Below are 72,089 nucleotides of genomic sequence, written 5' to 3'. Positions count from 1 at the left end.
CATATACTATAAACCCAGAGAAATGACACATAAAGGAACACAGAAAAAGAAAACAAGTGTCTGAGAAAAGAGTGATCTGAAATGCAGGCTGAGATGCACATGAATTGACCATGCCCATGGTTGAAAGCACATAGATATGCTGCTCCCAGGAGACCTAACAGTAGGTACTAAACACCAGGAGCCTGGATTTAATGACACTCAAGGACAGGAGATAAAACTTTAGGTTAAGTGGTAAACCACAGATTAAAAAAAAGTACATAATATACCTGAACACATGATTCCCATTGATGCACCAGGATTAGCCCCTCAAGGATTGTCTGAAAGATATTATGAAATAAGCATATTTAAAAATTAGAGAGATTTTTAAAAGAAAGGAATAGAAAATAAAAGAATAAGACACTATGAAAATAGAACAGGAAGGAATGAAAAACAGATAAAACTTACAGAAATTAAAAAGTTATTGAAACAAAAAAAATTGATTCTCTCCACCAACAAGTTTAATAGATGAATTACATAGCAAATTAAGTTCCAAAGTAGAGATTATGAGAGATCTGCAAGCTATCATTAAGAAAACTGCTGAATACTAACTAATTTACTGACTGGATAGCAAGGCTCATTTGACCCAGAGGCTGCCAGGAAGAGCTAGCAATTGCTAGTCAGGAACTTGGAGAAGTGGGGCAGGGAGAACTGGGAAGTCTGTTTCCAAGCCCTGAATGAGCCCTTACATCTTGTTAGGTAGGTAAAGGAAAGATTAATAAAAACATACAGGCCTATGATTATATAAAGTTAAATGTATACTTACTCTGTACCTTGACATCATGAAGTCATCATGTTTTCCTGTAATATTAATTTTAAATTGCTCGAGAGACTGTTGGTTTGTACCTCTGCCACTGGGAACATGCTTGTAATAGGAAAGTCACCGTATTTGCTGTAGAGAATGGATCACTTATTGTCATAACCTTTTTTTTGTTGTCATGGACTGTTGATTTTCCCTGCTGGCTGTGGTGATAATTAATTCACTGATTCCACATAACTCACTCTAACTCAACCATAACAAAGGAACAAAGTTAAGGATATTTTCCTCCTTATGAAAAGGTATATTTCAAGTGACTAGCAAATTCAGTTTAAAACACACTGCACAATTCTATCCAATACTGAAAGAAGAAATAATACAAGAACAGTAAGACAAATTTGAAAAGGCAAGAATAGTTGCCCTCTCATTTATCAAAACTCAGTATAAACAGTGATTAGTAAGTGTGTTATTGGTGGAAGGACAGGCAAATAGACCAGTGGGCCATAAAAGGGAGCCAAAAGAAAGCCACGTTTCTTAGGAGAACTTAGGATAATGGAGATGGCATTGCAAACTGATGGGGAAACGATAAAGTGTTCAATCCACATGGAAAAATAAGACCCCTTCTCTCATCCATATCACACACCATACCCTGGAATACCAAAATAATTTCCACAATGATCCAAAACCTAATGGAAAAAGCAAAACTTAAAGATTTATAGACAACCCAATCAAAAAATGGGCAGAAGACCTAAATAGGCATTTCTCCAAAGACATACAGATGGACAGCAGGCACATGGAAAGATGCTCATCGTAGCTAATTATTAGAGAAATGCAAAGAAAAACCACAATGAGGTATCACTTCACATTGCTCAGATTGGCCAACATCAAAAAGTCTGCAGGGGATATCCTGGTTGTCCAGTGGTTAGAACTCTGCATTTTCACTGCCAAGGGCCCAGGTTCAATCCCTGGTTGGGGAACTAAGATCCCATAGGTCATACAATGTGGGGGAAAAAAGCTACAAAAAATGAATGCTGGAGAGGATGTGGAGAAAAGGGAACCCTCCTACACTGTTGGTGGGAATGTAAATTGCAGCCACAGTGGAGAACAGTGTGGAGATGCCTTAAAAAACTAAAAATAGAATTACCGTATGATCTAGCAATCCCACTCCTGGGCATATATCTGGAGAAAACTCTAACTTGAAAAGATATATGCAACCCAATGTTCATAGCAGCACTACTTATAACAGCCAGGACATGGAAACAACCCAAGTGTCCATCAACAGAGGACCGGTTTAAGAAAGGGTAGTATATAGATACAGATAGATATAGATACAGATATATGATGGATTATTACTCAGCCATAAAAAAAGAATGAAATAATGGTATTTGTAGCGATGTGGATGGACCTAGAGATTATCATACTAAGTAAAGTAAGTCAGAAAGAGAAAGACAAATATCATATCAACTATGGCTTTTCCAGTAGTCATGTACAGATGTGAGTTGGACCATAAAGAAGGCTGAGCACCAAAGAATTGATGCTTTTGAACTGTGGTGCTGGAGAAGACTCTTGAGAGTCTCTTGGACAGCAAGGAGATCAAACCAGTCAATCCTAAAGGAAATCAACCCTGAATATTCACTGGAAGGACTGATGCTGAAGCTGAAGCTCCAATACTTCGGCCACCTGATGAGAAGAGCTGACTCATTAGAAAAGACCCTGCTGATGGGAAAGATTGAGGGCAAGAGGAGAAGGGGGCGACAGAGGATGAGATGGCTGGACAGCATCATTGATTCAATGGACATGAGTTTGAGCAAATTCCAGGAGAGAGTGAAGGACCGGGAAGCCTGGTATGCTGCAATCCATGGGGTTGCAAAGAATTGGACATGACTGAGAGACTGAACAATAACAACAAGAGCAACAACAAAATCACTTACGTGTGGAATCTAAAAGAAAAAGATACAAATGAACTTCTTTATCAAACAGAAACAGACTCACAAACAGAAAACAAACCTATGGTTACCAAAGGAGAAGAGGGAGAGATAAATTTGGAATTTGTGATTAACAGATACACACTACTGTATATGAGATTGATAAACAACAAGGACTTATGGCATATTATAGGGAATTATATTCAATGTTTGTAATAATCTATAATGGAAAAGTCTGAAAAAATATATATGTATATTCACATATATGTATAAACTGAATCACTTTGCTGTACACCTGAGACACTATACTTCAATTTAAAATAAAAATTTTGTAAATGATAGACCAAAATATACAATAACATACTTATGACCTCAGGGTACGGTTGAAGTTCTTAAGACAATAACAGTACAAATCAAAGAAGAATGGTAAATATGATGGCATTAAAATAACACATATCTGTATGAGAAAACACACTCCCAACCATAGACCAGGAAAAGGTATTCATATAAAGAAGAATTGCAAAAATGGGGAAAGGCCATGAGGGAGTTGGGGGAAATAATATAATAGAAAAATGTTGAAATCATATGAACAAGTAATTTATAAAAGAAGAAATATGAATGGCAAAGAGTTTGTAATTGCAGAGATAGTCACTGTCAGATTAGACCCCATTGAATTATCAGTGTTCAATAGTTTTTGGCTCACAAAAATGCAATTTCATATAGGTAAAACAAGTACAGTGAGGGACAAAATCATTTTAAAAGATACCATTTCAAAACCATCAGGTTGGGACTTCTCAGGTGGTTCAGTGGCTAAGGCTCTGTTGGGGAACTAGATCCCACATGCCACGACTGAAGATCCTGTACACTGCAGTGAAGACCAAAGACTCTGCGGGTCCCAACTAAGACCCGGTGCAGCCAAATAAATAAATATTTAAAAATAAATAAATAAATAAAAATGAAAACCATCAGGTTGGTTATTAGGGTTGGCAAAATGATGCGGGACCACAAACTTTTACACAGTTGCAGAAAGAAATATAGATTAGTATAGCACTTTATAATATCTAGTAAAATTTAATGTCTGCATTCTAAGACGAAGCAATTTCTCTCCCATATCATCTACCTAGATAAATCTTAGATATGCTCACAAGGAGACAAGCTAAGAACATTGTATTCATCAGTTTTACAGAGAAACAGAACCAATAGGGCACATGTGTATGTAACTATCAATAGGTAGGTAGACAGATAGACACATACATGTAATATGCATATAGATATATATAAAGAGAGTTATTATAAGGAATTGGCTCCTGCAATTATAGAGGCTGAGAAGTCCCAAGAACTGCAGCTGTCAAGCTGAAGGCCCGTGAGAGCTGAAGGTATAAGTTTCAGTTCAAAATCCAGCAGGCTCAATAACCAAGAAAAACTGGTATTTCAGTCTGAGTTCAAAGGCCAGAAAAGACCAAAGTCTCAAGCAGTCAGGGAAGAATTCCCTCCAGCCTTCTGTCCTATTCAGGGTTGGATGGGGTCCACCTGCATTAGGGAGGGCCTGCTGCTTTATGCAGTCTATAGATGCAAATGTCAATTTCATCCAAAAAATATCCTCACAGACATACCCAGAATAATGTGTGATGAAATGTCGGGGCATTTCTTAGCCCAGTCAGCTTGACACATAAAATTAATCATCACAGGTACTCACTGCTGCTGCTACTGCTGCTCAGTCGCTTCAGTCGTGTCTGACTCTGTGTGACACCATAGACGGCAACCCACCAGGCTCCCCCATCCCTGGGATTCTCCAGACAAGAACACTGGAGTGGGTTGCCATTTCCTTCTCCAATGCATGAAAGGGAAAAGGGAAAGTGAAGTCGCTCAGTCGTGTCCGACTCTTAGCGACCCCATGGACTGCAGCCCACTAGGCTCCTCTGTCCATGGGATTTTCCAGACAAGAGTACTGAAGTGGGGTGCCATTGCCTTCTCCGCAGGTACTCACTACTCTATTACAAATATTATTTGTAATACCAAAGAACTGAAAACAATCTCCTTGTCTATTCATTCCACAAGTATTCACTAAGTACCCATTATGTGTACCCATGGATTGTTCAATATATCTGAAATACACCAGGGAGTACAAACTTCTCCCTGGAGAGCTTACATATTAGTTAAGGGAGAAAAATAGCAAGTGTAACACTTTGGTTGGTTACATATTACCCATGTAAGAAGGGAATGGTACTTTCTACAGTGCCAAGGACACTGTTCGTACTGTGTTCCATGTACAGGCCAGCCTCTGAAAGTGCATTGGGAGTAGGCTGCAAATGGTGATTAAATTAGATCGTGGTAGGCCTTATTTGGAGAAGACAATGGCACCCCACTCCAGTATTCTTGCCTGGAAAATCCCATGGACGGAGGAGCCTGGTGGGCTGCTGTCTATGGGGTTGCACAGAGTCGGACACAACTGAGCAACTTCCCTTTCACTTTTCACTTTCATGCATTGGAGAAGGAAATGGCAACCCACTCCAGTGTTCTTGCCTGGAGAATCCCAGGGACGGGGGAGCCTGGTGGGCTGCTGTCCATGGGGTTGCTAAGAGTCGGACACGACTGAAGCGACTTAGCAGCAGCAGGCCTTATTTGGAAGGTGGTCTGTTAGCACAAACTTAAAAGTGATGAGGAAAATAGTGCACAGATATCTGAATAAAAAAAAGAGACAAGAAGAAACAAATCTTGTTAAAAAAAACAAACAAGCTGGAAGCCAGTGAGGCTGGAGCGCAGTAAGTCAGAGGGAGTGTGGTGTGTGTGTGTGTGCGTGCGCCTGCAGCCATGTCTGACTTTCGCAACCCTATGGACCGTAGCCCACCAGGTTCCTCCATGCATGGGATTTCCCAGGCAAAAATACCGGAGTGGGTTGCCATTTCCTCCTCCAGGGGAGCTTCCCAATCCAGGGATCAAGCCCAAATCTCCTGCATCTCTTGCATTGGCAAGCAGATTCTTTACCACTGAGCAGCCACCAGGGAAGCCCAGAGGGAGAATATTAGGCTAAAATAAGAGGAGGCAGGCAGATTGTATACAGCTGGAGTCGCCAACCTCTGGGACCTAATGCCCGATGATCTGAGGTGAAGCTGATGCAATAATAATAGAAATAAAGTTCAGAATAAATGTAATGCGCTTGAATCATCCCCAAACTGTCCTCCCCACTCCCCAGGTCTGTGAAAAAACTGCCTTCCACGAAACCAGTCCCTGGTACCAAAAAGGCCGAGGACCTCTAGTGCAGAGTCCTGTGGCCATCTCAAGGGCTTGGGCATTTTCGTCTGAATGAAACAGTAGCCACTGCAAGGATTTCAATAGAGAGGCAAGCTGACCTGACTGCAGGTTAACAGACCACTCTGCCTACTCGGGAGGGGACAAGGATGGAAGCAGGAAGCTGCTGCAGTAACCCAGGTGAAAGGCGGTGACGGCGTGGACAAGGATGATAAAAGAAATTGGGTATATTTTAAATATAGAGCCTACAGAATTCCTGACAGATTAAATATGGAATGTGAGCCAAAGTGAGGAACTGAGGTGACTACCATCATGCCTGATCGTTTACAAGGATGAAGTCGCCATCAAATGAGAAGAAGCAGATAGACGGAGAAGGTTTGACGGGAGAAACAAGCTAAGTTCTGGACCTGTTAACTTGGATACATCCATCAGACACTCAAGTGGAGATTTTGAATTGGGAATTGACAGGTATAACTGGGAGGCTTCCCAAGTGGCACAGTGGATAAAGAATCTGCCAGCCAATGCAGGAGATGCAAGAGATGTGGGTTCAATCCCTGGGTTGGGAAGATCCCCTGGAGAAGGAATGGCAACCCATTCCAGTATCCTTACCTGAAAAATCCCATGGACAGAGGAGCCTGGCAGCCTACAGTCCACAGGGTCCCAGAGTCGAACATGACAGAACACACATGTGCATCTGGAGTTCAGAAGAGATGCCGGCACAGAGATATGAAACTGTCAGCATGTAGATAGTATATACATCCATCAGTTCACTTCAGTTCAGTCACTCAGTTGTGTCCGGCTCTTTGCAACCGCATGAATCACAGCACGCCAGGCCTCCCTGTCCATCACCAACTCCTGGAGTTCACTCAAACCCATGTCCATCGAGTCGATGATGCCATCCAGCAATCTCATCCTCTGTTGTCCACTTCTCCTCCAGCCCCCGAATCCCTCCCAGCATCAGGGTCTTTTCCAATGAGTCAAATCTTCACGTGAGGTGGCCAAAGTATTGGAGTTTCAGCTTCAACATCAGTCCTTCCAATGAACACCCAGGACTGATCTGCTTTAGGATGGACTGGTCAGATCTCCTTGCAGTCCAAGGGACTCTCAAGAGTCTTCTCCAACACCACAGTTCAAAAGCATCAATTCTTTGGCACTCAGCCTTCTTCACAGTCCAACTCTCACATCCATACATAACCACTGGAAAAACCATAGCCTTGACTAGACGGAACTTTGTTGGCAAAGTAATATCTCTGCTTTTCAATATGCTATCTAGGTTGGTCATAACTTTCCTTCCAAGGAGTAAGCGTCTTTTAATTTCATGGCTGCAGTCACAATCTGCGGTGATTTTGGAGCCCAAAATAATAAAGTCTGACACTGTTTCCACTGTTTCCCCATCTATTTCCCATGAAGTGATGGGACCAGATGCCATGATCTTCATTTTCTGAATGTTGAGTTTTAAGCCAACTTTCTATACTCTCCTCTTCACCTTCATCAAGAGGATCTTTAGTTCCTCTTCACTTTCTGCCATAAGGGTGGTGTCATCTGCATATCTGAGGTGATTGATATTTCTCCCGGCTATCTTGATTCCAGCTTGTGTGTCTTCCAGCCCAGTGTTTCTCATGATGTACTCTGCATATAAGTTAAATAAGCAGGGTGACAATATACAGCCTGACGTACTCCTTTTCCTATTTGGAACCAGTCTGTTGTTCCATGTCCAGTTCTAACTGTTGCTTCCTGACCTGCATATAGGTTTCTCAAGAGGCAGGTCAGGTGGTCTGGTTATTCCCATGTCTTTCAGAATTTTCCACAGTTTATTGTGATCCACACAGTCAAAGGCTTTGGCATAGTCAATAAAGCAGAAATAGATGTTTTTGTTTTTTTTTTAACTCTCTTCCTTTTTCCATGATCCAGTGGACGTTGACAATTTGATCTCTGGTTCCTCTGCCTTTTCTAAAACCGGCTTGAGCATCTGGTAGTTCACAGTTCACGTATTGCTGAAGCCTGGCTTGGAGAATTTTGAGCATTACTTTACTAGCGTGTGAGATGAGTGCAATTGTGCGGTAGTTTGAGCATTCTTTGGCATTGCCTTTCTTTGGGATTGGAATGAAAACTGACCTTTTCTAGTCCTGTGGCCACTGCTGAGTTTTCCAAATTTGCTGGCATATTGAGTGCAGCTCTTTCACAGCTTTGTCTTCTAGGATTTGAAATAGCTCAACTGGGATTCCATCACCTCCACTAGCTTTGTTCATAGTGATGCTTTCTAAGGCCCACTTGACTTCACATTCCAGGATGTCTGGCTCTGGGTGAGTGATCACAGCACTGTGATTATCTGGGTTGTGAAGATCTTTTTTGGAAGTTCTGTGTATTCTTGCCACCTCTACTTAATATCTTCTGCTTCTGTTTGGTCCATACCATTTCTGTCTTTTATCGAGCCCATCTTTGCATGAAGTGTTCCCTTGGTATCTCTGATTTTCTTTTTTTTTTTTTTTTTTTTAAATTTTATTTTATTTTTAAACTTTACATAACTGTATTAGATTTGCCAAATATTAAAATGAATCCGCCACAGGTATACATGTGTTCCCCATCCTGAACCCTCTTCCCTCCTCCCTCCCCATTCCATCCCTCTGGGTCATCCCAGTGCACCAGCCCCAAGTATCCAGTATCGTGCATCGAACCTGGACTGGCAACTCATTTCATACATGATATTTTACATGTTTCAATGCCATTCTCCCAAATCTTCCCACCCTCTCCCTCTCCCACAGAGTCCAAAAGACTGTTCTATACATCAGTGTCTCTTTTGCTGTCTCGTACACAGGGTTATTGTTACCATCTTTCTAAATTCCATATATATGCGTTAGTATACTGTATTGGTGTTTTTCTTTCTGGCTTACTTCACTCTGTATAATAGGCTCCAGTTTCATCCACCTCCTTAGAACTGATTCAAATGTATTCTTTTTAATGGCTGAATAATACTCCATTGTGTATATGTACCACAGCTTTCTTATCCATTCATCTGCTGATGGACATCTAGGTTGCTTCCATGTCCTGGCTATTATAAACAGTGCTGCGATCTCTAGTCTTTCCCATTCTGCTGTTTTCCTCTATTTCTTTGCATTGATCACTGAGGAAGGCTTTCTTATCTCTTCCTGCTATTCTTTGGTACTCTGCATTCAGATGCTTATATCTTTCCTTTTCTCCTTTGCTTTGGCTTCTCTTCTTTTCACAGCTATTTGTAAGGCCTCCTCAGACAGCCATTTTGCTTTTTTGCATTTCTTTTCCATGGGGATGGTCTTGATCCCTGTCTCCTGTACAATGTCACGAACCTCCGTCCATAGTTCATCAGGCACTCTGTCTATCAGATCTAGTCCTTTACATCTATTTCTCACTTTCACTGTATAATCATAAGGGATTTGATTTAGGTCATACCTGAATGGTCTAGTGGTTTTCCCCACTTTCTTCAATTTCAGTCTGAATTTGGCAATAAGAAGTTCATGATCTGAGCCACAGTCAGCTCCCAGTCTTGTTTTTGCTGACTGTATAGAGCCTCCCCATCTTTGGCTGCAAAGAATATAATCAATCTGATTTCAGTGTTGACCATCTGGTGATGTCCATGTGTAGAGTCTTCTCTTGTGTTGTTGGAAGAGGGTGTTTGCTATGACCCGTGCATTCTCTTGGCAAAATTCTATTAGCCTTTGCCCTGCTTCATTCCGTACTCCAAGGCCAAATTTGCCTGTTACACCAGGTGTTTCTTGACTTCCTACTTTTGCATTCCAGTCTCCTATAATGAAAAGGACATCTTTTTTGGGTGTTAGTTCTAAAAGGTCTTGTAGGTCTTCATAGAACCATTGAACTTCAGCTTCTTCAGTGTTACTGGTTGGGGCACAGGCTTGGATTACTGTGAAATTGAATGGTTTGCCTTGGAAACGAACAGAGATCGTTCTGTCGTTTTTGAGATTGCATCCAAGTACTGCATTTCAGACTCTTTTGTTGACCATGATAGCTACTCCATTTCTTCTAAGGGATTCCTGCCCGCAGTAGTAGATATAATGGTCTGCTGCTGCTGCTGCTGAGTCACTTCAGTCGTGTCCGACTCTGTATGACCCCATAGATGGCAGCCCACCAGGCTCCCCCGTCCCTGGGATTCTCAAGGCAAGAACACTGGAGTGGGTTGCTATTTCCTTCTCCAATGCATGACAGTAAAAAATGAAAGTGAAGTCGTTCAGTCGTGTCTGACTCTTAGCGACCCCATGGACTGTAGCCCACCAGGCTCCTCCATCCATGGGATTTTCCAGGCAAGAGTACTGGAATGGGGTGCCATTGCCTTCTCCGAGATATAATGGTCATCTGACTTAAATTCACCCATTTCAGTCCATTTTAGTTCGCTGATTCCTAGAATGTCGACGTTCACTCTTGCCATCTCCTGTTTGACCACTTCCAATTTGCCTTGATTCATGGACCTAACATTCCAGGTTCCTATGCAATATTGCTCTTTACAGCATCGGACCTTGCTTCTATCACCAGTCACATCCACAGCTGGATGTTGTTTTTGCTTGGGCTCCATCCCTTCATTCTTTCTGGAGTTATTTCTCCACTGATCTCCAGTAGCATATTTGGCACCTACTGACCTGGGGAGTTCCCCTTTCAGTATCCTATCATTTTGCCTTTTCATACTGTTCATGGGGTTCTCAAGGCAAGAACACTGAAGTGGTTTGCCATTCCCTTCTCCAGTGGACCACATTCTGTCAGATCTCTCCACCATGAGCCTCCCGCCTTGGGTGGCCCCACATGGCATGGCTTAGTTTCACTGAGTTACACATGCCCTTAATGGTTTTATACATCCATAAGACTGCATAAAACCATGAAGAGGATGAATGTAATTAGAGAAGACATCCAAGGATTGAGCCTCAGGTCCTCCAAGGTGAGGTCAGGGTGATAAGAAGGAATCAACAAAGGAGGCTGAGAATCAGCCAGAGAAACAGGAGGAAGACCAAGAACGAGGTGTCTGGAAGTCAGTGGAAAACAGCATCCAAGGAGAAGGTCCTGGACAGATCCATCACCACCTGTCAAATGCTGCTGCAGGTTGAGTAAGACAGACAGTTATATATTAAACTAAACAAAACAAAGACATATGCAAGGAGGAATGGGAGGAGGCTCAAGAGGGAGCAGATGTATGTACACTTAGAGCTGACTCATGTTGTTGTACAGTAGACATACAACACAGTGTACATGTTGTGTACCAACACAACATTGCAAAGCAATTATCTTACAATTAAAAATTAATTTTTAAAGAAAGAAAAAAACCCCAACATTTGGAAAAGAGCTGAAGTTCAGGTGAATTGTTGGGGACAAGTCTGAGTGGATCCCGGAGAGAATGGGAGAAGAATTAGATTCAGAAAGTATACACATCTCTTTCAGGAAGTTTTTAAAGATATGTTTGTATGTTGGCGGGAAATTCCAGTAGAAAGGGAATAAAATCAATCATTCAGGAAGGAGAGAGATGAGACTTGCTGGAGCCACTGAACAGATGAGAGCGGACCCAGGACACAGGTGGAGAGGCTGGCCTTAGAGAAAACACAGATAGCAGGAGGCAGGGAGGCAGAGGAGGTGAAGCCAAATGCTGGTTGATAAGTGTGATGAGATTGTGGAAATTCTCCTCTGTCGTCTTCAGTCTTCCTAGCCCTTGGCCAAATGGGAGGCTGAGGAGGAGATATAGGAGGAGACGATATAGGAGGAGACAGTGTGAAATGTCATTGATGAGAGCGGAAGAATGAATGGACTGAGGAAAAACAGTATGACTGCCAGGCAGCATGAGACCAATATGATATCCATGGTCATAAAGTGAGACCCGTCAGTGTGGTTATCTACTTTTTCTGTATTTTCTTCAGCACCACAGGGGCACGCGTAAAGGAGTTAAAGAGATGGACTTAATCTGGGATTTAGTTTCACCGATGAGTATGATGAAGTAAGAGAAAGCAGGTGAGCTGAAGGTGTGTGCAAAAGAAAGGGAATTATTAGCAAGGACGTTAAAGCTGGGAGATAAAGGGAAAGAGGCTACTCAGAGGTTAATGAGTAGTGGAAAGGTCAATGAATTGAAGGGTCCAGTGGGGTCTTAAGAATTGTTAGAGTTGGGATACTAGAAAGGGGTAAACTGATCTTTCAACATGGTAGTAAACAGGACTTCCCTGGTAGCCCAGTATGTTAGAATTATATTCATGTATGTTGAACTTGCCATTGAATTAAAATGGGTCTGATACAGAAAGAATGAGCATAAACCAGGAGCTAAATAAATTAATAAACCTAAATTAATAAACAGGAAGGTGGTCTGGGGTACAGCTATAGTCTAGGGGAAATGGATAATCTGGTTAAGCCCTAAAAGTAGAATACTATGTATCAGCTAACATGAATTAACTGGAATTTACATATATCCATGTGAGTAAATTTCAAAATTTTAAATATTAAATGAAATTAAATGAAAAATACTAAATGAAAAAAATCTAGTTGCAAAAAGATTTGTATACTATGACAGTATTTACAAAATTTTAAAATGCAAACAAAACAGAAGTGTTCGTGGATTAATACATAAGCAGTAAAAAGAGAAAATAAGTATCGAAAGAGTATGTATTCCAATCTTGTGGTTGATAACTGCCTCTGGGGATGGTGGAGGTGGGGTGAAACTGTAACATCTTAATTCTTTGGAAAGAAGTCTGGAGCAAATGTGGTTTTAAAAGTTTTAAAGAACTCCTCTGTCCATGGGATTCTCCAGGAGAGAACACTGGAGTGGGTTGTGATGCCCTCCTGCAGGAGATCTTCCTGACCCAGGGATCGAACCCTTGTCTTACTGTGTCTCCTGTATTGGCAGGCAGGTTCTTTACCACTAGTGCCACCTGGGAAGCCCTTCTCTGGTCTGCTGCTGCTGCTGCTGCTAAGTCGCTTCAGTCGTGTCCAGCTCTGAGTGACCCCATAGACGGCAGCCCACTAGGCTCCTCTGTCCCTGGGATTTCATTTTTTCTCTGGTCTCAGATCAGATCAGATCAGATCAGTTGCTCAGTCGTGTCTGACTCTTTGCGACCCCATGAATCACAGCACGCCAGGCCTCCCTGTCCATCACCAACTCCCGGAGTTCACTCAGACTCATGTCCATCGAGTCAGTGATGCCATCCAGCCATCTCATCTTCTGTCGCTCCCTTCTCCTCCTGGCCTCAATCTTTCCCAGCATCAGGGTCTTTTCCAATGAGTCAACTCTTCGCATGAGGTGGCCAAAGTACTGGAGTTTCAGCTTTAGCATCATTCCTTCCAAAGAAATCCCAGGGCTGATCTCCTTCAGAATGGACTGGTTGGTACTTGCCCCCAAATCACTTTTTAAATCTGAAATCTTCCTAAGAGACGACAAAGTTAATAAAAATAAAAAACAATAATCCAATATTATCCTTGGTTTCAAGCTCTTTACATCACAAAAGGCCTACAAATGTGCCACCAATTTTTCTCCTCACCCATTTGAAAGGAGGGCAGCGAACAATCACCCTTGTCATTTTGTGTGCATTCTTCTAGAAATAATCTGCATGTTAACAAAAACATATCATTTTAACCTTTGCATGGCAGTGTCATATCTACATTTTTCTAGTTTCAGTTACAATAAAATGAGTATCTTTCCATAACAGAATATGCAGACCTGCCTCATTGTTTTCAACAGCTTTATAGCATCTAATCATATGGTTGCACCATAACTGATTTAATTTGTCCTTCATAAAAGGACACTCACATTTAAAACATTTCAGTATTTCAAAACAATGCTATAAGAAGTATGTTTTAAACATGTAATTCACAAATGTATGAATAAACGTGATAGATATTACCAAAATACCCCTTGTAGAGATCAATGTCAATTTCATAGCATGCATGCTAAGTTGCTTCAGTCGTGTCCGACTCTTTGCGGCTCCACGGACTATGGCCCTCCAGGCTTCTCTCTCTGTGGGATTCTCCAGGCAAGAATACTGAAGTGGGTTGCCATTTCCTTCTCCAGGGGATCTTCCTGACCCAGGAACTGAATCCATGTCTCCTGTGACTCCTGCATCGGCAGGCAGCTTCTTTACCACTAGCACCACCTGGGAATCACCAATTTCATAGATTAATGTCAATTTCCATTTTTTACAGCAGCGTGGAAGCCAACTTCCCCCACTTCAACATACTGCTACCAGTCGTCCACTCTTTATCCAGCTGATAGGTGAAAAGGGCCAACTTGTAGTTTTTACTTGCATTTCTCTTGCAAGAGATAACAGGCACCTCTTTCTCATGCTTGTTCCCTGGTAGTCAGCATTCAGTCGGGAACAGAAAGCACTCAAAGTATCACACAGGACAGGATTTAACACAGGTGCTTCCAAAACCTTGGAAGGGCTGGGTGAAAGGAAGTTCAGGGAACGCTGCCAGTGAATTCAGGAAATCAAGAAGTCACAGGAACTGCAGGAAACCACAGCTGATGAGCTCAGCTGCTGGCAGCACTGAAGCAGGTGATTAGTAGAGCAGAAGCTCCTGCAAATCCTCACGTAAGCCCTCTGAGCAAGCCCGGCTCTCTGCCTCCGATGCTGCAGAGCAATTATGGCTTCTGTTTCTCTTGTTCTTCAAATATTACAAGTACCTCTCACTGGGAGATGGCAAATAAACCCTCTTAGCAAGGAAATCAAGGAAGTGTGGCTTCTAAGCTTCCACCTCCAACAGTACAGGGAGAATTCAGAAGGCAGCCCTGGTACCAAGAGTGTGTGTGTGCCCTCAATCATGTCCAACTCTTCGTAACCCCATGGACTACAGCCCACCAGACTCCTCTGTCCAAGGAGTTTTCCAGGCAAGAATACTGGGTTGCCATTTTCTACTCCAGGGGAGCTTCCTGACTCAGGAATTGAACCCATGTCTCTTGCATCTCCTGCACTGGCAGGCGGATTCTGTACCACTGCACCAACTGGGAAGACCTTTGTACCGAGTATCAATACACAATGCTCAGCATGGTCCACTCCTCTGGCTTGCGGCACTCACACCCTTCCAGCTAGCTTTGAACCTTCAAACCACTTCATGCTTCCATCTAATGTAAGGCAATGATCCTTCATGCAACCAAAGTGGTTCACTGTCTTCCCTTAGAAAGTCCCATCAGTCTCTACCCATCTCTGGTCTCCGTTCCTCTTTTAGTTCAATACGACTTGTTTCTGCAACTGCTCCCAAGGTGAGAGCTGATATTTATAATTTTCTTCTTCTACACCTCTTTCTATGGTTCCTATGCCTTCAGTCAGAACTTCAGTTAATTGAGATGCTTTACCTGCGGCGCCTCAAATCGTGATTGCTAAAGATCAGTGCCATTAGGATTCTGCCTCTTCGGTGTTGCCAAGGCCTTCTATCCATTCTCCCTCCACGCAGGGATATACTAAGAGGTGTTCAAAGTACTGTGGGTGTGTGTGTGCGTGCATGCGCACATGTGCACTTGTGGGTACTATTAGGTAGACAAGGAGGTTTGGAGGCTTTTATTTGTATTATGAGTATGGAAAAAAGTTCTGGACTTTGAGTCTTGAGTTCTTATACTTCCTAGATGCTGTTTCATCATGTTTCTTAAGCAAGACTTGGGATTTGGCATGTGTAATTAACTGCTTACTATTCAAAAGATCATTGAGATAGGTTACAAATAGGATTTTCCTCCCAAATTGTAGACCAGTTAAAAAAGTACTTTTGATGGCAAAGGCACAGCAACAAAAGCAAAAACACTTACTGATTTGCATTGTTGTACAGCAGAAATCAACATAACGTTGTAAAGTAATTATCATCCAATTAAAAATTTTAAAAAGCAAAAATAATTAAATGGGACAACATCAAACTAAGAAGCTTCTGCTCATCAAAAGAAACAATCAAACCATCAACAAAATGAAAAAGCAACCTACTGAATGGGAGAAAATATTTGCAAGTCATATAACCAAAAAGGGTTAATATTCAAAATATATAAAGAATTCAAACAGCTCAATAATAAGAAAACTATTGATATAACAAACATTAAAAATGAGCTGAGGAATTGGACGGTTTTCCAAAGAAGACAAACAAATGGCAACAGATACTTGAAAGGATGCTCAACATCATTAATGAATAGGGAGATGCAAATCAAAACCACAATGTTACCTCACGCCCATTAGAAAATGCTATTTATTATCAGAAAGACAAGAGATAACAAATGTTGGAAGGGTGGGGAAAAAACAGAACCCTAGTGCATTGTTGGTGGGAATGCAAACTGGTGCAGCCATTATAATAGAAAGCAGTATGGAGTTTCATGAAAAAATTAAACATAGAATTATATGATCCAGCAATCCCACTTCTAAGTATACATTCAAAGGAAATGAAAACAGGATATCAAAAAGATATCTGCACTTTCCTGTTTACAGCAGCATTATTCACAATAGCCAAGATATGGAAACAACTTAAGTGTCCATCAATGGATAAATGGATAAAGATGTGGCATATATAGTCACTCTCAGTATCCAAAGGCAATTGGTTTCTCCTGCAGATACCAGAATTTATGGATATTCAAGTCTCTTAAATAAAATAACGTAGTATTTGTACATAACCCATATATATCCTCTCAAATATTTTAAATCACCTCTAAATTATTTATAATACCTAATACAATGTAAATGTTATGCAAATAGTTATAGATATAGTGTAAACAGTTGCCTGTATACAGCAAATTCAAGTTTTACTTTTTGGAACTTTCTGGAATTTTTTTCCGATATTTTTTGATCTGTAGTTGGTTGAATTCATGGATCCAAAATCTAAAGATAAAAAACAGCTGACTGTATACAATGGAATATTATTATTCAGCCATAAGAACTTTCATTAGGGGACAAGGGAAGCAATAACTGGAACATTCTTCAACAGAACTTCACTTATGGTTTAACAAACAAAAGAACCAAAGAAAATCCCACTACTTCATAAATCCTAGAAATTGCTTCATCTACCCATTTGAGAATGACATGAAAGTCACAGGCATTTCTCATTAGAGAAACTCTCTAATATAATATCAGCATTTCACTCACACAACAAAATTGAGTATCTGCCCCTTTTGGAATATCACAATGGAAATTGCACGCTTATGCAAGTGTACAATGTGAAAGACACTTTTGAATTGCTCCAATAACAATGTCTCCTGGAACTTCCCTGGTGGTCCTCCGGTGGTTAAGAATCTGCTTTCCAATGCAGGGGACGTGGATTTGATACCTGGTTGGGGAACTAAGACCCTGCTTAGTGGCAACTAAGCCCGCACGCCACAACTAGAGAGCCCACATGCTACAACAAAGACACAGCACAGCCAAACCAAACAGAAACAAGGTCTCTTAATCTTGGTCTCAGGGACTTAGTTTTAGAGCATCCATAGATGGACTTCTGAAGGCATATGCTTAAATCACATGCAAAATTTTGCAGATATAGACTATTCAAGAAGTGACATTCCTGGGTTCTTCATGCCCTGAAAACCATTTTCACATAGATTATACTGTCCAGTCATAAAAACACCTGAGAAAAGTAAGGCTGGCATTATTTGATAATAAAACTAAGGTTCAGAAAGACTAAGGTTGAGGTAAACTTGCTCAAGGTCACATGTAATATTAAGAACCACAAAAAGTGGTGTGCCACTGCAGAAAGGCTGTCACCTAAGTTTCATTAGACATGGTTTCCAATCCCAAATCTTTGTCTAGTGTAGTAGGTAACCTTGAGCAAGCTACTTAACCTCTCTCTAGGTCTTAGTTACACTACTTATATATTTATTTATGTATAAAGGGGGTATCAAGGAGCGGATATTACCATGTTCTGCCTACATCAGAGCTCTAAGAATCAACTGAATTTATATAAATGCACTTGTAGACAAAAGGTAGTAAGTCCTATTGTCCTACTGTTAACCCATGGGTTGGAATTTAAAGTATAAATCATTTAAAACCTTCCAAGTCTCAACAGCAAAAAAGATTATGAGTTGCAAATGTGACACCTATTGACTTGAACAAATTATTGACCATGAGGTACTTTCTTGACTTCTGGGTCCAAGTATATCTAGTTTCACTTAGCAGTTTTCCAGGCTCATCCATGATGCAAGTACCAGCATTTCATTTTTTATGGCTGAATAAGCATTTCATGGCAGGAGTATGATCAGTTGATGGACATTTGGGTTGTTCCCACTTTTTGGCTGTAGGTAACACTGTTGGAAACATTCATACACAAGCTTCCCTCTCCTTCTGTTTTTTTTTTTGTTTTTGTTTTACTTCTCTCCCTCCCTCTTCTTCCTTCCTTCCTTTCCTTCTCTCTCTCCTTCTTTCATTATATAGAAGACATAAAAAATATATATGTACTGAATGTACAGTGGTACTTTATGATTTTGATTTGCATTTCCCTCCACTCCAGTATTCTTGCCCAGAAAATTCCATGGACAGTGGAGCCTGGCAGGCTACAGTCCATGGGGTCGCAGAGTCAGACACAACTAAGCAATTGAGTACACACACATGAAATGGTTAATGTTTAACATCTTTTCCTGTGCTCACTGGCCATTTGCATGTCACTTTTACAAAACTACCTTTACAATTGGTTTGCCTACTGTTAAATGAGGTTGTCACTTTATATTGAGTTCCTTATATATTTTAGATGCATTTATCTATTATCATTGTACCATTATCAGATAATGATGGGCAAACATTTTCTCCCATTCAGTGGGCTGCCTTTTCACTTTCTTGATAGTGTCCTTTGACACTTAAGTTTTTCTTTTGATGGATGTTTCAATTTATTTTTTTTCTTTTGATGCTTGTCCTTTCGATGTCAGACCTAAGAAACCATTGCCTGATCTATGGTCAAGAAAATGTACACCTGTTTCTAAGGATTTCACAGTTTTTGTTTTTATATTTGTCTTTGCTCTATTTTAAATTTTTAAAAAATTTTTATTTATTTTGGTTGTGCTGGGTCTTGTTGATGAGAGGGCTTTTTCTCCAGTTGCAGCAAGTGGGGCTCTCTACTTGCAGTGTACGGGCTTCTCACTGCAATAGCTTCTCTTGTTGCAGAGCACAGGCTGTAGAATATGCAGGCTTCGGTAGCTGCAGCTCCCAGGCTCTAGAGCACAGGCTCAATACTTGTGGTTCATGGGCTGACTTGCTCCTAAGTATGTGGGATCTTCCCAGACCAGGGATAGAACCCGTGTCTCCTGCATTGGCAGGAAGATCCTTTATCACTGAGCCACCAGGAAAGCCCTTAAATTTTGTAGAATTTGAAGAATCTAACTTCATTCTTTTCAAGGGATGCTCAGATGTCCCAGCACCATTTTTTTAAGACCATTCTTCCCCCACAGAATAGTCTTGACACCTTTGTCCAAAATCTATTGACTTTTTCAAACCTACAGAATGTGCACCACCAGAAGTGAACTGTATTATAAACTATGGGCCTTGGGCAATTATGACAAGTCAATGTAGTCACACTCATTGTAACAAATGCACCAACCACTCTGCTGGGGGATGACAGGAGGTACCTGTGGGTCAGGGGATGTATGGAAAATATCTGTACCTTCCTCTCAATTTTACTGTGAAGTTAAAACTGCTCCAGAGAAATAAAATCTTTAATTAAAAATTCAATTCACCATAGATATATGGATTTCTTTCTAGAATTTGAATTTTATTGCATTGTTCTATGTATCTATTCTTACACCAATGCTACACTATCTTGATTATTGTACCTTTGTCTTAAGATTCAAATTTTTAAAAATGTGAATCCTTCAACTTTGTTCTTTGTTTCAAAGATTTTGTTGTCTATTCTGTGTCCTTTGAATTTTCAAATGAACTTTAGGATCAGATTTTCTATTTCTGCAAAGTGAAGTTCCAATTTTGATAAGGACTGCACTGAGTCTACAGATCAATTTGCAGAGTATTGCTATCTTAACAATATTAAATCTACAATTCCAAGAACACAGGCTGCCTTTTTCTTCTGCAACATTTTATAGCTTTCAGTGTACAATTTGCACTTAGGGTCAATTTATTTCTACATATTTTATTCTTTGTAATGCCATGGGGTCACAAAGAATCAGACACAACTTAGTGACTAAACAACAACAAAAAAATACTATTGTAAATGCAATTATTGTCTTGATTTTCAGATTTCTAATTGCTAGTGTATATAAATACAAGTGATTTTTATATACTGAGCTTGTATCCTTCAACCTTGCTTAATTTGTTAATTAGTCCTAATGGTCTGAGGGGTTTCAAGGATTTTTTATAGAGGTTTTCTACATATAATATCATGTTATCTCCAAATTGAGATAGTTTTACCTCTTTACAATCTGCCCTTTCTTTTTCTTGCTTAATTGCCTTAGCTAGAACCTCCAGTACAATGTTGGACATCCTTGCTTTGTTCCTTATCTTAGAGCGAAAACTTTCAGTTCTCTCACCATTACAATGGTGTGTGCTTTACAGATGCCCTTTACCAGGAGCTTCCCTGCTGGCTCAGATGGTACAGTCCGCTTGCAAGGTAGGAGACCTGGGTTTGATCCCTGGGCTGGGAAGATCCCCTGGAGAAGGGCATGGCAACCCACTCTAGTATTCTTGCCTGGAGAATCCCATGGACAGAGAAGCTTGGCAGGCTACATACGTCCATGAGGTTGCAAAGAGTTGGATGTAACTGAGCATGCATGCATGCACTTACCAGGATGAGAAATTTCCCTTCTACTGTGAGTTTGTTGAGTGTTTACGTCATGAAAGGGTGTCAGATTTTGTTAAATGGTTTTCCTGTTTCTACTGACATGCGTCATGTTTTTTTCCTCTTCATGCTATTAATATGGTTTATGTACTGATTTTCATGTTGAACCAACCTTGCATTCCTGAGACGGAATTCCACAGTGTGGTCATGGTACACAATCATGGTGCTGGGTCTAGTTTGGTTTACAGTGTTGTTCAAGTCCTCTATTTCCTTACTGATCTGTCTTGTCTGCCCATCCATTATAGGAAGCTGGGTATTAAATTATCCAACTATTACTGCTGAACTGTTTATTTCTCCCTTCAGTTATCTCAGATTTTGCTTCATGTATTTTGGGACTCTGTTGTTTTATATATATATATATTTGTGATTGCTATGTATTCCCAATGGATTGAGCCTTTTACCATTCCATGTTGTTCTTTGTCTCTAGCCAAAAAAAGTGTTGAAGTCTATTTGTTTAGCTCTCTTGGTTACTGCTTGCATGGAATGTCTTTTCCCATTCTTTTAATCTATTTGTTAGTCTCAATCTAAAGTGAGTCTTTTGCAGTTAGCAGAGAGTTTGGATAAAGTCTTTTAATCCATTTCATCAATCTCTCATTTAAATAACACCTTTCTTTGAGGCACCTTCAAAAAGCCCTAGGGTTCTGTAATCTTTATTATGGAAAAAACACTGATTTAATACATGCAGCAATTACTTATGAAAGAAATACCCAATTTTATTTTAGAATTTTTCAGGAACTTGCCATGTTACCTAGAACCAGCTTCTTTTTATAATAAAGATGAAAAACATTATCACAGGTGATGGTATCAGAGCAACCATTTTAAAACTGAGAGACATTCAGGATATACTTAGAGATGCTCTACCAACCAGGCCTAACACCTACTGTGTTAGTATAACATGTAACGTAGAAATGCATCAATAGCCATGGCACCAATCCACCTGTAGCAGATGGTGCTGACTATGAGCCCAAAGGCCATTTCCCCTTCCCCTATGATGCTAACACCCTAATTCAGTTCCTTGTGTTCACTCTTCTCTCATATAATGGACACTTTGATACATTAAGGTGATCTCATCTTCCTTTCCACCAGCTGGTTTAAAGGGATAGGAAAGTGACCCAGTTTGGGTCAATGAGAGGTGAAAGAGTGTCTTTCCTGAAACTCTCACTACTTCTGGACCCATTTTAAGAAATCATAAATCTCTATATTAAGCAAGTCTGTATCAAGTTTCCTGTTAAGGCTAAAAATTCTTAACAGTTTGATGAAGTATTTCTCAACTGATCAAAAAATAAGCTAAACTATTATATTTTAATATTTTATTCAAAGAGTTCAGTTTTAAACATCTATAAGATATCCATCAACTTCAAGTGGCAAAAGAAACAAAAATATGTAATAAAACTATTTCAGTATCTTTGAATAGGGAAACCAAAAATACATACTACCACCAGAATAAACAACAAACAAACCTAGTCTATTAGGCATGTATATATTTTATTTTCCTTTAGGTGATAATTTTTGGAAAATTACACTTTCCAAGAATAAGCCCTTGCAAACAGAGCTGCTAATCTTTCCAAAAATAAAATCCAATATCTAGACTCTCAAAACTCACAAAACCAAAAGGAAATGTCTAGTTGTCAGCCAACAGTGCCATGCTCAAGTCAGTTTCACACCACAGGGAATAATCTACAGCTAACTTTAGTAGGCAAACTCCAATTCTAAATATTACTAGTGAGGCTGCTTCTATTACTAGTGATACTACTTGTTATTCCCAACTGTGTTGACAATTGTCTTATTGCTGAATTGTATGTGATAAATCTTCTTTGGCAACTTTTTATGTATCAATTAACACAACTGGACAACTATAAAGATTTGGGTTAACTTAATATTTCAAAGATTTCAAAACTTCATTATAATATTTAGATGTAATTTCTTATAGATGTTAGAATAGGAAAGCCTCCAAACATGCCTAATGAAATATAATAACAAGAAAAATTACTAAATAATCATTAGCTTTTCAGTTGTGTGTGCAATTATATAATTCAATTCAAACATTAGTGGCAATATTACAATGTTAGTGCCAATTCTCTATCAGACTTTCTGTGATAAAGGACAAAAATTAAATATAGAAACTAACATCTGGGTACCTGTCAATTTTTCTGGAAGGCTGTTTCATATGGATTCAAAATGACCTAAAATTAGCCAGAATATAGTATGAATTCTCACTACAATACCTCATAGAATTAAAGTACATTAATAATAATTTTAATTTTTATTCTATGGAATCAGCCTATTTTGGAGGCTTGGCACAATATTACCAAGAAATTTAAATAGGAAACTCAAGTCCAGATGTGTAACTAAGAAATCTTTCTATATATTAAAAAAATCACCAACTTAAACTATAAATGTCTTCCACTAAACATTACCACTCCAAAATTCACACAAAGTAAATTAAAACAGGTATGGCAGAAAGTGCACTCTGAAGCATGTTCACATTTAACAAAGATAAATGACGAAGTTTAGCCAACAAAAATTCAAATAGGCATATATGCAAACACATCTGTATGCAAATTTTCATGAGTAAGATATAAGAAATGATTCATTTTGGTAATTTTATGTACAGCCTGTATACAATTTAAAACAAGTACAACTGAAAACATTTCTAAAGCCACAATAAAGTCAAATGATATACTAAATAACAGTCTTACAAATTGGTCTCTCTTAGGAGTTCTTAAGAGAAAAACAACTGAGTAATGTTATCCTAAGAAATGCCCTCCTCTTGATCAATCATTTCTGTCTTAACTGAAAAGACATCTGCCAGCATATGTTTTGGAATTTCTGAACCTCTGACTTTCAAGGCATAACAAGCATTCTCCACTTTGGCTAGACTTTGTTTCAAAGTATACAGCTTCTTTGAAACCTCATAAGGTCCAGTGTTGCCAATGAATGAAAACCCATCATAAACCTGACGTAAAAACTGGCTCACTTCAAAGGGAGTGTCAATGTCCCCATTCCCGACACTGTTAATACACATTCGCATCAACTCTCCAGTTAAATCAGCCACTCCCAGAAGGTAATCAACAGGCGTGATTCTCAGTCTCCAAGTTCCGCACTGCTTATCCTGTGCATCAGAGGAAGGCTGGTAAAAAAAAATAAACACACACACACACAAAGAAAATACACTGTGAAAAAGAGTGACTATGTATACATATAAGGTACAAAATCAACAGCAAGTCAATCCTACTAATCTTCTCTAAATAAAATGATCCATTTTGTTAAATGACCATTCAAGATGTTACAAGAAGAACTCATGCCCTCAGCAAGGAGTTGAATTTACGACTTCAAGATAATTCTGAAATCTAATATTGTATCATTATAAAATCAACCATTTCCAACTTCACTTGACATATAAAATAAAGATATTCTTAAGGCCTAATGACTTCATCACATGACAATGGCTTACATATTTAAATGGCAAATCATAAAGCCCTCCAGGTTTATGATCCAGTCATGATTTTCTCAGTCACTTAGTCCCTTTCTGGCCTCTCTTCTGTCCCCACTCAGCACTGACCATCATGATTTAACACTAACACTCTCTTGCTATATCCTCCTCAGTTTCTTCAGACTCCTATTTTTCTACTGCACCTGCCCAGCAAAAACACACCCTGAATCAGTATTAAAAACTATTCTTGTTAGTGCTTTATTCAAGTACTGAGTACCACTAGACTAAAAAATAATAATAATGATCACAACTGTATAGCGTTTGTACCACTACAAATTACTCACCAATCCTTTTACTTATTTCTTAGATGGTTCTCGCTCGTCTCTTTGAACACTATTCCAAACCTTCACTACTTTTCTCCTCAGCCCCTTACTCGATCCCAAACCTCTTCACTCTCAGTAAACAATCTTGCCTACTTTCACTGGCCTGGTTATTTGCCAGATCCCCTGGCAAAAGCTCACTCAATTACCTTATCCCTAAAAACAAAATAAAACAAAACAAAAAAACTTATTTATGTCCACATCCATCTTTACCTTCTATCCTTCAGTCTCAGATGATGAGTTGTCCCTCCTCTTGTTTGAGGTTAACTCTTCCAAATGACCTTGACCCATCTCCTCCCACCTCTTCCAGGACCTTGCTTCATAAGGTGTATGCCCTTGGGCAAGTTATTTCATCTCTCTAAACCTCAGTTTCCTCATCTGTAAAATGGGATAACAGTACCTACCTCAGAGGTTTATTTTTAAGGATGAGATAACATTTACCAAGTTCTTGGCATAATGCCCAACACAAAGTAAATACTCAATAAATGTTAGCTGCTATCACCATTACCGTCACCACACCAATCTCCTCTCTCCACATCAACTTCTCTCTAATGGATTCTTTCTGAAAGAGGCGATGTCTGAACTGTTATTAAAAGTCTGATGAGACTTAGGTGGGTTGCAATTATACTGAAGGACATTTCAGGCAGAGGGAACTGCAATAGCACGCAGATGAGAACTGTGCTGTGTACATGAGGAACGAGTGAGGTATTCCTTTAGAGTAAAATTTAAAGTAAGAAGTAGTATGGGATGAGTCTAGAAAGACAGAACAAGGGATAGAGCAAGGGGAGAAAGCCACGATAAGAAATTAGAACTTCACCTACAGGTAATAGAGACACTGAGAATTAAGTGAGCAAATGACAGAGTCAAATTTAGGTCTTATAGATGATTCTGGTTGCTTTGTACCCAGGACATGACTCCTAACACTGTTGGACTTTTCAGACATCATATGTTCCAATCTTCTCAATATGGAGTATAAGACATGAGATCCCAGAAACACTGCAGGTAATATCACTAGTTAATGGTTAGAACTGGGTAAGTATCCAAAGTCAGCTCCCCAAATATAGTCTGACCTGCTATATTTCATTTCCATTAACTGTTAAGAGAACTGACATCTTTTTGGAAAGCATAGATTATGGTGGGAGTGGTGGGGGGGGTGGGGAAGCGGCTGGCGTTTTTATAAGTCATTTATACAAATAATTTTTGCTTAAGAAAACATTACTGTTCTTTGTTTCCATCATTAGGAGTTCCCTGAATATAATTAAAAAGTTGATTTTGAAGAAAAAAGCATGTTAAGAAAATCAACAAACTGTCAAGGAAATAAATTCTGCTTTACTGATAATATATATTAGAAACCAGGGAAAATAAAATTACTTAAAAATGCAATTTTTCACAATGGACTTGAAGTATTTAGGGGAAAAATATCAGGATACCTATAACTTAAACTAACTGAGCAAAAAACATTTAGATGAAGCAAATAAGGCAAAATATTAACAATTATTGAACCCAGATAGTGGGTATATGGGTGTTCATGTATGACTATTCTCTCCACTTTTCTTGTGCATTTGAATTTTTCATAAGAAGTTTTAAAGAATTAAATGGTTTGACACTACTCTCAATATGTAAGTCAGAGCAAAATACCTTCCCCTATTGGATTTCCAGAATTTTCAGCACCAAAATGAATCTCTAGCACTAAAAGGAAATATTATTTATGAACATGGTCTTAACATTTTGAGAAGACACATGTGTATGATTATGACATCCTAATCTTAGAATAATTTACTACATAAATCCTCAGAATAGAGCATTTACTCCCATTTCTCTTTAACTTCTTGCCCTCATACTTCCATTCTGAATTACAGAGAATCGAAAGGAAAGTATGGTAACTTGCCTAATATATTTAAGAAGCAGGGTCACATAGGCTCCCCTTACTTCTTTCTGTAATTCAATCTTTACCAAATGAACTAAAAATATGAAAGAATTTTACTTCTCAAGATGAATTTCCTCAATAAAATTCACATAATTTTTAAAACTGAGAAAATATATGGTTTCCCTGAAGTAAGCTACACCTGTCATGCCAAATTATCTCACTTTTCATTATTAATATTTTATTAACATTCAAGAAAATATGATTTCCATACCTTCTTCCACTTTTTGCCTACTTGACAGATTTTTTTAAAATAATAATGAAAGAAAAACTGATGAAAAATAAAGAAAAGAAAAAAACTGCTTAATTGTACCTTTAAGTGTATTAATATCTTAGGAGACTATCTAATACTCAAAATTTTATCTCATGGCCTGAATATTATGTCTTGAAACTCAGGGGGGAAAAAACAGTATTTATTTAAAAGATGAATTACACTATTTCAGATACAAGCATTATGAACTCAGTGATTAGATTAACATCTCTCACTATATCATAACAACTTTATACTGGCTCTTATAATGACTACTAACTATTGGGCACCTATGTGGCATGTGCTGTATACTACCTAATTTAAAATCTTTAAATCAAATCCTTTAAAACACTCCTTTGAGGTAGATGCCTGGCACGGGGTCCCTGTGGCACATGAGAAACACTGGAAGAGTGACAGGGACGCTCCTGGCTTTGGATTCAAGACACCTGGTTTCCAAGTTAGCTGTCGCACTTGCTTGACTAGGGCTCAATAAGTTACTTAAACTCTGTGAAAGCCTTTTTGTCAAATGAGGGTAGTAATTCTTACCTCCTAAGTTTAATAAAAGGATTACATGACATAGTGTTTATAAAGGGCACACAGCAAATACACAGTAAAACTAAAAGTGGACTTAACACAATAACCACTCCATAATGCTTTACATAAAAGGGTACTGTTCCCCCCAACCTACCCACAGTTGTTGAGCCACTAACTAATGTATTTAGAAACACCATTTCCCTAGCTGGGAATCTATGAAATCACACTTTAGAAAGAACAATATGCAATATTCTTTGCATTATAAGCCAATGAATCTCCTACAATCATCACACTGCTGTGTAAATTATGTAATAAATGTGAAATATGATTTTAAATTCTTACAGTCTTATTTTCTTTCCCATTGTCTTCTGTTGAAAAAATCAACTGTTTATTAATTTCATCCATACTGATAAGTGATCGTGTTTTGATGAAGTGTTGAAAAGAGACAGCCTCCACATATTCCTGCAGTCCTGAAAAACCAACAGGAAAATTACTAAAGAACAACCACTAAGTTAGTAAGAAGATCATAGTAAAGAACTTCAAACTAATCATCATCTAGCTCAACAAAAGCTTAACGGTATCTATTCCATCAGCCCGAGATTCGGTTCTGAGAACACACCACCTGGGGCTAGCTGCTGGGGACTAGCACCGCACACAGCACACGTTCCTGGGACTGAACTTAAGGTGGCTCAGACAGAAATGTGTTCAGGGTCTTCCTTGTATTTCATGAGTCCCTTAGTCTTAAAAATCTACTCTCTCCTACAGAGAAATGGCAAAGATTTTCAGAAAAATACTTTTTTAAAGGATTTAAGAAAGGGCTATTACCAAAATTCTGGGAGGCTTTAATAGAACTTATACAGATTAGCCTTTGTTCCCTTAAGCAGCAAAAATAGACAATCACATGAGATAAAATTAAAGATAATTTGGCTCTTCCTTAAAATGTTCCTAGGTCAAAAACCCAAAACACTGTAAATAATGAAGGTTAAAGTGTCAAAATTCAAAATAACATTTTCCTCATACTTCAAATTAAATCCTTTCTGCTTCAGTAGTTGAATTAAAAAAAAAAAAAGCTAATGAGTAATAATACCAGTTGCACCAAATGTAAATCCTACAGAGTCCACTCTGAATTAAAGGTCGAAAAATCAGAGAAGGCAATGGCAAGCCACTCCAGTACTCTTGCCTAGAAAATCCCATGGATGGAGGAGTCTGGTAGGCTGCAGTCCATGGGGTCGCTACGAGTCAGACGCGACTGAGCGACTTCACTTTCACTTTCACACAACGGAGAAGGCAATGGCAACCCACTCCAGTGTTCTTGCCTGGAGAATCCCAGGGACGGCAGAGCCTGGTGGGCTGCCGTCTATGGGGTCGCACAGAGTCGGACACCACTGAAGCGACTTAGCAGCAGCAGCAGCAGCAAAGGTCAAAAACAGTGCTATTTAAAACAACCAAATTCTATAGCCATACTTTTCAGCATTATTTTATGTCTTAATCTATAAGGTAATACTCACAGGGAAAAAAGTGTTTCTTAAAATTATTATCATTACTGCCAGTTTAAGAAACTTGGTCTTCTTTTTGAAGGCTTTATTGTAAAAAATAGGAAGAGGAAAATAAGTTCAGATAAATGTCAGAACCTGGTAGGGTCATCTGTATTTAAGTTCTCTTTCTAACACTTCTCCTGACACAGTCCTGCACTCACATGACCTCCCAGTAGCTAACACTAACAACCAGGCCCGGCGGCAACAGTGTCAGAAGGCTGACCACTGCCGTATCGTCACATCACGTGCCACGCAAAGGGTCAAAGACAAAAAGGAGATAGATGACCTGGTTCTTACAGCAATAAAAGGAAATAACTAAATGAAAATATCCTGACTCATTCTGAACAGCAAATGATGCTGAAGTAAAGTCAGAAAACAGGTGCTGCCAGAGCAAGACACGATAGAGCACTTTGTTCAATAAACCATAACATGCTGCGAAATGAAGCAATACAGTTGAGTTTAACAGAGCAGATAACATCTTTTAACATTTACAATAAAAATACTTTCGTAAAATTTCAGTTTTAGGAATAGGTTAATAAAATCCAGTTTCCTTTCCTAACAACAATCTATATTTCTCATTTCCTTCCAGAAATACTTCAGGCATACAAAAGCAAACAGCAAAACTTAAGACTTACTCATTGCATAACTAAACAGCTTTACCATGATTAGCTCTTACAAATGGGAGCTAAAGAAGATATGTGCACAAAGATTTATGTATAAAGATATCCATTATTACAATCATTATAAACACAAAAATGGAAAAAATTTACAAGATCAATAACAGAAGTGCCACTTCTCAACTTACTGTCTCACAGCTTTATCAATGCACATGATGGAGGTGCACCTCCAAACGGCTCTCTTTTGCCAGCTGGCACACATCAGGCGTGACTGCTAGAGGGCCCTGGAAGGACAGCACAGGAGGAACGAGCTCTGGTTCCCGGTGTGCCCAGTCTGCGGCAGCCATCTAAGCGTGGGGAGCCAGCGGCTGGAGGCGGGCAGCAGCACCAGGCCTCTCCTTGGGGGCAGGTTCTCTCTGTGACCCAGAGAGTGGTTCCCAGTGAGCCACCTCCATGGGCAAGGAGTCATGGTTCAGCACCTCCCCGTGGAGAGATTGATGCTATCAGCGCAGCATCTCAGCCATCCAATGGCCCATGACTTTAATGGGGTAAGTTGGGGGCAGGGGTGGACTTCACCAGATGTGTTCCTTCCATGGATGTGGATTCCTCCTCTGATTTCCTGTACTCTTTAGAGTTCATGTTTCCTCTTATAAAGAAGTCCCCTATACAGTCAATTCTTTATATTAAACCTTCCCTATTCGTTGGAAAAGACCCTGATGCCAGGAAAGAGTGAGGGCAGGGGAAGGGAGTGACAGGATGAGATGGTTGGATGGACATCTCATCCAACTCAAAGGATGTGAGTTTCAGCAAACTCTGGGAGATAGTGAAGCCCAGGGAAGCCTGGAGTGCTGCAGTCCATGGGGTCACAAAGAGTCGGACACAACTTAGCGACTGAACAACAATGCAGTTTGTTTCCTGTTTGGACACTGATAACTACAATAGGGACTTAAGAAAAATAAATAGTGGTACTATATCTCCTTCACCCCTAGTACACTATAGACAGGTATTCCATCGTAGAAGGCCAGCCAAGGTGCCTGTCCTTAGAATCAAGATGCAATCCTAGCAGGAACCTTAACACAGATGCTCCCTTCCTTATTTGAGGTTTTCCACTTGATGTTCTCTACTGGATGCTGTAAGCATTTGCACTCACTCAGATCTCTCCCATCCATAAGCCAGATCTTTCCTCGCAACTATTGCCCGATATCTCTACTCCCCTCCACAGTTAAATTTCTTAATAACCACATCTCACACTTCTCAGCCTACTTCATTCCAGCTTGAGCACATCTCTAGGCCAAAACAGCTCTAACTTAAAATTATGCCAGTTAATGAATCTAATGGACATTTTTTCAGTCTTAATTATGTAGCAGCATTCAGCATTTTGACCACTTTTTCCCTTGCTTCAACAAGCTTCCCATTGGTTCTTTTTATGGCATCTTTTCCTAGTTCCCCTTTTTTCTACCTCTCTGGCCACGTCTTCTTAGTCTGTGCCAGTCCTAGGCTCTCAAATTGCCTATGCTAAATCACTTCAGTAGTGTCTGACTCTGTGCGACCCCATAGACAGCAGCCCACCAGGCTCTGCCATCCCTGGGATTCTCCAGGTAAGAACACTGCAGAGGGCTGCCGTTTCCTTCTCCAACAAATTACCTATACTTGGCTTCAATTAATGCTGCCATCTCCCAACTTTACATCTCTGGTTTAGAATCACATATATCCAAATGCATATTTGACAATCCCATCAGAGGGACCTCAAAAATCAACATAATCAACAATGAATTCACAATATTCCTTCTAAACCTAGCCCTCTTTGTTTTGCCAATTCTAAGAGGATCCTGGCCTTACCGCCATCTATTTTCCCCCCCTTTCTCGTCCATTCTCACACCACAGAGTTTTTAATAGTCTTGTAAATAGTCTTTTTTGCCTATTTAATAACTATAATTAATAACAGCTTAATAATAATGACCACATCACCACCCTGCTTAACGCCTAAATAGTTTTCCATGGCTCTTAGAATACAGAGGAAAATCATTAACATGGTTTATAAGCACCTGCTTAATTTCAACCCCCATTTACATCAACTCATGCCATGGGCAGGTAGTTATACATTTATATAGTATATAACTATACTCATGTAGTTATACATTTCAAAGACGGACATGTAAATCCATACAAATCCTTTAACAAAAGTACATTGTTTGAATACACTCTCTGAATTCTCCTACTTCTTCAGTATTTCTAGGCATAATCTTGCCCCAAATTCCTAAAGTTGGCTTACATTTCAGGGCCATGTTGAACAAAAATAGTATTTTAAATGCTGCAAATACAAGCAGCAAAGTTCTTGTCATCTAAGATTCTATCAGTTGAAGGTGGTGCAAGCAAGCTTCCCTGGGGCTTTATGGTTAAGGCTCAATGATTTCATCAAGCAAGCATTATCTCAGTTTAATGGGTATGAGCCAGTGTAAGCCTATAGGTGAAGGATGACTTTATCTGTACACCTATAATCTCAAGCTGATTTGAAAGACAGGGTACAAATTCCAGTGTGTAGTTCAAGGTAGAGGAAATCAGTCAGAAGGGAGGTTATCACTTACACTGAACCAGTCTCTTCTCTGCTCTCTCATGGTAACACTATGTGATGGTTCATCTGGTGCTCAGGCCAAACACCTGTTAAATGTGGGTGTGAAAGTACTTTCAAGATGTGACTAACATTTAAATCAAGACTCTGGGTGAAGCAGATACCCCTCCAAAATGGTGAGGGGTGGGGGTGGAGGGAACACCCATCCAACCTGCTGAAGACCCTAAGAAAGACGCATGAGGATTCCCAACTAAGTAATTCTGCCCGAAACTATGGTAGAGAAATGCTGCCTAGGTTTCCAGCTTGCCGATTTCAGATTCAAGACAGCAGCATCAACTCTTTAAAGAAATTCCAGGCTGCTGGCCTGCTCTACAAATTTCATAGTTGCTGCTGCTAAGTCATTTCAGTCATGTCCAACTCTGTGCGACCCCACAGACGGCAGCCCACCAGGCTCCCCTGTCCCTGGGATTCTCCAGGCAAGAACACTGGAGTGGGTTGCCATTTTCTTCGTCAATGCATGCAAGTGAAAGTGAAGTCGCTCAGTCGTGTCTGACTCTTAGCAACCCCATGGACTGCAGCCTACCAGGCTCCTCCATCCATGGGATTTTCCAGGCAAGAGTACTAGAGTGGGTTGCCATTGCCTTCTCCTAATTTCATAGTTGCTAACCCCCAAATCATGTGAGTCAAGCCCTTAAAATAAATTACTACCTACCTGCCCCATCCCCCTACCTCATGAGTCCTATTGATTCTGCTTCCCTGGAGAATTCTGGGAATTGTGTGTCTGGTGAGATAGAATGCTCACATAACTAAGTGTGCACATAACTTATGCACATATTTCTGTCTTCTCTCCTTGACTCTGTGCTAGATTTTCTTCAGTTTCTCACCCACACTGTGCCCTCTCTGACTTCAGGGGATTTTGTATGCTGCTCCCTCAGCCTTCATTCCATTCTCTCCTCTTTTTCAACCTGATGAATTACTAATCCTTTCACGTCCCATCAAATAGCACCTCTGAAGAAACTGCCTGACACCACCACATTCTAAGTCAAGGCCTTGTTATATGTTCTCCTAGTGCCATGAGCCCTTCCTTTGTGGCATTAGTCAAAGCTGTAATATTTAAATAACGTAACAATCTTTAACAAATGTCCGCTTCCATCCCTTGCTGGAAGGGCAATACCATGACTACCTTGTTCACTACTTACCCTCTGTGCCTGATATAACAGTACAAAAATATAGTTAAATGAGGTAGATCCATTTTTGAAAACCTATTCCATAATTTAAAATTTTAAATGTTTTACAGGGACACTTAATAAATAGGAAAATGTGCAGGTCAGAAAAAAGCACAAAATAAATAAAAATTAAAACACAATATTTACACTATGATTATAAAGACAGAAGGAAACAGGAAAAATCTGTGACTCAACGTCACAAGAACTCTTACCACCTTGGCTCTCTAAGTAAGGGGGTTTAAATCATCCTAGAGGAAATACAGTTACACTGACAGTCTGCTTACAGAGATCACTGGGGGAAATCATGTCCAGGAATTTGATTCTGTTCAAGGAAAGACTGAAATTCCAGGACCTATCTACCACAGTGCTTAAGAACAGCATCCCAGAGTAAATGTCCTTTCACGAATGTTTGGATGTGCAAGGGGAGAAGTGGAGCTCAATTCAGGGCAAGAACCACAGAGGTGAAACAGCCTCCATACATGAAGAGAAATAATTTCAAGTTTCAAAGTTCAGCAGAGGGAGAGGAATAAGAATTTTTAAAAAGAAAAGAAAACAAGCATGAAAAAGCAAATTAATATTTTTAATACCATTCCTAATACTGAATGAACTTTAAAAAAGATACTAACTACAGGAGAACATATTGGTAGAACATCACTTCTTTATGAATAGAAAAAGATATCTGGCTGAATTCATTAGTTGTAGAATTGTTTATGCACATGAGCCAATTCAAATCATGAAAATTATTTTAATGATTTTTAAAAATGACTTGTAGTTAATAAAATGAACTAAGTACAACCAACTTCCTGGACTATGTCTCAACTATAAAACAAAAGTACTAGACACCATGATCTTTGTGGTACTTCTCAAATTTAGACTGGTATGAACTATTCTTCCTATTGAAATATCAAAAAAAATTCATCTTAGTGAAACCAAATTATGTGGCAACTGAACAGGAATGCCATTTGCCTCTAGAACAAAGCACTTCCCTGAATGATGTTGCTAAAATTTTGCAATTTTATGAATAAATGCACATAAAAAAATATAATTCACCAAACAGGGTAAAGAACATAAAATTAAACATTTCAACCATTTTTAAGTGTACAGGTATGCTGCATTAAGTGCACTGACTTTGCTCTGCAACCAATTCCCACCACTGGGCATTCCCTGGAGGTGCAGTGGTTAGGATTCCATGTTTTCACTGCTGAGGGCTCAGGTTCGACCTCTGGTCAGTGAATTAAGATACCACAAAGTCACATGGTTTGGCCCCTCAAAACACACACACAAACAAAAACAAAATAATGAATCTCTATGCCCATTAAATGACTTCTCATTCCCTCTCTTTCAGCCTCTAACAACCAGTATTCTACTTTGTCTCTATGAATTCAGCTCCTCTGGGTACCTCGTATAAATGGAATCATATGGTATTTGTCAGACTTTCCTGTTGGCTCAGTAGTAAAGAATCTGCCTGCCAAGGCAGGAGACATAGATTTGATCCCTGGGTCAGGAAGATCCCCGGAGAAGGAAATCGCTACCCACACTAGCATTCTTGCCTGGGAAATCCTATGGACAGAGGAGCCTGGCAGGCTACAGTTTATGGGGTCACAAAAGCATTGGATGCGCCTGAGCAGCTAAACAACAAATGGTATTTGTCCCTTTGTGACTGGCTTCTCTCACTGAGCATCTTCATGTGTTGTAGCGTGTGTCAGAATGCCCTTCCTTTCCAATTTATAAGGCCAAACAATACTCTACTGCACGAATATACCAAATTTTATCTATTTACCCATCAATGGACACCTGGGTTGCTTCCGCCTTTCAGGTATGGTGACTAACACTGATATGATGATGAGTGTACAAATATCTGCTTGATTTCCGCTTCCAGTTCTTTTGAGTATATACTCAGAAGTCTCCAACAAAAATTTTTTTAAATATATAAAAAAACATTGGTAGTGTCTAAGTTTAGTGTCAATGTAAGATAATGTATCTGATAGTTTACACATCCACCTTTTCAAAGCTCACTGTAACTTTACAAGGCTGTATTACTATCCTTATTTTATGGATGAACAAACTGTGGCTAGAAATTCACTCAGACCACTTAAGGAGTAAATTCAAGCCCTTCCCACTTTACCTTATTCAACTCCATGTAAAACATACTCATTTTTTCTCACTTTTTCCCCACTAAACCCCTAGGTCAGTTTTTCTCCATGCTTCGTTTACCTGTTCTCTCATCTCTGATACTATATTCTTTAACGATTCTGTGCTAGTCTGTGCCTATGTTGCTCTCTCTTAAATCTTTTTTACCTGTAAAGAGTTTAAATGTTCTGATACATTCTAATCAAGGTACCACTCATTTCTTCAAACCTACTAAATAAAGCTTATACTTTGATTAAATACTTCAGTAGGCTTTGCATGATCACCTATTTTACACCCTAGAACTATGAAGACAAGAATCATCCCTTTGATACAACTCTGCTCCTTCCTCCATTCCCCATGATAGTACTTCATATACAAAACAGACTTAAATGCTTAGTAAACTGCTTCTAATGCAATTTATAATGACTGTTCCTCCTCAATAGCTTTATGAAACTCAAGTGTTTTGACAAAAATATTGGTATTTGGTATTCAAATGTTTAGAACTATCTAATTGTCCTTTATCTATAGTACTTTGGATATAAGTCCACTAAGAAAGACATATTCTTACAAACTTATCAAGTTTAAACCAATGAAGTTCAGAATTAGAGGGCTTATCTGATTTATTATCATACAGGAAAAAAGGGATATGAAATAAGAGCCCTAAAAATTCATTTGTGGTATTAATCTCTATTAAGGTGGGTGGCTGTCAAATATTACATTTTCAAGTTTATCTAAAGTCATTATTTAAGTTGTCCTTGTGATGTGATTAAGTCACCTCAGAGATAAGGGGACCAACTTCTACTCCATAGAAATTAGGTTTCAATATATACCATAGAGAAAGTTCAAGGACATCTGGCCCCAAACACTGAAAGCATTTTTGGTCACATCTAGGTAAAAGGATGTTTAAACAAGTTATGTTTCAACTTGATGAAAAGGACATCCGCTATTTCCAGTGAATAATCCCCAAGGTGAAAATTTTCAATCTACTGCCATATTCTATCAAACAATGCCTTTCCATTCTGCTTCTGCCTTGGATGAAATCCAATTAGAATTATTTACAAAATCAGCTGCCAGTAAGAGAGAAGTCTGTATGTTGCTTTTATGTAATTTGTTATTTTCCATCTTTTTCTATGAGAACATGTACAAGGAAACCCAATGAAAGGCTTCTGATTATTTTTATTTATTCTTATAATATTTAGGCAATATACATTCCACCCAAATCTCCATCAAAAATCATAAAGTAATTTCATCATAACTCAAACTACAAATCTCAACTTTTTTTCCAAGCATCTAGTGTTACAGAATACTGACATTTGACCCAGCAATTCCTCTTGGGTATACGCCCGAGAACTGAAAGCACATGTTCACACAAAGACTTGTACGAACATTCATAACAGTATCATTAACAATAATCATAAGCAGAAACAACCCAAATGTCCAAAAACTAATGAATGGATAAACAAAATGTAGATATATGCACAATGAAATACTATTCAGCCATAAAAAAGAAAGTGCTGATAGAGGCAATGACATAGATTAACCTTGAAACATTATGCTAAGTGAAGAATTCAGACACAGAAGGCCACACACTGTATGATTCTGTTTCTATGAGATGTCTAGAACAGGCAAATCCATGTAGACAGAAAGCAGATTAGTGCTTGCCTTGGGGTGAGGGAAGGGAGATAGGAAATGACTGCCAATGGGTAAGGGGTGTCCTTTGGGACTGATGAAAATATTCTGGTATTAGCTAGTGGTGATAGCTGCACAACCTTGTGGTTATGCTCAAGATCACTGAACTGCACAATTTAAAAAGGTTAATTTTATGATACACAAATTATATCTCAATCTTTACAATGGCATTTATAGCTATTTTAAAGAGTACAACCTGAATTTTTTCAAAAGTTACCTTTACCAGATCACTGAAACATTAAAGTAAAATCACATCTAAGGTTGATTCACAGGCCACTCTGCTAAAAAAATGTATTCTCAAACATGTAACTTGTATACAGATAATAAATATGTACTACCAACAGTAAAAGAAATGCAAATCCACTAATTGGGATTTTTGTCTATCTGAGAAAGGCTTTTACTTTAGCACTGAAGAGGGTATGTTGGGCAAATCGGTATTACTGAGTTTTTACCTAAAATGAAAATAAATTTTAGGATTTAGCATACTATTACAGATTAATTCTGCTAAATTCCACAGGGAAGAGAAAGAACTTTTGTTAACAGTTATGTCCAGAGTAAGAAATGCTTTCCACGAACATATACCATTTAATTTTCAAAGCAGTCCATGCAGCAGCTGTTACAGCTCCCCAACAAAGAAGCCCAGGTCACTTTTGCAGCAAAGTCTCTTTCTCTGCTTCACCTCACTGAGTAAATTTTATCTGTTAAAAGCAAACCTGAATGAGCAGAAAAGTTAATAGCAATCTTGAGAGCTTCTGAATTCCCTAGAGCTGACTCTGGGATCCTGGGAGAGGATCACAGTCTTTTCCTATAGCAATCGCTATAATACTCCCTGAAACAATTCTTGCCAGCACTTTGAACTCACTTGTCCCTTGGAGTGATAGTCAAAATATTTTAACAGGAATATAAATTATTACCAATCAATATAAACCTAGTATTTTAAATATATTCTTTTATTCCCTTACAATATTAAAATACATGTATTATAAAACCTGCTTCCCAAGTGATTTAACATACATCATAAACAATCCATCAAACCATCCTGATAATTCTTCAGTCATTTCTTGATTTTCAGATGTTGTTAGGGTGATCTTTCATTTGATTTGTCTTTCAGCTAAATGAGCCATGATTGATATTGGGAACATCATCAAACTTTTCCCATGACTTCTTCCACTAAAATGATGGTCACTCCGTGACTGGGATTCCTGCCCATGTGGGGCTTTACAGGCCTGCCTCCATGTCCGCTTCCATCTCTCCCTACCGGTCACCAAACCTCTGCTCCATTCTCATCATTCACTCTCTTTTAACCACTGGAGGATGAAGAGAGCAGAGGAGAAAAGAAAGGAAGCACATGATGTAACTTGGGTGTGTGTGTCCTTTGGTTGTCTGCTAGGACCCAGGGCCGAGTCCCCTTCCCAGACCCCTTCCTCTGTGTGAAACAGCTGCTCCCCTCTCCTCCAGGAGTGTGTCTCACACAAACCAAGGTTCCCTGAACTGACCTCACAACCTGTTACTGCAACCTGAGGAGACAGGCTTCTGCTACTGGGACCCTAGTCCAGCAAATATTCCATTCTATTTCCTTCAGTTAAGACTCCATAGGTCTTTGGCTTTCTTCTGACTCTACGCTTACTTTGGACAATTTTATCCTTGTCTATAAATTCAACTATAGCTTATAACTGATGCCTCCATGGCTGTAACTGCACCCCGAGTCTCTAAACCCATTAGGAAACTGCTCGGGTGCCATATTAACTACATCCAAAACCCAATTTGTCTTCCATCTCTTAATAAATAACATCTGTGCTTAACCAGCTGGCCAAACCAGAAACCTAAAGGTTTTCCTAGTTTATTCCCTTTTCTTTGCACTTTTAAAAAAAGCCATATTCTAAGAACACACCCTTTCCTCTTCCTCCCCACTGCTAAGACAAAATGGAGACGTCCTAACTCCACACCAGGAATGACTGCCAGAGCCTCCTGACTCACCTCTCTGCCTCCAGCCTTCCTCCCAAATAAATATGATAAAATCATAAGGGAAAGCAGACTTGAAGTGAGGATATCTGAGGTCCAAAAGTCAAACCGGTCTCTTACTAGGTGTATAAACTAAGGGAAGTCTATTAAGTTGCTGCACTTCAATTTCCTCATTTGTAAAATACAAACATCTACCTACATTGTAGGTTTTATATAAAATAGTATGTCAGTGTCCGGTACAAGTGCCCTCTGTAACTACTGAATTAAACTGAAGTGGGAATTATTAAAATAAGAATGCTGGGCATTAACTTTTGTTAGAACAATATTTTGTTGTTGCTGTTACTGTTCAGTCTCTAACTCGTGTCTGACTCTGTGACCTCATGGACTGCAGCCTGCCAGGCTCCTCTTTCCTCCACTGTCTCCCAGAGTTTGCTCAAATTCATGTCCACTGAGTCGATGATGCTATCTGACTATTCATCCTTTACCGTCCCCTCTCCCTTTTTCCTTCAATCTTTCTCAGTATCAGGGTCTTTTGGAGCTTCAGCTTCAGCAATGAGTGTTCAGGGTAGATTTCCTTTAGGATTGACTGGTTTGATCTTCTTGCTGACAATGGGACTCTAAGAGTCTTCTCCAGCACCACAGTTCAAAAGCATCAATTCTTTGGTGCTCAGCCTTCATGCTCCAGCTCTCATATCCATACATGACTAGCGGAAAAACCATTCCTTTGACTATATGGACCTCCATCCGCAAAGTGATGTCTCTGTTTTTTAATATGCTGTCTAGGTTTGTCATAGCTATCCTTCCAAGGAGCAAGCGTCTTTTAATTTCATGGCTGTAGTCGCCATCTGCAGTGATTCTGGAGCTCAAGAAAATAAAATCTGTCACTATTCCTACTTCTTCCCTATCTATTTGCCATTAAGTGATGGGACTGGATACCATGATCTTAGTCTTTTGAATGTTGTTTTAAGCCAGCTTTTTCACTCTCTTCTTTCACCTTCATCAAGGGGCTCTTTACTTCCTCTTCACTCTCTGCCACCTTCTGTCATTAGGGTGGTTATCATCTGCATATCTGAGGTTGTTGATATTTCTGCTGGCAATCTTGATGCCAGCTTGCAATTCACCCAGACTGGCATTTCACACGATGCACTCTGTGCAAAGAAGTTAAATAAGCAGGGAGACAATATACAGCCTTAATGCACTCCTTTCCCTACACCAGTCAGTTGTTCCAGTTCGATTCTCACTGATGCTTCTTGACCCACATACAGGTTGCTCAATGGACAGGTAAGGTGGTCTGGTACTCTCATTTCTTAAAGAATTCTCCACAGTTTGTTGTGATCCACACAGTCAAAGGCTTTAGTCAATGAAGCAGATGTTTTTCTGGAGCTCCCTTGTTTCTCCATGATCCAACGCATGCTGGCAATTTGATCTCTGGTTCCTCTGCCTCTTCAAAAACTCAGCTGTACATCTGAAGTTCTTGGTTTATAAACTGTTGAAGTCTAGCTTGAAGGATTTTGAGCATAACCTTACTAGCATGTGAAATGACATTATAGTAGTTTTAACATTCCTTGGCATTGCCCTTCTTTAGGACTGGAATGAAAACTGACCTTTTCCATTCTGTGGCCACTTCTGGGTTTTCCAAATTTGCTGATACCTTGAGTGCAGCACTTTATTTTTTTTTTTATTTTATAACTTTACAATATTGTATTGGTTTTGCCATATATCAACATGAATCTGCCACAGGTATACACGTGTTCCCCATCCTGAACCCTCCTCCCTCCTCCCTCCCCATACCATCCCTCTGGTCGTCCCAGTGCACCAGCCCCAAGCATCCAGTATCATGCATTGAACCTGGACTGGCAACTCGTTTCATATATATTATACATGTTTCAATGCTACTCTCCCAAATCATCCCACCCTCGCCCTCTCCCACAGAGTCCAAAAGACTGTTCTATACATCTGTGTCTCTTTTGCTGTCTCGTATACAGGGTTATTGTTACCATCTTTCTAAATTCCATATATATGCGTTAGTATACTGTATTGGTGTTTTTCTTTCGGGCTTACTTCACTCTGTATAATAGGCTCCAGTTTCATCCACCTCATTAGAACTGATTCAAATGTACTCCTTTTAATGGCTGAGTAATACTCCATGTGTATATGTACCACAGCTTTCTTATCCGTTCATCTGCTGATGGACATCTAAGTTGCTTCCATGTCCTGGCTATTATAAACAGTGCTGCGATGAACATTGGGGTACACATGTCTCTTTCAATTCTGGTTTCCTCAGTGTGTATGCCCAGCAGTGAGATTGCTGGGTCATAAGGCAGTTCTATTTCCAGTTTTTTAAGGAATCTCCACACTGTTCTCCATAGTGGCTGTACTAGTTTGCATTCCCACCAACAGTGTAAGAGGGTTCCCTTTTCTCCACACCCTCTCCAGCATTTATTGCTTGTAGACTTTTGGATCGCAGCCATTCTGACTGGCGTGAAATGGTACCTCATAGTGGTTTTCATTTGCATTTCTCTGATAATGAGTGATGTTGAGCATCTTTTCATGTATTTGTTAGCCATCTGTATGTCTTCTTTGGAGAAATGTCTATTTAGTTCTTTGGCCCACTTTTTGATTGGGTTGTTTATTTTTCTGGAATTGAGCTGTAGGAGTTGCTTGTATATTTTTGAGATTAGTTGTCAGTTGCTTCATTTGCTATTATTTTCTCCCATTCTGAAGGCTGTCTTTTCACCTTGCTTATAGTTTCCTTTGTTGTGCAGAAGCCTTTAAGTTTAATTAGGTCCCATTTGTTTATTTTTGCTTTTATTTCCAATATTCTGGGAGGTGGGTCATAGAGGATCCTGCTGTGATGTATGTTGGAGAGTGTTTTGCCTATGTTCTCCTCTAGGAGTTTTATAGTTTCTGGTCTTACATTTAGATCTTTAATCTATTTTGAGTTTATTTTGAGTATGGTGTGCAGCACTTTAACAGCATCATCTTTTAGGATTTAAATAGTTCAGCTAGAATTCCATCACCTCCACTAGATTTGTTCATAGTAATGCTTCCTAGAGCTCACTTGCCTTCACTCCATGATGTCCAGCTGTAGATGAGTGACCACACATTAGGGTCATTAAGACTTTTTTTGTACAGTTCTGTGTATTCTTGCCGTCTCTTCTTATCTCTTATGCTTTTGTTAGATCCTTACTGTTTCTATCCTTTATCATGCCCATCCTTGCATGAAATATTCCCTTGTTATCTCCAATTTTCTTGAAGAGATCTCTAGTCTTTTCCATTCTATTGTTTTCTTCTATTTCTATGCATTGTTCATTTAAGAAGGCCTTGTTAGGAAGGGGGGTTCAGGAGGGGGAACATGTGTACACCTGTGGCAGATTCATGTTGATGTATGGCAAAACCAATACAATATTGTAAGTAATTTAAAAACTAAAATAAAATTAAATTAAAAAAAGAAGGCCTTATCTCGCCATGCTATTCTCTGGACCTCCACATTCAGTTGGGTATATTTCTTCCTTTTTCCCTTGCCTTTTGCTTCTCCTCCTTCCTCAGTTATGTGTAAAGCCTGCCCAGACTACCACTTTACTTTCTTGCATTTCTGTGGCTTTGGGATGGTTTTGGTCGCTGCCTCCTGCACAGTGTTATGAACCTCCATCTGCAGTTTTTCAGGCACTCTTTGTTGACCAGATCTAATCCCTTGAATCTATTTGTCACCTCCACTGTATAGTCATGAGGGAGTTCATCTAAGTCACTCCTGAATGGTCCAGGGATTTTTTCCTACTTTCTTTGATTTAAGCCTGAGTTTTGCAATATGGAGCTCATGATCTGAGCCACAGTCAGCTCCAAGTCTTGCTTTTCCTGACTATATAAGACAATATTTAAAACTTCCTTAAACAAAGCAATGGTTTTCAGGGTTTTTTTGTCTTCTCTACAATGTATTAGCTCATAGTTTAGAGGCCATTATTCTTTCAAAATGTTACCCTAGCTCAACGTGCACTATCATATTAAGAAGTAATAATAAATTACTTTAAGGGACACTATTGTTGGAATAAGGACCTCTCTGACTTGGTGCATGTATGTTCAAACTGAGTAGGAAGTTGTCTCATCCATGCTTCCTACTTAGCATTCCCACCCCAAGCCTTACCAACTGACAGATGTCAAGAGTAACTTGATGAAATAGGGTTTCAGAAAAGCAGTAAGAATGTTCAGAGATGACAAGAGAAACTGGGTGAAAAGACCTGCCTACACTTGGACAGTCTAAGTAGTGTGCATCCAACATTTACCTTAAAAGAATGGTCACAAACAGTCTCTGTGACCCAGAAAATGCCTATGAGAGATTTTCTCATGGTCACAGGATTCACCACGGAAGTTTGTAGTATGATATAAACAATTAATTGCAATCAAAGCAGTCACAAGAAATGTACCCTGAATCATCTCACATTTTAATGCAAATTTAAACTACATATTTTATCTATGTAATTAAAACATTTTATTAAAATTTATTAATATTTTACTAAAATATTTTATCTATGTAAAACAAAAGAAAGTGAGAGTCTTTAACCAGATATAGGATCTAAGATCATCAAATAAAAGCTGCTGGCTTTGCAGAAAACAATTACAGTGTAAAGTACCAAATACTAACTAGCAAAGTGAGTTAGTATATAAAGTTTATCAGGGTAGATAAACAAGTCAGATGCCAATTCCAATACCATCTCTAAGCTCATTTACAAAATGAGGTGGTAGCACAAGACGTCTTCCAACGTCTCTTTCAGTTTTAAAATTATTTTCACATTAGGCAAATGAATGCTTTCAAACCAAATTAAAATACATGAAAAAAAAAACATAAATCTATCAACATGCATATGCCTGGATTTCCCACTAAACCAAATGGACATCAAATTATTGAACTAGGCAAAGAAAAATTAACTATCCATCAAACATATTTCATTATCTTTGGCACAGAGGGCATATTTCCCATTCTTCCTTGAAGTTAGGTGTGGACATGTAACTGGCCAATAAAATGTGGGCAGTAGTGATGGATGCCATTTCAAGAGCTGGCCCATAAAAACCTCAGGCATGACTCTGTACTCATCCTTTCCACAACCTGCCAGCTGTATGTTGATGTCCTGGCTCATCTTGGAAACCACATACTGGTAATATCAGAGCCCCAAGATCCTGGGTCTATGAATGACTAAGTAGGCAGAGCACACTCAAACCACCACTGCAAAGCCTGGACTTCAGATGAGAAAGAAATGATTCCTATTTCGTTAAGCCACCAAAATATCATAAGTTTATCCATTTGTTTCCTGTGAATGAATGGGAAGCTTCATTCCCATTAGTTCAGGTAAAGCACCTGAACTAACATCTCTGCATACAAAGTCTCACAAACAGAAAAATTCAATGTTTAGCTGTATCTTTTTCCCTTCACTAAATTCTTCCATTATTTATTCCAAAGGCTTGCAGATCTTCATGTCTTCATGTTCACTTTTTCACTAAACTGTCTCAATTGTGCTAATATACTGAAATGATATCAAATTTTTCTGTACTGATATGCGCTTTAGAATGTCTGTAAAGATTAATATTGATCCTGTTTTTGTATTATATCTAAGCAACAGCCCCTGGAAACATGTTTCCTTTTGGAAGCAACAAAAAACAGTCAAACAAAAATCTGCAAAAGCAAATCATTAGATAAAAGATTTGGCTGAACAACAAGAACAAAAAAGCCCTTTTAAAATACTTTTGCTCTTCATTCGGTCAACATTTATCAAACAGCTATTAAGTGTCTGGGATACACCAGTTAACAATAACAAGAAACTTTTTGTAAAGACTTACAGAGTCCACATTCTAGTAGAGGAAGAGAAACAATAAAGAAACATAATAAATAAGGAGATTAGAGAGTATGTCAAAGTTGTTAAGTGCTATGGGGGGGGGGGTGGGGAAGAGCAACACAAGAGTTATAATGTGTCCTGGTTTATTTAAGAAAAACCTTCATATTTGGGCAAAGAGAAATTTAAGCAATATAAAGCTTTTAGTTGGGGTAAGGTTCTCAAGCTCAACAGGTAAATTGAATCCACACAATAAGCAAGCAGTGGTACCACTTACTAGCTTATGACCTTGAACAAGTTGCTTAACTCTTGTAAGTCTCAATTTCCCCACTTATGAAGTGGTAAAAATATTTATGACTCAGGGATACTGCAAAGGTCACATAAACATAAATATTTAATATATAAAGAACAACAGTTTTAAAAAATATCTGTAGCTGGCCCAAAACACTCACTCACTCATTCACATTCTCGGATAAGAGAATTGAAATATTAGTTAGTGTCTGAACTTAAATTTTCTGCACTAGGATGTCTCAAAATTAAATGACAATTTTTAATATTATCACAATGATATAAATTAAACCAAAAAAATATTTTTTTCTTTGAGATGGAGGGCATTTCCCCCAACTGTTAATTTTTCAACAAGAGGGAAAAAAAAAAAACTAAAAATATGACAGGGCACCAAAAAGTTTTAAGTGATTTATTTCAAGTAACTAATTATTTGTCATTTGTTTAACAATCCCTTGGGACAATCTGTAATGTACTCTGATAAGAAATGTGTAGAAAACAGACTTAACTTTTTGTTGTTGTTCAATTATTAGTAGGATACTCAATGTTTGAGCTCACACAAGTATCCCTCAGGGAAATGCTCTGCGTGCCATTAGCACTATTCTTAATGAGGAAAAGCATGGAACTCCTTTAGTTCAATGCCAGAATTGTTTTATCTTCAAGTCAAAAGAACAACTATTTGGAGTAACACCAAAACAAGCATTTAACAATTACAAGCAGCAAGCTATTCATAAGCATCACATTGTTACTGCTACTCTAATTATAAATAAACTTATTTTATCAAGTAAAATATCTATGAGCAAATTTTTAAGTCCCAGACACTTCTCTTGACTGTTTTATTCCTTAACTTTAAGGAAATAAATCTTTATTGCATCAATTTAAAGAACCTCATTTTATTTTAAAGACTTCCTAAAGAAAAGTGAGATACAGAGAAGCCTTAAATATTTAATTCATGAGTAGGTAATCTCAAAACGTACAAATCATAAACAAAGGTCTTAAATGGAATATGTACTTAGTCACTCAGTCGTGTTTGACTCTTTGTGACCCCATGAACTGTAGCCCACCAGGCTCCTCTATCCACGGGATTCTCCAGGAAAGAATAGTGGAGTAGGTTGCCATGCCCTCCTCCAGGGGATCTTCCCAATCCAGAGACTAAACCCAGGTCTCCCACATTGTGGGCAGCCACTAGGGAAGCCCTAAATGAAATATAGTGCTTATAAGCACTAATCCTCATAAAATTCATAATCCTATGACTATGATTTAATAATTCATAATCCTCAGTGATACTGAAGTGGGACTATCGGAAGAAAGATTCCTCCTATCTTACTAATGCCCTAACTAAACTTCTTCCAAGAATTAGTGCTTCCTTCCTGATTTAAGAAACACTCTACTGATTCAATGAAATGTCCGCTTTGCCTTCCCCTCATTCCTCAGTTTTGTTCTAAAAGCCAAGCATGACTTCTTAAGTAACATTGTGTGTGTCACTATCCATATGGTCCTTGCTCTTATTTAAAGCCCTTCCTTATACTTTACTCACTGATCAGTGAAGGACCTACTGGGCTAAATGAAGCAAATCAACATCTCTAGATTAATTATACCTCTCTGAACTTCACATAAATGGAATTATACAGTTAGATACTCTTTTGTGTCTGCTTATTTTGTCCAACAGAATGAGAAATTCGTATTTGATGCTGCACACCTTTAACCGTTTCTAATGCTACATAGTACTGCATTGGACAACTACACCACAATGTACCCATTGGCCTGTTGATCTTTTACTTTCAGGATATTATGATTATAGCTGTTCTGAGGTCTCCTGGCACATGTTTTCTGGTGATATAATCCTACTTTTCTCAGGTACATACCCAGAAGTAATCATACGGTAGACGCAGGTTTTTGGCTAGATGCTGCCAAACTGTTTGTTTAAATGGTTTGGTCAGTATTTACAGTTTAGTTATGCTGGTGACTGAATGGTACCTCATTTGGTTTCACTTTACACTACTCTAGTGAATAATGATGCTGAGCACTTTTTCGTGAATATTCATAGTCATCTGAATATTCACATTCTGAGGGCCCTATTCATTTTTTGTCCATTTTTAAAATTGACTTCTTATTGATTTGTAGGAATTCTCCACATAGTCTATATGAGTTCTCTATCTAAAGTATGTATTTAAACGTCATCTCTCAGACTTCAATTTGCCTTTTTGCTTCCTTAATGATGTCTTTTGATAAAGAGAATTTCTTAATTTTAACAAAATTCAATTGATCCAATTTTCCTTTAGCAGTTAATACTTTCTTCTGTCATTTAAAAAATAAATCTTTCCTACTACAAGGTCATAAAGACATTCTCAAATGTTTTCTTCTAGAGGCTTGTTTAACTTTCACTTCACCTTTCTTCCTATCATTACCTCTGATCTTCTCTCCCAATCCTTCCAAATTTGTCATATGCAAGGATGTGCGGCCTGACAACATAAACGGAATTCATAAAGCCTTTTAAATTATGTGTGCTATTAATTTAAAAATCAAATAAATCCCTGATAGTAAATAATAAATTATGAGGATGGAAATGTATCTCTTTTCAGAAGATACCATAATGACTCTTCATAAAACTATTTTATCACTTTAGCTTATAATAACGTATCTTCAACTTTAACTGATGTATGCAGGCACTTTCTCTTACTAATATTAAGACATTTCAACAACCACAGGTTGACATTTCTGAAAAACAAGCACTGAAACGATAAATATTCAGACTAAAACTGAACATATATTGAACAGATACCAAATGAACTCATTTCTTACTACTGAACTGACCTGAGCTCAATGGAATCAGCTCTTTGATAGAAAGCAACTTCCATTTACTTCTGTAAATATGAATCAAACTTTGACTTTGTCTTTCTGCAAATTTTAGGGTATGCCTGAATTATACAGTTCTCTCTCCTATCAGTGAACTCACAACCAGAAAAGGGTGAAGAGGATCAGATCAAGTACTTTAAACATTTGTGCAACTGATTTATAAATAGTGATAATCACCAAGATCCAATACTCCATGAAACTTTTTAAATGAATATATAAAACCCAGAGTCAGGCACGACTGAGAGACTTCACTTTCACTTTTCACTTTCATGTATTGGAGAAGGAAATGGCAACCCACTCCAGTATTCTTGCCTGGAGAATCCCAGGGACAGAGGAGCCTAGGGGGCTGCCCTCTATGGGGTCGCACAGAGTCGGACACAACTGAGGCGACTTAGCAGCAGCAGCAGCAGCAGTAGCAGTATTATCCTAGAATTCCCAATACGGAGTCGCACTAATGAGATGTTTTGGTCCATCTGGCTAAGTGATACATCCTCTTTTTATGAACCTACTGTGACTGAAACTTAGAGCCACAAGTGAAATATACTCAGTGGGGAATGAGATACACCCTGTCTGAATACACTCTACTCATTCGAGAATACAGTTTCTCTATTAAGAGTGTCTCCTCAATTACTTCATCAAAATCTATCAATATAATATCAAAATCATCACTACACAGGAAAATAAAGCCAAGTAAGAAATTATATTACTACTCGGAAGTCCCAATTTTTTAAAGCCAATAGTATTTCACTAAGTGTTAATTATAATTCATGCAATGCATACATAAATCATTGAACATACTATTTTCTTTTAAACGTTACCACTAAAGTAAACCTAGACTCACCTGTAGTAATGGCTCTGTGGAATTGATGCATGTCTTCTACTGAGAGCTCTTGGGCTACCTGCAGTATCTTTTGTCTGACACCATCCAATTTAACTTCTGATTCAGTCAATATTTCTTCCATATCAGGAGCACTACAATCAAGATATTGGGAACTTTTAAAATATCAGTCAGATGTTTTGATAGTGAAAAACTGAAATAAAATACATATCAACTAATGCACAGCTAAATAAATATCCTATGTATCTTGAAACTTCTAACTCAAAAGTACAACTATAATTTATTAAAAATAGGTTAAAAAATGGAAAATGCTTTACCGTAATATTCAGTGTAAAGAAGTATAAGAAGCTGTATTTATAACATAACCATAACTACAAGAGAAATTATGTTCATAAAAATGATATATGGATGAATGGATAAAGAAGTTGTGGTACATATATACAGTGGAATATTACTTAGCCATAAGAAGGAATGAAATTAGGTTGTCTGCAGTGATGTGGATGGACCTAGAGTCTGTCATACACAGTGAAGTAAGTCAGAAAGAGAAAAATAAATATTGTATATTAATGCATATATATGGAATCTAGAAAAGTGGTACTGATGAACCTATCTGCAGGGCAGGAATAGAGATGCAGATGTAGAGAACAGATTGTGGACACTGCAGGGGAAGGAGACGGTGGGACAAATTAGGAGAGTAGCATTAACATATATACACTCAGTTCAGATCAGTTGCTCAGTCATGTCCAACTCTTTGGGACCACACAGACTACAGCATTCCAGGCTTCCCTGTCCATCACCAACTCCCGGAGCTTGCTGAAACTCATGCCCATTGAGTTGGTGATGCTAACCATCTCATCCTGTCATCCCATTCTCCTCCTGCCTTCGATCTTTCCCAGCATCAGAGTCTTTTCCAATGTGTCCATTCTTCGCATCAAGTGGCCAAAGTATTGGAGCTTCAGCTTCAGCATCAGTCCTTCCAATGAATATTCAGGACTGATTTCCTTCCATGTGTAAAAGAGATAACTAATGGGAAGCTACTGTATAGCACAGGGAGCTCAGCTTGGTGCTCTGTGATGACCTAGACAGGTGGGTTGGGGTTGGGTGGGAGTGAGGCTCAAGAGCAAGGGGATATATGTAAACTCACAGCTGATTCACACTATTGTACAGCAGAAACTAACACAACATTGTAAAGCAGTTATCCTCAGCAACAACAAGACATCTAGAGAGGTCTACTTTTAGTCAGATGGCACATGAACAGGATTTGTCATCCCACCATAAACAACTAAAGAGAAACAAACATATAAAAAATAAACAAATAAAAAGGTTTTCAGACATTGTGAAATAAGCAGCATAGGACAACATGAGAGATGAGTGAAAAAAAGGACATGTGCCCTATGACTGTTCCATCTGACTGCCTGCAGAGTTTCCAAGTGACAGTGTAGGCATGAGAAACTTAGGTGACCCTGGGAGTCTCCCGCAGTGGAGGTGGAGGAGATGGGAGTTCACAGTGGTCAAGATGCCTAAAACTTGCAAGGCAAAGAAACAAAGGAGAACACACATGCAGAGAGTTTCAGAGATCTACAGAAGGGGACTACTCATGTCTTCAGTTGAATTATGATTAGTGTGAACTTGTGAAGCTGAAAAAAGGCCCACTCTAAGTGAACACACAAAATAATCTCAAGAGCCCATACAAGACCAGAAATAGTTGATTCATCACTGGCACACTGACACTACAAAACGTATGAAAGGAAGTTCTTTAGGCAAAAGAAAATGATGCCAGATGAAAACATAGTCCTATTAATAAAGGAATAAGGGACACCAGAAATGGTAAATATATGGAAAAAGATAACTTTAATTTAAAAAATCATACTGTTTAAAAATAATAATGTATTATGGGGATTAGTACTTTTATTTAAAGAATATTATTTTTAAATTTTAAGTAAAAATGCTGCTGCTAAGTCACTTCAGTCGTGTCCGACTCTGTGTGACCCCATAGACGGCAGCCCACCAGGCTCCCTTGTCCCTGGGATTCTCCAGGCAAAAACACTGGAGTGGGTTGCCATTTCCTTCTCCAATGCATGAAAGTGAAAAGTGAAAGTGAAGTCGCTCAGTCGTGTCCAACTCTTAGCGACCCCACAGACTGCAGCCTACCAGGTTCCTCTGTCCATGGGGTTTTCCAGGCAAGAGTACTGGAGTGGGGTGCCATTGCCTTCTCCAAAAAATAATAATCCCCAAAATAATTATTATTTTTTACTTAAACAATATGATTTTTTCATTAAAAAGTTTCTTTTTCCAGATATTTACCATTTCTGGTATACTATGGGGATTATAGGCTAAGTCAGGTGGTACTGCAGTAATGAATCTGCCTGCCAATGCAGAAGTGCAGGTTCCACCCCTGGGTTGGGAAAATCCCTCTGAGTAAGAAACGACAACCAGCTCCAGTATTCTTGCTCGGAAAATTCCATGCACAGAGGGCTACAGTCCATACGGCCACAAAGAGTCAGACATGACTGAGTATAAACCCATAGGGATTATAAATAAGATAGAAGTAGCTGTATTTCAGAAGTAGTACAAAGGCCAACCAAGCTTGTAAAAGTGAAATGGAAAAGAAAGAACAGAATTATATAGGGTTCATATATTACAGGCAAAGTGATATGCAAGCCGTCCTTACTCTACACAGTATCATGTTAACTGAAATCTGTGCATAGCAACACTGTGACCTCAATTTACAAAGTAACTATTACCACAGAACCATGCAAAGGAAAGACATGATTTTCGGAAATGCACAAGTTCAAGTTAACATGGTATTATACAAAGTAAGGACAGCAGGCTGTGACAAGTCATATATCATAAACCATAAAACAACCACTACAAAAACAAAAAAAGGTACAACTAATAAGCCAACAAATAAGATAAAAAATGGAATTATAAAAAATCCTCGATCCAAAATAAGGCAAAAAAAAAAAAGGAAAATGGATCACAGGTTGAATTCCAACCATGTCAATAATCACATTAAATGTAAATGGTCTAAACACCTCTGTAAAAGGTAGAGATTAGATAAAATTGATAAATGGATTAAAAAGCAAGAAAGGTAAGAAAGCCTTTTTAAATATATACAGCGTTAAAGTGTTAGCCACTCAGTCATGCCTGATTCTGTGACCCCACGGACTGAAGCCACAAGGCTCTTCTGTCCATGGAATTCTCCAGGCAAGAATACTGGAGTGGGTTGCCATTCCCTTCTCCAAGGGACCTTCCTGACCTTGGGATCGAACCCAGTCTCCAGCATTGCAGGCAGATTCTTTAGTGTCTGAGTCACCAGGGAAGTCCAGACATAAATAGATTAAAAATAAAAGGATGAATAAAGATATACCCCGTTAACACTAATCAAAAGAAAATGAGAGTAGTTATTAATAACAAAGCAGATTTCAAAACAAAGAATATTTCCAGGGATATAATCATGATAATAATGGGTCAATTCATCAAGTCAAGTCAACAGAACAATCCTAAATGTCATTTAATACATCAAATGCAAGAACTTAAATACATCAAGCAAAAACTGATAGAACTGCAAAAAGAAATAGACAAAATTCACAGTCAAGAGATTTCAATATCTCTCAATAATTGACAGAACAAGTATATGTTAATAAAAATCAGAAACGTCATAGATGATTGAACAGTATCATCAACCAACTTGACTTAGCTGACACGATAGAACACTACACCCAACAGCAGCAGAGTACATATACTTTTCAAGTGTACAAGGTCCAGAGAGACCATATTCTCGGTCAAAATCAAGTTTCAGTAAATTTAAAAGAATTCAAATCATAAAAAACATGCTTGGAAAATTCCCAAGTATTTGGAAACAAAACAACATCTAAACCCAAGATGAAATCAAAGATTAAAATGAAAATTAGAAAGTATGTTGAACTGAATGAAAATGAAAAACAACTTATCAAAATTTGTGGAATGTGGCTAAAATGTACTTAGAGATGTAAAAGGGAAACGGACAGCACTGTATTAGAGAAGAAGAAAGGATCTCAGTTTCTTCTTTGATCCCAGCTTCCACCTTAAGAAATGCTTCAGAAAAGGAGCAAATGAATCCAAAGTACACACAAAGAAGGAAATAGTAGAAATCAGTATGTCAGAAAACCATACAGAATATCAATGAAATCAACAGTAGTCCTTTAAGATCAATAAAATTGATAAACCTCTAGCCAGAGAGATCAGGAAAAAGAGAGGATACAAATTACCAACTTCAGGAATGAGAGAGAATATCACAACAGATTCTACAGAAAGAACAGAACATTATGAAACAAAATGGAAAATGTTTTTTTAAAAGATCAAAATACCAAAGCTCACTGGTAAAGAGATATCTTCTTCTACTACTACTACTACTACTACTAAGTCGCTCCAGTCGTGTCTGACTCTGTGCGACCCCAAGGACTGCAGCCCACCAGGCTTCTCCGTCCATGGGATTCTCCAGGCAAGAACACTGGAGTGGGTTGCCATTTCCTTCTCCAATGCATGAAAGTGGAATCTACCTTTATCTATTTATTTTAGCCTTTATCTATTAAAGAAAATGAAAGTATAGTTAAAATATGAAAAGCGCTCATTAAAAGTAGTTATCTTTATGTACTCTGTCTGATTTCTTTCATGAAGTGTTTTACTTTCTCTAGTTTATAATTTTTCTGAAGTTTACTATTAGTTTACTAATCAAAAAACGTTATGGACAATATGGAAACAATTCGGATAAAAAAGTATAACATGAAATCTGCTTACTGATAATGGCTGTCAGTGTATTTCATTCACTGACTTCTTTCACTCAGTACCTTAACTTCTCTGTCATTTTTAATATTTCTAAAGATTATTATTTTCTAAGTTTACTATAATGAATATTTATTATTTTTTGGTAGACAACCATAAGATGACGTTACACAGTAATATGGTTTTCTCCAAAATATGAAATTCTCCTGTTACAGTTCTACTATTTCTTTAAACTGCTGAATATTGACAATTGTTTTAGAACTGAAAATTCTATTGAAAAAAGTGTTCATAATTCACCAGATCAGTGTTGCTTTTTTCCATAATACAAGCTCAAGTGTGTATAAGCTACCTGAAAACTGGTTCAAAAAACAAGCAAAAAACTAATTTTAGAACCAAGTATAAAAAAGAAAAGGTTAATAGTGCCACATTCCACTAATCTACATATGGCAAATTGTTTCCACTTAATGGAATAAAAATTAAAGTATTTCAGAGTTACCTTAAAAGCTGTGTGTGAATAGAATACTTCAGTACTACTTTAATAATAATAAAAAGCTCATAAATTACACTTGGACTTGCTTAAATACTTTGTCAGACACACAGTGGGGAGCCAATCCTTGCTAGCCTTCTAGAGGCATTTGGAATTGGCAATGTAACAAAAATCTCTCTTTGTGAGCTACAGGATGGATGATTTCTACCTCAATGAAGAACAGAAAAGCAAAGAAAGCTAGTCAAATGAAACACAAAAACAAAGATGAGAAAATGGAGATACCCAGCTGCATTCATAAAATATTCCACTTCCCTCCTCTTAATCTAGGCTAGTTTAATTTCGCTTCTTTTATTTGCAACAAAGAAATCTATCAAATATACAGAGCTCCCTAGAAAAACAGTAAAGTCCTACAGAAAGAATGTCACAGAGCTGAAGGTGGGGGAACTTGCTAAGAATTTAAGCCTCCCTGGTGGCTTAGACGGTAAAGAATCTGCCTGCAATGCAGGAGACCGGGGTTCGATCCCTGAGTTGGAAAGATCCCCTGGAAGAGGACACGGCAACCCACTCCAGTATTCTTGCCTGGGGAGCCTGGTGGGTTACAGTCCATGAGGTCGCAAAGAGCCAAACAGGACTGAGCAATTAATACTTTCACCTAGAAAAACAATCAAGTCATAGTTTAAGAATATCACAGAGCTGAAGGTGGAAGAACTTCAGAATTCCCCCAAAGAATTAAACAGTCAACACTATCACACACTGCAAAAATTAAATAAGAAAACAGTAGAAGAGTATATACTAGATTTATCAATATGAGTGAACAAAGGCAATTTCAATTTCAGTTCGGTGAGGCAGAAAGCCCAATGTCCAATGAACTGAAAAATGAATGGGAAGATAAGCAGAATGCAATGTTTACCTAATACTAAAATTTTTGCACATATCATCCAAGAAAAGCTTTAATGTTAATAGGCTCTAATAAACCATTAAAGTTTAAATATGTTCATAAACAATAGTTCTATCTCTGTGAATGATCTTAACAAGGCAAATCCTTAGCTGTTCTGAAAATAAGAAAAATGTCCTATTTTTTAAAAAATGTTTATTCTTAAAATAAAATCCACCTGCTACTAACATCCTCTTGATCCTGGTGTTGAAAAAAAGTCAGCTAGGTACCGCCACTGACTTCCTGATAAATATAAAATACATATCAACCTGTATCCAACTGTAACAAATTTAAAGATATTTACTTACCTTGTAATTCTATGGAGGAGAAAAATCGTCCTTTTGCTTTCAACAGTTATATCTCGACTAAGTTTCACAAGTCTCTCGTATTTGTCATGTCTTGCATCAAGTTCCTGTTGAAATGCTAAAAACACATTATTATGACCATAAGCATGCTTGTTCTACATTTGAAAGTATAATGAAACAATATTGTCAGTATATAGGAGAAATCAACTTATTTACTTTTAAAATACTTGGAAATCAAAAACTCTACTACTAACCAAGATATTCTTTCTTTACATACAGGTATGCCTTAACTAGATTTTACCACTCAGAGCCTCACAATGAGATGTATATACAGTGTAACAAATTATCTGTTCTAATAAAGAGATTGTTATCACAAAATTACCACATATAACTACTTACAAAAAATACTTTCAACTACTTCACTAAATTATGTAGTTATTTTTAATTACCTTACCATGCACAATGTAAATATCCACAAAAAATTAACCAGGATTTTCAAATTATGCTTTAAACCTTAATAACATCAACTTCTGAATTCTCAAGCCCTAGCTGTTGAAATACCCATAAAGCACTTACTTAATAATCACTTTATTTTAGAAGAATTATCATTCCAAAGAACTAGCAAGTTGTCTGGCAGTCCACAGACATACTTTGAACCTGAATACAAAAGTGTATTCAGAACTTGAATGAACTATTAACCAAATTAGCAGCTGACAAAGGCCTAAATACATCCGGTCGTTTATTACTGAGATAATAGTTAGGCTAGGATTTTGCCTAATATTTGAATACAATCAAATGCATTCACATTTTGACTATATTAATGACCACTGTGAATTAGATACTATGAATAAAAAGTTAAATAAGGCAGTTTCTATCCTCAAGCTCAGTCCAGTATGAGACAGATGGAAAGAAAACTGAATGTGATCATGCTATAATAAATATATAGAAAAGGTTCAGTAAAGCAGGAATTATGTCTTTCTTGTTCACTATCAACATATGCAAAAACACAGTATTAGTAGTGTTCAGTCATTCAGTCCTGACTCTTTGAGACCCCATGGACTGCAGCCCCACAGGATCTTCTGTCTATGGGATTTTACAGGAAAGAACACCTGAGAGGGTTGCCATTTCCTACTCCAGGGAATCTTCCCGACCCAGGGATCAAACCTATGTCTCTTGCATCTCCTGCCTAGGCTGGCAGATTTTTTACCACTAGCACCACCTGGGAAGCCCTTGCTAGAACACAGATGTTCAATAAATACATCTTGACTAAATGGATGGATGTTCAATGAATGTAATGTCTGTCACCAAATTTGCTTGGGAGAAAAATCAGAAAAAAATTAGAAAAGTAGGAAGAAGCTACTTGGAATGGGTCTTTAAAAAAACTACAGTACATCAGCAGGGCAATGGAGCACCAAGCTAGAAGCTGCTGCTGCTGCTGCTGCTAAGTCGCTTCAGTCGTGTTCAACTCTGTGCGACCCCATAGACGGAAGCCCACCAAGCTCCCCCGTCCCTGGGATCCTCCAGGCAAGAACACTGGAGTGGGTTGCCATTTCCTTCTCCAATGTATGAAAGTGAAAAGTGAAAGTGAAGTCACTCAGTTGTGTCCGACTCCTAGTGACCCCATGGACTGCAGCCTACCAGGGTCTTCTGTCCATGGGATTTGCCAGGCCAGAGTACTGGAGTGGGTTGCCATTGCCTTCTCCAAGCTAGAAGCTATTCCAGGCCTGAAGAGCAGTACATCAGCGGGGCAATGGGGCACCAAGCTAGAAGCTATTCCAGGCCTAACAAGCTACAAAGACAAAGGCAGGAAGAAACAGAAGACCGCAAAACACGGTTGGAAACAAGCAATGGAGTGTATGAGCCCATAATGACAGGGAGCACTTGGCCCAGTGCAGCTTCTCCACTGCGCATATAGCTCTATCAATACTCTCTTTCCTCAGTCACAAGTAGTTGTCTTACACCACTTAAGATCACAGTTATGTGCTGTGAAAATCCTCGAGTATGTCCACAATTTACTTAATACTCCTCCTTTCAAAAAGTGGCACCTAATTCCCTTTCTCTCAAACATGAGGCTGAGTTTTAAAACTGCCTCTTTTCTAACTAATAAACTACAGCAAAGTGACATGTATGATATCCAAGATTAGAACATAACAGCACTGTGGTCTTCTCCCTCCCTCTATCTGGGGAAGCCAAATGCTGTAACACAAGGACACTCAGGTAGTACTATGGAGGGGTCCACACGGGGGAACACAGAGCTGGCTGCTGGACCAAGGCCTAAGTGACTGATAGTTGTGGATCCTCCAACTCAATTCAAGTCTTCAGATGACTCCAAGTTATCTGAACCAACAGGTAACTAAGCCTGTCTTGAATTCCTGAACTACAGAAACTATAAAGAATAGGATGCTGAGGGAATTCTCTGCTGGTCCAGTGGTTAGGTCTCTGCAATTTCACTGCAGAAGAGCATGGATTCAATCCCAGGTAGGGGAACTAAGATCTTGCCTGCCACACAATGTGTCCAAAAAAAACAGGATGCTGGACAGAGGACAAGAGTTACGTGTATTTTGTTTTATACTTTGTTTTGCAATGAGAAACAATTTTCCCAAGTTAATATACTGAGAAAAGAGAATCTGGGAATAAATATACACATATAATTTACATGCACTTGAGTGCCCACTCTCTGCAAAGAGATATAGTGAAAACAAAAATACAGCATTTCCCTCCTGGTTCAGTGGTTGAGACTTCACCATCCAATGAAGAGGGTGTGAGGTCGATGCCTGGTCGGGGATCCCACATGCCTCATGATCAAAACATCAAAACATAAAATAGAAGCAGTTATTATAACAAATTCAATAAAAACTTTAAAAATGTTCCACATCAAAAAAAAATCTTAAAAAAAAAAGCCCAAAAAGTCTCCAAAAGCCTAGCGGAGAAAAGAAAACCAATACACGTTTAAAATATCCGTACATATATAGTTGATATGTATGCTTGTGTATCCGGTGCACAGTAATTTTCAGTTATGTGGCAGGTCTGATGTTAATTAATGTTTACCTGTGAAACTTAAAAGGGAAAAATAAAGTCAAGACTTTCGTAATCTCAATTTTTCATGACAGACCGAGCACCACTGCAAAACCTCCAGGAAAATTCTGAGACTGATGCATAACATAGTTAAGTGATCCTTTTTACAACCTCTTTAGTTCTCTTCCCTTCACCAGTGTACATGATAGAGAACTTACATTTGAAGGCCAACATCACAGGTGAAGATGAATTAACATCCTTCCCTTCTCTTCTCTGGTTATGTGGGAAATTGTCATGCTTCCTTTTCCTGAACCCTCCTGATCCTTACATAGAGAAGGAAAAAAAGGTTGGACAGGGCTCTCCCATCGCCAGGACTTGACAACACATAATATACGTAAACCCCTTTCTTCCTTAAAACCAGACCTCCCCTGGACCGTCATCGCAGAGACTTTCTCAGCAAACGGACAGAAAAGCAGCCCTACCTTCCCCCACCACCTCCCAAACCTTAAGCTCATCCAAACCTCCCACAATAGGTTCCCTGATCTAGAACAAGGTGGGGCAATTACCGAACTAAGATAAAAATGGCTCGAGGATTAAGGAAAAGAGGTAAATAGGGCCAATGTGGCCGGGGAAATCACCAGGGCCGCCGCCCCCCGAGTCTGCGCGGGGAGAAAGCATCTTTCAAGGGTGGGAAGTGGAAAATACGACAAAAAGGCTGGATTAAATAAATAAATCACGCCCAAAGCTGTTGAGGATGCCACCTTCTTTGCTGCTCATGTCGTCACGGCCTACGACGAGAAGAGAGGAGACTAAGCGCCTCGGGGAGAGCAGGGTACGCGCGGCGGCCGAAGAGCCCTCAGCGGCACCCTGTACAGCCGGCCGACGTCAACGCACTAGCCGGAAGCGCGCGCCAGCAACCACTCAGGCTTCTCTCTCCGCCCGCGCACACTTCCGGCCGCGTTCCCGCCCCGCCTCCGCTGGCTCTGCCCCGCGCTTGGGCCGAGGACCTCGCTCCCGGGTGCTGTTGTTGCAGCTGCCCTCTGTTGTGCCTGAAAACAGAAGCGACTTTACACGCTTTTCCGTATTAGCTGATCATAAAAAAGACGACTGCATCCCTCTGAGAGTGAGAGCAGTGTGAAGGCTGGAGACGAACGGAAGATGTATGCTTTTTTCTTTTTCTCAAGGCGCCATTGGAACACCCTCGCGTGCGCCCCCGCATGGGCCCCTGGCCCCCGCGCGGTGCATAGTGGGAGTTGTAGTTCGCCGCTGGAGGCCGCCCTGCGGCGCCGGGGAACCTGCGGGTGAGAAAGGGAGCTTCCCCGCGTCTCCTCTGCAAGGGTTTTGTTACCGAGGCTGAACCTTACAGAGATAGAAGTCTTTTCCGTTCCGGGAGGTGACGCCAGAAGCTAAAGTGATGAAAATATGCATATCAATCAGTGCAAGACGTTGCTGGTTCTTTCTCCCCTGTGTGTTCCCCTCCCGCCCCTTCCTCTCCCCCTTTCCCTCCCTTCTTGTGTCCTCGGTTGTGCTCCTCTCCGGAATGCCTGCTTTCGCAGTGGTCTCCGTCGCTGAGTGACTGTGTGACCTTAAGGAAGTAATTCATCTCTAGCTCAATTTCTTCATCTGAAAAATAGGGGTAAATTTGGACCCGCCTTGTAGGATTATTTGACCATTAAATGAGTTACCACTAAGAACCGCAGAAGAGTTTTTCACAGAGTAAAGTCTCAGTTAAAGATTAGCTGTGATACCCTTCTCCCACCGTCGCTTTCCAAAAGGAACATGCGCTACAGCATCCTCTAGGGTAGAACTCAGGCTGAGGCTGGACGGCCTGGAGCTGGTTGGGAAAACACAAGTACTATATTTTAGTACGTTTTCCCTAAATAACCTCTTTATTGTAGGCACTTTATATACACAGTCTTTCCTCCTTGTTTATTTAGTAACAAAGTGTCACGCGAGTGTATGTTCCTCGGTTCTTTGTCTCATCACAACCAAGATTTGGGATGACGGACATTAATAGCTCTCAGGTCTGAAAAGGGCCATGTTATAGCTCGTAGACAAATCAGTGTTACAGCTCTATTTTATTTAGAAGATAGCAGGAAAATCCATCTTTGAGGCGTGAGGGCACATCGATCCAAAGACCCGAAGAGAAGAGCGCCCCAGCGTGTGGGAGAGAGAGAGAGAGAGACCTAGCTTTGGCTCCTCTATTTATATGTTTTTCTCTCCCTGGGCCTGTCCTATGTAAATTGGGCCATTCAGGAGTGTGTTTTTTTTTTTTTTTTTTACCTGAGGTCCTCACTCCAGTCCTCGGACCTTCTTTTGTTCTATTTTCGCGGGCTTTTCCCTTCCTTGCCTTTTAGCCACCGCCATTTTGGACTCCTTTTCCCTATTCTACCTACCTAACAAAAGGAACAGTGATTGAAATGAAATAACTTGGCAGTGATTTCAAGCTCCTGACAGACCTGTGTCATAGGAAGGTTTTCTACTCTAGCTAATCTCTAGGGTCTCTTCAGCTCTTGAGCAAGACGCTTGGGAAACACCACCCATTTCGTCTCTACAGCTTTGACTACATGTATCAATTAGCCAGATTCCTTGTGAATAAAGTAGGCTCCTGAAGACCTGGACTGAACTGCTTTGCTGATGTACTGAACTGCTTTGCTGATGATGTTGGTCGTAAAATTCCGAGTTTGTGTGAAGTCTGATCGTACTGACCCTTATCTACCAGTGGTCTTCTACTTGACCATGACAAAAAAAAAAAGAGAGGGAGAGACAACTTTCATATAATTGTAATCATTTTAATGTGACTCCTTCTACATATAAGGAAGCCAGTTATTTACAACATTATTAGAGGCAGTGCTTACTTGAACTATATAGTGGGAAAAGGATATTTTTCCCCATTCAACTGGTATAGCAGATCACAAGACCTCAGCTTTCCAAAACCTGGATCCATCATATCCTTTTCTTTCTCCAACCACCACTCCTGTTCATCTGTTCAACTACAGCAGTGTTTCATTGAACTTCTTTTCACTTCTTTCTCATTAGAAACTTAGTTTCTGACCTATAATGTTTCATAACCTATAATGATGCCTCAGAGTATAATACTTAATGGAGGTGAATCCCAGGAATACTTTCCCAGTACTCATTTGCATATGTCGTTACCCCAGGTGTCCCAACTGTAGCTACTCCTTTGGCAGGAAATGCCTCTCAACCTGTGTGGCACCTGCAGAAGGCATCTCCACCCTGTCTTCTTGTTTTAGTGCTTCAAATGCATAAACATACTTTTGGTACTTAGTGGGACATATTTTCTTTTGTTATTAAGGGAAAGCTACCACCCTAAGTTGGGGAAAGGAAGGTAAAAGATTTTCAGTAAGAGTCCACATCTGGAATGGTGTTCTTTCCTCCTCATATTGCATTCTGTCTGGCCATATTTGACTCTGAATAAAGTCCTACACCTTTTAAGTGCACCTGTTTTTATTCAGTCTGTAAATCCTCACATTTTGTCACCTTTACAGGAAAAAGTACCACATGCAAAAACTGGTTTTGGTTACTTAAGAAAGCACAAAGTCAGGTAAGAGACGAAACGCAGGCCAGCACAAGGGCCTGCGCTTCCGCGTTTACATTATTGTGTGCTTATTACATAAAGCGCAGGGCGCGGGGGACCAGGGACCGAGGTGGGACAGGCAGCTATGAGCAACTGCCAGAAACGTGAGTGACCATTTCTAAAATGATAAGTATAATATTTAAAAGATACTTGTAGGATCTAAAGTGGTATCGTGAAGTGTACACATACCATTTCACAGATATATTTTTCAAGCAATGCTAGAAAGTAATAGGAAATTAATGTTCTAGATCTTTACTGAAGAAGGAAGTTGGTATTTGAGGGAGTAATAGGGATGGGCAAAACCACAATGAGATACCACTTCACATCCCACTAGGATGGCTATAATAAAAAAAATTACAGAAAATAACAAGTATTAGTGGGGATACAGAGAAATTAGAAGTCTCATATGTTGGTAGGAAGGATGTAAAAAGGTGCAATCACTATAGAACACAGTTTGGCAGTCTCAAAACTTAAACATGGAGTTGGCATATGACCCAGTAATTCTACTTCTAGGTGTGTACCTTGTGCACAAATGATCATAGCAGCACTCTTCATAATAAGCAAAAGGTGGAAACTATCCAAATTTACATCAGCACATGACTGGAGAAACAAAATATGGTATATCATGGAGTTGAAGATACCAAGGGAAAATTTCATACAAGGGTGGGCGCAATAAAGGACAGAAGCAGCAAGGACCTAACAGAAGCAGAAGAGATTAAGAAGAAATGGTAAGAATACAGAAGAAATATGCAAAAAAAGGTCTTAGTGACCCTGATAACTGTGATGGTGTGGTCACTCACCTACAGCCAGACATCCTGGAGTGTGAAGTCAAGTGGGGCTTAGGAAGCATTACTATGAATAAAGCTAGTGGAGGCATTAGATTTGCAGCTGAGCTATTTCAAATCCTTAAAGATAATGCTGTTAAAGTGCTGCACTCAAGATGTCAGTAAACTTGGAAAATGCAGCAGTGGCCACAGAACTGGAAAAGGTCAGTTTTCATTCCAGTCCCAAAGAAGGGCAATGCCAAAGAATGTTCAGACTACTGGACAATTGCACTCATTTCACATGCCTAGCATGGTAATGCTCAAAATGTACAAGTTAGGCTTCAACAGTACATGAACTGAGAACTTCCAGATGTACAAGCTGGATTTGGAAAAGGTAGAGGAACCAGAAACCAAATTGCAACATCTGTTGGATTATCGAAAAAGCAAAGGAATTCCAGAAAAACATCTACTTCTGCTGCATTGACTATGCTAAAGCCTTTGACTGTGTGGATCACAACAAACTGTGGAAAATTTTTCAAGAGATGGGAATACCAGACCAGCTTACTTGTCTCCTGAGAAACCTGTATGCAGGACAAGAAGCAACAGTTTGAACTGGACCTGAAACAACAGACTGGTTCCAAATTGGGAAAGGAGTACATTAAAGCTGTATATTGTCACCCTGCTTATTTAACTGATATGCAGAGTACATCATGAAAATGCTGGGCTGGATGAATTACAAGCTGGAATCAAGATTGCTGGAAGAAATATCAGCCTCAGATATGCAGATGCACTCCAGTGGCAGAAAGTGAAGAGAATCTAAAGTCTCTTGATGAGGGTGAAGGAAGAGAGTGAAAAAGCTGGCTTAAAACTCAACATTCAAAAAACTAAGATTATGGTATCTGGGCCCATCAGTTCATAACAAATAGATGGGGGAAAAGGGGAAACAGTGACAGACTTTATTTTCTTGAGCCCCAAAATCACTGCAGACTGTGACTGCAGCCATGAAATTAAAAGACACTTGCTCCTTGAAAGGAAAGCTATGACAAACCTAGACAGTGTATTAAAAAGCAGAGACATAACTTTGCCAATAAAGGTCCATGTAGTCAAAGCTATGGTTTTTCCAGTAGTCACATAGGGATGTGAGAATTGGACTGTAAAGAAGGCTGAGCACCAAAGAATTGAGCTTTTGAACTGAAGTATTGGAGAAGACTCATGAGAGTTCCTTGGACAGCAAGCAGATCAAATCAGTCAATCCTAAAGGAAATCAACCCTGAATTGGAAGGACTGATGCTAAAGCTGAAGCTCCAATACAATGGCCACCTGATGCGAAGAGCTAACTCATTAGAAAAGACCCTGATACTAGGAAAGATTGAAGGCAGGAGGAGAAGTAGGTAACAGAATATGATGGTTGGATGGCATCACTGACTCAATGGACATGAGTTTGAGCAAACTCTTGGATATAGTGAAGGACAGGGAAGCCTGGTGTGCTGCAGTCCGTGAGGTCACAAAGAGTCAGACATGACTTAGTGTCTGCACAACAACTATACAATGGAATATTATTTGGCAACAAACAGAAATGAAATACTATCCATGCTACTATACAGATACATTATACTAAGTGAAAGAAGTCAGTCACAGAAGCCCATATATATGATTCCATTCATTTGTAATGTTTAGAACAGACAAATCCGTAGGGACAGAAAGATTCATTGCTTAGGCCTGAGAGAAATGGGGGGCAGGGGATAGAAGAGTCATAACTAAAGGGCATTGGATTTCTTTTTGAGGTAATGAAAATGTTCTAAAATTGACTAATGATGCTTGCACATATCTGTGAATATAGTAAAAACACTTGAATTGGATGAACTGTAAATAGGTGAATTATATCTCAATAAAGCTATAAAAAGTTTTTTAAAAGAGTGAAGAGAAACAATCTTTTCAAATTCTGTAAATATATACATGTAGATACGTAGACATACTTCAATGTTATTAGTTGTTGTTTTTCAGTCGCTCAGTTATGTCTGACTCTTTGCAACCCCATGGACTGTAGCATGCCAGGCTTTCCTGTGCATCACCAACTCCCAGAGATTGCTCAGACTCACATCCATCGAGTCGGTGATGCCATACAACCAGCTCGTCCTCTGTTGTCCCCTTCTCCTCCTACCTTCAATCTTTCCCAGCATCAGGGTCTTTCCCAGTGAGTCAGTTCTTCACACCAGGTGGCCAGAGTATTGGAGCTTCAGCTTCAGCAACTGTCCTTCCAATGAATATTAAGGGTTGATTTCCTTTAGGATTGGCTGGTTTGATTGCCTTGCTGTCCAGGGACTCTCAAGAGTCTTCTCCTAAACCACAGTTATAATTGTAATAAAATATATATAAAATATTTTTCCTTTAAGGATCAGGTAATCTTCAACAAATATTTCTGTTCATAGCTTATTCCTGGCAATATGATTTGTGCCATTAAGGACACAAGTATTTTCTTATTTATTCAACAAGTATTTGTTGAGCACCTACCATGTTATATTATGTTGGTGCAAACATAATTGTGGCTTTGGATCATGAATTTTGAATCATTATGACTAGGCTCAAACACATCTTTCTTACATCAAAATAGGAACCATTACAATCAACATATTATTGCCAATGAGAAATAAGTTTGCTTATCCCTATAGCATAAAAATCCATGATTCAGGATTCAACAAACACTTGGAAAGCATTTTTATGCCTCCTGCTCTTTATGAAAACATTTTCCCTGCAAAACATTGTCGAGATGCTTGAAGAAGTGGTTGACCAGAGGTCAGGTGAATACAGTGGATGAAGGAAAACCTTAATGTTCCACTTTTGAAGTGGTAGTTGTTCAATGGGCAGTCGGGCACTGCAGCGGAGAATCGGGCCCCTCTGTTGACCGGCGCCGGCTGCAGGCATTTGTAGTTCTCAGTGCATCTCGTCAATTTGCTGAGCATACTTCTCAGACGTGATGGTTTTACTGGGGTTCAGCAGGCTGTGGTGGACCACCAGCAGTGAATCGGCAGCAGACCACCAAAGAGTGACCATGATATTTTGGTGTAAGTTTGGCTTTGGGAAGTGCTTTGGAGCTTGTTCTCAGTCCAGCAACTGAGCTGGTCATCTCTGGTTGTCATACACAATCTACTTTTTATCGCATATCACAATCTGATCCAGAAATGGTTCATTGTATTGTATTGAATAAGGAAAGATGACACTTCAAAATGATTTTTTTTTTTAAATTTCTGGTCAGCTCATGAGGCACTCAGTTATGGAACTTTTTAAACTTTCCAATTTGCTTCAAATACCGAACATCTGTAAACCATAACATCAACGGTGGTTGATGTTGAATTCTGCCACAACTTCTCATGTAGTTGTAAAAGGATCATCTTCGATGATGGCTCTCAATTGTCGTTGTCAACTTCCAGTGGCCACTGTGCTCCTCAACTTCAAGGCTCTCGTCTCCTTTGCAGAACTTGAGCCGCCACTGCACTGTATGTCCTTAGCAGTTCCTAGGTGAAATGCGTAGCTGATACTGCAAGCTTTCTCTGCTGCTTTACGACCCATTTTGAACTCAAATCAGAAAATTGCTTGAATTTGCTTTTTGTCTAACAACATTTCCATAATCTAAAATAAATATAAAATAAACAGCAAATAATAAGTCATTAGCAAAAAAAACATAAAGTGAGAAATGCACATTAAAATGATGTATATCAAACCAAATTTATACAGAAGGTATTCCAATATCAAATGGCAAATTTCAACAATGCAAAAACCACAATTACCTTTGCACCAACCTATTAGATGCTGTTCTAAGTACTGGTGATCCCTGGTCTTATAAAGTTTATTTTCTAGTGAAAGGAGACAAGTGAAGGACAAAATAAATAAAGTATTTGGCACTAGGAAGTATAATGGCTATAAAGAAAAAGTGAAGAAAAGAAGAGATGAAGGTTTCCTGGAATGGGGTTAAGAGTTGCAACTGTGAAAGGATGGTCAGAAAAGGCCTTCCTGGGAAGGGGGCATGTGCCATAGGTCTGAAGGAGCAGAACAAATGGGCCATGCAAATATCTGGGGTATTTGCCCTGCCCTGTGTGCCATGAATTCTTCCCTTTCTCTCATATATATACTTTTTGTTTGTTTTCTTCTGCATCATTCCCACCACCAGACAAACTGGCTGTCATATAGCATCTGGTACAGCATGCACATTCAATATTTGTTGAAAGAATGAGCAAATGATATGCAGCTACATGGTCCCCATCTGTAGATCATCTTTTGTGATGGTAACAGTTTTGTTATAGTAACTAGTTGAAAAGAAGCTTTAAATTTTAATGTAGTCAAATTTATCAATTTTTTCCTTTGTATTTGTGTATTGGATGCCTTGTTTAATAAAGTCTTTCCTATATCAGGTTGGGGGCTTCCCTGGTGGCTCAGATAGTAAAGAAGCAAAACAGGAGACTTGGGTTCGATCCCTGGGTGAAGAAGATCCTCTGGAGAAGGAAATGGTTACCCACTCCAGGTATTCTTGCCTGGAGAATTCCATGGACAGAGGAGCCTGGCAGGCTACAGTCCATGTGGTCACAAAGAGCTGGACACAATTGAGTGGCTAACACTTTCACTTTTCACATTAGGTTATGAAAATATCACCCTATATTTTCTTATACAAGTATAAAACTTGCATTTCCATTTATGTTTTTATTCTACCTGAAATAAGTGTATATACTGATAAATGATTATCATATGTCCACATATTGACGTTTTATCGTTTCTCCACTGATTTAGAGCAACACAGAGGTCATCGATATTGCATACACGCTTGGCTCTGTCTCAAGTTTCTTATTCTGTCCCACTGGTCTGTCTGTTTATATACCAGTAGCACATTTGCAGTCATTTCCCATCCTCACTCTTCAGCCCCTGGAAAGCACTAATCTACTTTCTGTCCCTGTGGAGTTGCCTATTCTGGATATTTCATACACATGGAATCATACAATATGTGTCTTTTTGCATCTAGCTTCTTTCACACAGCAAAATGTTTACAAATTCATCTACCTCATACTATATATCAGTACTTCAATCTTTTCTTGGCTGAATAATATTCATTTGTAAAGATGTGTATATGTAATATATATATGTGCTATGCTTTATCTGTTTATCAGATAATAGATATTTGGGTTGTTTCCACTTTTTGGCTATTATGAGTAGTACTGCTGTGAACATTTGCCTGCAAGTCTGTATGTGAACATACGCTTTCAGCTCTCTTGGGTATGGACCTAGGAATAGAACTGCTAGATCATATGGTTCCTACTTATTTTTAAACTGGCTTTCCAAGGTCTATGAAAAACCTTGTCCATCTATTAATTAAAATGCACTGGGTATATAAAGTAATGGGGGAGAATTTATGGCAATGAGTTAACTCTATTAACTATGGTAATTTCTCCTGATTTATTTCTTTTTTTAAAGTCCTACACTGATTGAGTTTTGCTTAACTTTGATTATATTTATTCCTAGGTTCATTATATTTTTATTAGCTTTATGCTATGTGAAAAATTCTTAAAAAGATGGGAATACCAGACCACTTGATCTGCCTTCTGAGAAATCTGTATACAGGTCAAGAAGCAAAGTTAGAACTGGACATGGAACAACAGACTGGTTCCAAATAGGGAAAGGAGTTCATCAAGGCTGTATATTGTCACCCTGCTTATTTAACTTATATGCAGAGTATATCATGTGAAATGCTGGGCTGGATGAAACACAAGCTGGAATCAAGATTGCTGGTAGAAATATCAATAATCTCAGATATGCAAATGACACCACCCTAATGGCAGAAAGTGAAGAACTAAAGAACCTCTTGAGAGTGAAAGAGGAGAGTGAAAAAGTTGGCTTAAAACTCAGCATTCAGAAAACGAAGATCATGGCATCTGGTCCCATTACTTCATGGCAAATAGATGGGGAAACAATGGAAACAGTGAGAGACTTTTTATTTTATGGAGCTCCAAAATCACTGCAGATGGTGACTACAGCCATGAAATTAAAAAACACTTGCTCCTTGGAAGAAAAGCTGTGACCAACTTAGACAACATATTAAAACGCAGAGACATTACTTTGCCAACAAAGGTCCCTAGTCAAAGCTATGGTTTTTCCAGTAGTCATGTATGGATGTGAGAGTTGGACCATAAAGAAGGCTGAATACCAAAGAATTGATGCTTTTGAACTGTGATGCTGCAGAAGACTCTTGAGAGTTCCTTGGACTGCAAGGAGATCAAACCAATCAATCATAAGGAAATCAACCCTGAATATTCATTGGAAGGACTGATGTTAAAGCTGAAACTGCAATACTTAGGCCACTTGATGCAAAGAACTGACTCATTGGGAAAGAACCTGATGCTGGGAAAGATCGAAGGCAGGAGGAGAAGGGGACGACAGAGGATGAGCTGGTTGGATGGCTTCACTGACTTGATGGACATAAGTTTGAGCAAGCTCCAGGAGTTGGTGATGGACAGGGAAGCCTGGTGTGCTGCAGTCCATGGGGTTGCAAAGTGTCGGACACAACTGAGCAACTGAGCTGATGAGCTTTACAGTTTTGAAGTGCTATGAGTGGGATTTTTTTTTTTTTTTGCATATTAAACTGGTTGTCTGACTAGTAGGTAGACATTATTCTGAGTCAGCAAAGCTTGAATACTAAGTCTGTGTAGTTATCTTGTGCAGTATCGAGGGTAGTGTTATGCACAAAGCTACACTTTTAAGATGTTTAAGATATTTATAACTGCATTATAACAGAGGGGGAAATGAATGTCTAATAATAAATGAAAGACTAAAGTGGGTATTTGGAAATGATATTAAGGTATTGTAACACAGAGAAGTGTATGATTAGTTAAGTGAAAAAAAGTTGAAGTTGAATTTAGTTTGATCACAACTGGTATTAAAAAATACACAGAAAAACATGTTAATGTATTTTGCTCACATGTGTATAATGAGTTGGAGACAAAGCTGATGAGAATACATTTTGGAGCAACTCTTCTAGAAAGCACTTTGGCAATTTGTACTAAGACTTTTTAAAATGATGTGAAGCCCGCATACACTATTAGTGAGAATGTAAATTGGAGAAGCCACTGTGTAAAACAGTAAACACAGTCCTCAGAAAAACCAAAAATAGAATGACCTTATGATCCAGCAATGTCATTCCTCAGTATATACCCAGAGAAAACAAAAAAACACCAATTCAAAAAGGTACATGCACCCCAGCATTCATAGCAGCATTATCTACAATAGCCTAGATATGGAAGCAACCCAAGTGCCCATCAACACTGAAAATACATGAATAGATAAAGAAGATGTGATATAATGAAATACACTCAACAAAAGAATGAAATTTTGCTATTTGCAACAACATGGATGGACTTGGAAGGTATTATGCTAAATGAAATAAATCATACAGAGAAATGTATGTTGTCACATATGTGGAATCTAAAAGAGAAATCAATACAATGAAACAGCAACAGACAGATATAAAGAACAAAATATTTAACTGAATCACTTTGCTGTACACTTGAAACTAACACAACATTGTAAATTCACTATTCCCCAATTAAAAAAGAATTATTGGTTACCAATAGGGAGAGAGTCAGAAGGAGGGGCAAGATGCGGGAGGGGAGTAAAATATACTATGTATAAAATAAATAAGATGCAAGGATATATTGTACAGCACAGAGAAATATAGAAATTAATTTGTAAAACTTTAAGTGAAGTGTAATCTATAAATATTGAATTGCTATGTTGTACACCTGAACTACTCGGAGAAGGCAATGGCACCCCGCTCCAGTTCTCTTGCCTGGAAAATCCCATGGACAGAGGAGCCTGGAAGGCTGCGGTCCATGGGGTTGCTGAAGGTCGGACATAACTGAGGAACTTTGCTTTCACTTTTCACTTTCATGCATTGGAGAAGGAAATGGCAACCCACTCCAATGTTCTTGCCTGGAGAATCCCAGGGACGGGGGTACTGCTATCTATGGGGTCACACAGAGTCGGACACGACTGAAGTGACTTAGCAGCAGCAGCACACCTGAACCACTATAATATTGTAAATTCAACAGTTCAATTTAAAAAAAGACTTTTAAAAATGTTTATACCAGTTGACCTAAGCAATTACACTTTTTAAAATTTATCCTAGGCAGCTACTCAGAAATGTAAACAAAGACTTAGATATGGATTCAACATACTAGAGACTAGCTAAATTTGGAAACAATTTTCTGTGTAAGAATAAGCAAGGGTAAGTTGTATAAATTATGATGTATCCATCGGAATGGTAATTATGTAACCATTATAAACACGTTTGACAAAAACACTTTAGTGTTTTTATCACAGAGTTATAATATAATACTTTTGTCAAGCTATGAAATTTTACCTTACTTACAAGCTAATAAGTTGTTGTGCAGTTGCTAAGTCCTGTCTGAATCTTTGTGACCCTATGAACTGTAGCACGCCAGGCTTCCCTGCCCTTCACTATCTTCCAGAGTTTGCTCAAACTCATGGCCACTGAGTCAGTGATGCCATCCAACCATCTCATCCTCTGTCACCCCCCTTCTCTTCTTGCCCTCTATCTTTTCCAGCATCAGGGTCTTTTCCAATGAGTCGGCTCTTCACATCAGGTGGCCAAATTATTGGAGCTTTAGCTTCAGCATTAGTCCTTCCAGTGAATATTCAGGGTTGATTTCATTTAGGATTCACTGGTTTGATCTCCTTGCTGTCCAAGGGACTTTCAAGAGTCTTCTCCAACACGATAATTTGAACTCATAAATTCTTTGGCCTTTAGCCTTTTTTCTGGCCCAACTCTCACATTGTGCTTGACTACTGGAAAAACCATAGCCTTGACTACATGTATCTTTGTCAGCAAAGTGATGTCTCTGCTTTTCAATTCATGTTTAGGTTTGTCATAGCTTTCCTTCCAAGGAGCAAGCATCTTTTAATTTTGTGGCTGCAGTCATCATCTGCAGTGATTTTGGAGCCCAAGAAAATAGTCTGCCACTGTTTCCACATTTTCCCCATCTACTTGCCATGAAGTGATGGGACTGGATGCCATGATCTTAGTTTTTCGAATGTTGAATTTTAGGCCAGCTTTTTCACTGACCTCTTTCAGCCTCTTCCAGAGGCTCTTTTATTCAACTCTTCGCTTTCTGCCATTAGAGTGGTATCATCTGCGTATCTGAGGTAGTTGACATTTCTCCCAGCATCTTGATTCCGGCTAGTGATTCATCCAGCCTGGCATTTCGCATGATGTACTCTGCATAGAAATTAAATAAGCAGGGTGACAATAAACAGCCTTGACGCACTCCTTTCCTGATATTGAGCCAATCCATTGTTCCATGTCTGGTCTAACTGTTTCTTCTTGTCCTGCATACAGGTTTCTCAGGAGACAGGTAAGATGGTCTGGTGCTCTCATCTCTTGACGAATTTTCCACAGTTCATTGTGATC

The 72,089-nt window shown here is 39.0% G+C and overlaps 1 protein-coding gene across 2 annotated transcripts; it reads right to left on the bottom strand.

The window, feature by feature from the left end:
• Positions 1-22,172: 22,172 nt before the first annotated feature.
• Positions 22,173-59,195, bottom strand: TSNAX (translin associated factor X). Of its 2 annotated transcripts, none has more exons than XM_006069661.3 (6): positions 59,023-59,195; positions 58,480-58,584; positions 55,250-55,364; positions 48,760-48,890; positions 27,570-27,697; positions 22,173-23,836 (listed from the first exon to the last, which is right to left on the bottom strand). In XM_006069661.3, exons 1-6 carry the CDS (start codon positions 59,036-59,038, stop codon positions 23,459-23,461), a joined length of 873 nt encoding a protein of 290 aa, XP_006069723.1. In that variant the 5' UTR covers positions 59,039-59,195; the 3' UTR covers positions 22,173-23,458. The 2 variants fall into 2 exon arrangements, with proteins under 2 accessions (XP_006069723.1, XP_025140285.1); XM_025284500.2 differs by having other exon boundaries at positions 58,900-59,025.
• Between the last annotated feature and the right edge of the window lie 12,894 nt (positions 59,196-72,089).

The sequence above is a fragment of the Bubalus bubalis genome, chromosome 4 (genome assembly GCF_019923935.1).
Source record: "Bubalus bubalis isolate 160015118507 breed Murrah chromosome 4, NDDB_SH_1, whole genome shotgun sequence".
Taxonomy (NCBI): domain Eukaryota; kingdom Metazoa; phylum Chordata; class Mammalia; order Artiodactyla; family Bovidae; genus Bubalus; species Bubalus bubalis.
Note: the sequence above shows the minus strand (reverse complement) of the source record. Positions and strands in the feature narration are given on the sequence as shown.

Excerpts from the sequence above, each read along its gene's own strand:
- TSNAX (XM_025284500.2), bottom strand. The coding sequence starts at position 58,939 with ATGCTTTCTCCCCGCGCAGACTCGGGGGGCGGCGGCCCTG. Across the intron at positions 55,365-58,479 it reads TGTGATGTTGGCCTTCAAAT|CATTTCAACAGGAACTTGAT; the intron begins GTAAGTTCTCTA and ends ATGTGTTTTTAG. Across the intron at positions 27,698-48,759 it reads CCACAGAGCCATTACTACAG|GACTGCAGGAATATGTGGAG; the intron begins GTGAGTCTAGGT and ends TTGGTTTTTCAG.